Genomic DNA, 72,089 nt, shown 5'->3' with positions numbered 1-72,089 from the left:
ATTGCACATTCCCTCAACTTGAGACATCTGTGGTTTGTGTTGTGACAAAATTACACATTTTAAATTGGCCTTTTTATTGTCCCCCAGCACAAGGTGCACCTGTGTAATCATTATACTGTTTAATCAGCTTTTTGATATGCCACACCTGTCAGGTGGATGGATTATCTTGGCAAAGGAGAAATGCTCACTAACAGGCATGTAAACAAATTTGTGCACAAATTTAGAGGGAAATTAGCTTTTTGTGCATATGGAAAATTGATTGGATATTTTATTTCAGCTCTTAAAACATGGGACAAATATTTTCGTTCAGTGTACAATCCATAGATGGCCGTTCCCAAGTCAGGACTGGCGTCCATTGCTAGTGTACCCTTGAGTTTAACAGTCAAATTGCCAGGGTAAGATTTTCCAAACCCCTTCTAGGGATTATATGTCTATCGCCACAATGCAACAAGCTATATATATATACTCAAGGAAACACTTGAGTAAATGAGGGCTACAAATAATGTCATGGTGTACGGTGCATTTTCCTATCATGGTTTAGGTCCACAAGTAGAATCTATGTCAAGGAGCATTGAAGCTGTTCTGGCAGCTTGTGGTGGCAAAACACCTGTAAGACACTACAGTGCATTCGGACAGTATTCAGACCCCTTCACTTTTTCCACATTTTGTTACTTTACACACCTTATTCTAAAATTAACATAACAAAATGTGGAAAAAGTCAAGAGGTATGAATCAAGGGGACAACCATCTCTGCAGCACTCCACCAATCAGAGTGGAGTAGAGTGGCCAGACGGAAGCCACTTCTCCGCAAAAAGGCACACGACAGCCTGTTTGGAGTTTGCCAAAAGGCAGCTAAAGGAATCTCAGATGGCCTGAACTCTTTGGCCTGAATTCCAAGCGTCATGTTTGGAGGAAACCTGGCACCATCCATACGGTGAAGCATGGTGGAGGCGGCATCATCATGTGGGGATGTTTTTTAGCGGCAGGGACTGGGAGATTAGTCAGGATCGAGGAAATGATGAACGGAGCAAAGTACAGTGAGCGCTGTTACCTTCAAGTAGGTTTTTCTAGGACAATGTGGACAGAGATGGCGTAGGCATCTGCCGCTGAATCCAATGGCTGCAAGTTAAAATCCAGTGATTGAAAGTTGTTTTTGAGATTTTTGTTTTAAGCCTATGCCAAACCTTATTCCTTACCTTAAGCTTTTGTAGTTAAGGCCTAAACTTAACCCTAAAATAAAATTCTGAGTTAATGCCTAAACTTAAACGTAACCTTAACTTTTTGACGTTTGCAACAAGTTTGAAATTTGACATTGGCGAAACATGGATGAAATTCTAATTCTGACATGAGACAATGAAACCACCAATCGGAATATAGCTGAAAGACGTCCAATTGCTCTATCAAACAAACCATCTCTACACCCACAAACATCCAGTTGAAGTCGGAAGTTTACATACACCTTAGCCAAATACATTTAAACTCAGTTTTTCACAAATCCTGACATTTAATCCTAGTAAAAATTCCCAGTCTTAGATCAGTTAGGATCACCACTTTATTTTAAGAATGTGAAATGTCAGAATAATAGTAGAGAGAATTATTTATTTCAGCTTTTATTTCTTTCATTAACAAGAAATTTGTGTAGTGGTTGAAAAACGAGTTTTAATGACTCCAACCTAAGTGTATGTAAACTTCAATTGTATACCTGTGTTCTCTGTTTGTCTGTTGCCAATTCGTCTTGTTTGTCAAGTCAACCAGCGTTTTGTTTCTCAGCTCTTGCTTTTTCCCAGTCTCTCTTTTCTCGCCCTCCTGGTTTTGACCCTTGCCTGTCCTGGTTCCGAGCCCGCCTGCCTGACCACTCTGCCTGCCCCTGACCGTGCCTATGGACCTGTACCTTTGCCCCGCTGGATTTTTGACCTCTGCTTACCCTGATCCTGAGCCTGCCTGCCGTCCGGTACCATTGCCTCACCTCTGGTTACTAACCCCTGCCTGCCTTGACCTGTCCATTGCCTGCCCCTATTGGATCATTAAACTATTGTTTATTCGACATGGTCTGTATCTGAGTCTTACCTTCATACTTGATAGTAATGGTGTTTGCCTTTTCAAACTTCATTAAATCTTCCTGTTTTTACATTGGTCTTTTTCTGTTGTGCCAAATGTTTATAGGCAGTTGTGCATGAATAAATCTGGTGAACACTCTTGATGCAGATAGTCAGATGAGCAACTATGATGTTATACTGATCAAAAATATAAATGCAACAATTTAGAATTTACTCAGTTACAGTTCATGTAAGGAAATCAGTTAATTAAAATAAATAAATTAGGCCTTAATCTATGGATTTTATGTGACCGGAAATACAGATATGCATCTGTTGGTCACATAACTTAAAGGTAGGGGCATGGATAAGAGAACCAGTCAGTATCTGGTGTGACCACCATTTGCCTCATGCAGTGCAACACATCTCCTTCGCATAGAGTTGATCAGGCTCTTGATTGTGGAATGTTGTCCCACTCCTCTTCAATGGCTGTGTGAAGTTGCTGGATATTGATGGGAACTGTAACACGTCTATCCAAACCATCCCAAACATGCTCAATGGGTGACATGTAGGACATGGAAAATCTGGGACATTTTCAGCTTCCAGGAATTGTGTACGTATCCTTGCAACATGGGGCCGTGCATTATGTTGAAACATGAGGTGATGGCGGCGGATGAATGGCACAACACTGGGCCTCAGGATCTCGTCACGGTATCTCTGTGCATTGAAATTGCCATCGCTAAAATGCAATTGTGTTGTCTGTATCTTATGCCTGCCCATACCATAACCCCACCATGGGGCACTTTGTTCACAATGTTGATGTCAACAAACTGCTCACCCACACGACTCCATACACGTGGTCTGCGGTTGTGAGGGTGTTTGGACGTACTGACAAATTCTCTGAAAACAGGTGGCTTATGGTAGAGAAATTAACACAATTCTCTGGAAACAATTTTGGTAGACATTCCTGCAGTCTTCATGCCAATTGCATGCTCCCTCAACTTGAGACATCTGTGGCATTGTGTTGTGTGGCAAAACTGCACATTTTAGTGGCCTTTTATCAAAGTTCACCTTAGCACAAAGTTCACCTGTGTAATCAGCTTCTTGATATGCCACACCTATGAGGTGGATGGATTATCTTGGCAAATAAAAAATGTTCACCAACAGGGATGTAAACAAACTTGTGAACACAATTTGAGAAATAAGCTATAGAACATTTTTGGGATCTTTTATTTCAGCTCATGAAACACGTTTATATTTTTTGTTCAGTGTATTTCATGAGCGACATGGGTTGTGTGGGATGTGTCATGATGAAACAGGATTTAAGTCGGCTAGCCATTAACAGTCGTTAGTATTTTGAAATGTATAAAATGTGCATGGTTGACATAAACTACACTTTTAAGCAGATAATTGTAATGGAAATTAATCAAAATTCACCGAATAATTAGTAACTTGTCACTGGATGACTGGCTTTGTTATACTTTACTTACACATTTAACATGTATATTCCTCTTAAAAAAAATTAAATGACTTTTTTATTATTTAATTTAAAAAATGTAATGAATTCAAATATTTTTCTCATGTCTTCTGTTGTAGGAATTTACCCCCAGAGGCTATTACAATCATGTCTATATTAAATGTATTAGGGATGTACATAATCATACGCAATGAGCCTACTAAATAACATTTAATTATACTTTCTTGAATAATCCTATAGGCCAATTGCAAAATAAGTTTAATAGAAAATACAGAAAGGAAAGAAAACAGCAACAATTGTATGTATGCAAAAAAAACAAGTGAACTCCTACATTGTATGATTTTGAAAGTGTACCGTAGTTGCAACCTCATTCGTTAAATGACAAGTTCAGTGTTATTCAGTAATCAACCTTAGACGCTGTCTACAGTTATCTTCTTATTTTGCTGCTTTCAGGTGTTTATACATCCTGGTCCTTTCATCTTCTTCCTTATTTCTTTGGGATTCAATTAATATTTGTTTCTGCCTCTCGAGCTCTTGATTTTGTTCTTTGACCATCTGTTGTTCTGTTTCCATTCTCACTTTCTCGTCTTGGAGACTTTTGCATTTCTCTTCTGCCTTCTCTGCCCGTTGTCGTGATTCATGGTCCTCTACGTATGTAGTGGTATGTATTGTAGGTTGTTGACCCATTTTCTTTTCTTGAAGATTTTAAAGGTTTGACTTAACTGCAACAGGTTATTTGAGATGAGATAAAAAAGAAAACTAATACTATGTTTAAAAAAGAGAATATTACACTATATTCAATACACTTGTGAACATCAATTTCCTTTTTGACTAACAGGGCAGTTCATTTGGCATATTTTTATTGTTTTGAATAACAACAACAAAAAATCTGAATTTAGAGGTAATAAATAGCATGCATCAAATGAAACAAAAAAAGTTAAATATTCTGTAGGGAATAAATAACTCTATATAGCCTACCTTACTGTCCTCTTTTATAAGCTGTCTGGATGTGGGTCCCTGCTGTGTTAGTCAGTGGGTATGTGGTTAGAAAGACACCAAGAAGCCAGGGGAGCTGCCCAGTGATGTATATTACCGTTTTTGACAGAGCGCTCAGAGAAGATGATGACTGCACATGCACAGTATGTGTACAGAGGGAGGTTATGATACCTTGCCTCCTAAAAAAAAAAAAAAAGTCTGCATTTATATCACATAATAAAACCAACACTTTATTACATCAACCTTATTGCATAGTCAGCTATTTTTATTGAGACTTTCATTGCATTGCTGCTTTCAATGCCCATGGACTGGTAGGTGAAGTGATTATAAACTTTATGACATTGTCCTTACCACAGAGTAAGCACTTTTGATTGACATCTACTGTATGAACATGCAGAAATACAATATAATGTAAAACTTACTGTAAGGTATAATTATCTTTTTACATCAGCACATGTATCAATATGTTCTATTGTTTTGTTAAGCTACATGCTTGTGTGAATATTATGTCCTAAGAGACCGTGTATGTGACTAACTGCTGAGCTGTGGCTAATTAGGGGGTAAAACTGTTGAGGCATGCAGTTTCACAAACTAGAGTCACATGAGAAACCACTTGATACTGAAATACAATAACGGGCTCAGAGTGTACAGGAAGTGCGTCACGAGGCTGGGACCAGCCTGCACGCCAACGATAGATTGAGTAAGTTTAAACCATGCTCATCCTCCCTCTGACAGGCCAGCAGTGAGCGGGAACTATCTCTGTCAGAGTATTTAAAGAAGAACAAAGGATGTGACACTCAGTTCTCTGTGTGCCCTGCGTGGTGTCACAGTGAGCCCGTATATACGAACATCATATTTACCATTTATATTATCAATGCAATTATATGAGCAGAATTAAACGATTGATCTGAAACTAAAGTAAACGGTCTGATTTTTATCCTAATACCAGATTCGATTGACGCAACCTAACATTACCCATCAGGCCAGAAACTCTGCGATAACTATGTTCATGATTACACGCTGGTAGTGTAGGTCTAAATGAATATCATAGGTCACTACTTTGCTATTCCTTTCTCCAGGCACTGCATACAAAGCAATAAACAAAACAGCTGACTAGGCGGATGAAACAATAAAATGTAATATTTTCCCGCTTGATCACAAGAGGAACACATGATCACCTTGTAAAAACGGTAAATTTATTATACAATGGGTAAGGTCATTCAGTACGGTACTGTATTGCGTTTCCTTCTGGCTCTATTGGTTATATATATATATATATATATATATATAACCTCCTGTTGATGACTAATGTGATGACTTTGATTGAACAACATGTTTAATCATATACTTTCATATCATAGAACAATATACATCTTTCATTGTCTTTGAGATTATAAACCTGTGTATGTTTCGAACGAGAGAGCCAGTATTTGCAACCATTGTCTCTGCATGTGGAACTCTTGGGTTCTTGGTGCGTTTCTGACAACATTATCTACATCACTGGACCAAAACAGCTTCACATCCAACCAGTTTACGAGAGAAGACCGCAAGCAGTAACACAGTAGTTCTTTATTTCTACAGAAGAGGTAAACAACTTCTAAGATGATTTGATGAAAATATGTTTTCTTGATTTCATATGCCTAGAGATTGGTTGCAATTGAAAGAAATTATTACAACAACATTTTGTATAATTTCTTACATATTTGTATAATTAATAATATATATATATACAGTACCAGTCGCTCTGGATAAGAGCGTCTGCTAAATGACGTAAATGTAAATGTAAATGTAAATGTACCAGTCAACATTTTGGACACACCTACTCATTCCAGGGTTTGTCTTTATTTTTTACACTTTTTCTACATTGTAGAATAATAGTGAAGACATCAAAACAATGAAATAACACATACGGAATCATGTTGTAACCAAAAAAATGTCAAAAATATATTTTAGATTCTTCAATGTAGCCACCCGTTGACAGCTTTTCACATATTTCTGAATGAAAATTTTAAATAAATAAAAAATTAGGAGCTTTTCAGTAGCCACATGAAGAGCCGCAGGTGTTTCGATCCCTGATTTTCAAATTTCTCATCAAATCACAATTTTCACCAAAATATTTCATATTTAAAATTCCTTTAAAAAAAAATTCAGGCCAACATATTTCCATATTGTCTCAAGCTATGTATCTTGACATTTGAGAACATGTGCTGTACTTGTAAATGTGACAGTCAAGAAAGCTCACAGGAGTTGAACTTTTCTGTACTGTCGGGTTTAGCAATTTGTATGAAATCAATGACAATGTAGGCTACACCTACAAATATTTTTGCAATTAAAAAAAAGTAAAATAATATGTGCCCAACTCTATCGAGAAAAACATAGTAATCTGTTTTGTTTTCTGCAGCAGCAATATTATTCAGCAGCAATAGATTAATAAATTCACACATCAATAATCTAGGATCAACATCGGAGTGCTCCACATAAATGTAACGGGATCTTTAGTATAGAATCACCATAGCATCACCATAGGTTGAGGAGGCATGGCCAAGTCAAATCCTCCTCCTTCCTCTTTCCCACCACTGTAGTAACCCCTGTTCTGATTTATTTTTCAGAAAATGGCATTAAATAACAAATCCAGAAGAGCAGAAAGTAACCGATTCCTTAAACAATCAAAGCCGTTGGAGACAGGCAACCCTTCAATCCATAGACTTAATCTGCAAAGGAAATATGGAGAAAATGAGAGCTTTGACCAGTTCACATTTGGGAAGAAAGCGGATCAAGTGAATAACAAGGTGATATTGCTTCTGGGGGCCACAGGTGAAGGAAAAACAACTCTGGTCAATGTCATGATCAACTACATTCTTGGGGTAAAGTGGGAAGACCGTTACCGCTTTAAGCTCATCCATGAGGTGACCAACAAGTCACAGGCTGAGAGTCAGACTTCAGTCGTTACGTCATACGAGCTCTACAACCAGCCAGGCTTTCAGATTCCTTATTCTCTGACCATCATTGACACACCAGGGTTCGGAGACACCAGAGGAATGGCTCATGATAAACTGATCACAGGCCAGCTAAAGGATTTCTTGTGTAACCCTTTAGGCATCGATCACATTGATGCAGTTGGCTTTATAGTGAATTCATCCCACCCACGTCTTACTCCCCACCAGAAATACATTTTTGACTCCATCCTGTCCATCTTTGGAAAAGACATTGCTGAAAACATCTTGATGCTTGTGACATTTGTTGATGGCAAAGCCATACCTGTGCTGGAGGCCATCAAAGCTGCAGATTTGCCCTGTCGGAAAAACAATGAGGGACTACCAATCCATTTCAAATTCAATAATTCATCTCTGTACACTCAGAAAACGGATGAATCTGATGTTCTTGATGGGGTACAGCAAATTTTCTGGGAGTCAGGTATTAAGCACATGAAGGAATTTTTCCAAGCCCTGGAAAACATTGAGAGCAAAGATCTGACCCTGACCAAGAAAGTGCTGGAAGAACGTGAGAGTCTGGAGAAGCACCTGAAAAACCTGATCCCTCAAATCACAGTTCTTCTGTCAAAGCGTGATGAGAATCAACACCTCAAACAGTGTCTGGAGAAGGAGGGAAAAAACATGGAAGACAACAAAGACTTTGAGACAGAGGTAGAGGTTCAAGTAGAGAAGAGAACCAAATTAAAATGCTTTGTTACAAACTGTAACACATGCATGTCCACATGCCACACCAGCTGCTTTCTCCCTAATGAGGATGATGTCAAAACGTGCGCAGTGATGGATGATGATGGCAACTGTGTCATGTGTCCGGGAAACTGCTCTTACCTTGCCCACGATAGGGAAAGGGCCTTATGGACATATGAAACAAAGACAGAGAAAAGGACCGTGCAAGAAATGAAGGACAACTTCATGAAGGCACAGGGCAAGTTCTTGGACAACAAGCAGATACTGGAAAAACTAGATGATGAATTACGAAAGAAACAGGAAAAGCTGAATCATTTGGCAAACCTGTGCTCCAACTGTCTCAGCAGGCTTAGCGAGATTGCGCTGAAGTCAAGTTCTCTCTCCACTATAGAGTACATTAGCATGCTTATTAAAACAGAGGAGGATGAACACAAGCCGGGCTTTGACAATCGGATCATAGGGTTGAAAAAAATGAAACAGGAGTTTGAGATTCTGGACAAGATTGCAAGAGGGGAGAATCTAATCTAGTGACATAAGAACAGGGGTAAATTTTTCAGGATGCAACATTTTGGTAACGTTTAGATAGAAATGTGCTATGTAGAACAAACATCCTCTCCGACATGTAGAATAAGGAATCAGGTCGGCTCTATTCGTGGCATTTCCATCTGCAACGGCTACTTCACTTTATGGCATAAAGTGTGAAAGATCAACAAACCTCTGTTTATTATGGAAATCTAAAATTCCCAGCAGCTCATTGATAAAAAGAAACTGAAGATATTTCTCTGTTATTTGTTATGACAAATTACATGAACAAATTATGTATGACTTTAATCATGTTTGGAAAAAATATTGTAATGCCTTGAGCACTACAGATAAACTATATATACAAAAGTATGTGTACACCCCTTCAAATTAGTGGATTCGGCCATTTCAGTCACACCCGTTGCTGACAGGTGTATAAAATCGAGCACACAGCCATGCAATCTCCATAGACAAACATTGGCAGTAGAATGGCCTTACTGAAGAGCTCCGTGACTTTCAACGTGGCACCGTCATAGGATGCCACTTTTCCAACAAGTCACTCCATTAAATGTCTGCCCTACTAGAGCTGGCCTGGTCAACTGTAAATTATGTTATTGTGAAGTGGAAACGTCTAGGAGCAACAACGGCTCAGCCGCAAAGTGGGAGGACACAAAAGCTCACAGAACGGGGCCGCCGATTGCTGAAGCGCATAACGTGAAAAAATGGTCTGTCCTTGGTTGAAACACTCACTACCGAGTTCCAAACTGCCTCTGGAAGCAACATCAGCACAATAACTGTTCGTCGGGAGATTCATGAAATGGGTTTACATGGCCGAGCAGCCGCACACAAGCCTAAGATCACCATGCGCAATGCCAAGCGTCGGCTGGCGTGGTGTAAATCTCCCCACCATTGAACTCTGGAGCATTGGAAACACGTTCTCTGGAGTGATGAATCACGCTTCACCATCTGGCAGTCCTACGGACGAATCCGTGTTTGGCGGATGCCAGGAAAACGCTACCTGCCTGAATGCATAGTGCCAACTGTAAAATTTGGTGGAGGAGGAATAATGGTCTGCGGCTGTTTTTCATGGTTCAGGCTAGTTCCAGTGAAGGGAAATCTTAACCCTACAGCATACTTTGTGGCAACAGTTTGGAGAAGGCCCTTTCCTGTTTCAGCATGACAATGCCCCGTACACAAAGCAAGGTCCATAAGGAAATAAGATTGGTGTGGAAGGACTTGACTGGCCTGCACAGAGCCCTGACCACAACCCCATCGAACACCTTTGGGATAAATTAGAACACTGACTGTGAGCCAGGCCTCATCGCCCAACATCAGTGCCCGACCTCACTAATGCTCTTGTGACTGAATGGAAGCAAGTCCCCGCAGCAATGTTCCAATATCTACTGGAAAGCCTTCCCAGAAGAGTGGAGGCTGTTATAGCAGCAAAGGGTGGACCAACTCCATATTAATGCCCATGATTTTGGAATGAGATGTTCGGCAAGCAGGTGTCCACATACTTTTGGTCATGTAGTGTGTATATATAGAACCACAAGCATCAGGTACACTGTTTAGAATGGTGTTCTCTCACGAATTGCATTTAAACAAATGTTTTTGAAAATGCGTTTTTTTAATTTGGCAGCTTCATTACAGGAGTTGCATGTTTGGTTAAGATGTATAACCATAATCTACGTACATTTGGCCATGCAGTGTAGTTTATCTAAGAAGGCTTGGATTACGTGCACTCCCCTACATATTTATTTGGACAGTGAAGCTAATACTTTTAATTTGGCTCTTTACGCCAGCATTTTGAGATAACATGTTATATGAGGCGACAGTTCAGAATGTCACCTTTTATTTGAGGGTATTTTCATACATTTCTGTTTCATCGTTTCGAAATGAAAGCACTTTACGTATCTTGTCCCGCCATTTGAAGGTGTAATAAGTATTTGGACAAATTCACTTATATTGTATTACATTTTGTCAAAAGTTAAAAATTTGGTCCCATATTTCTAGCACGTAATGAATACATCAAGCTTGTGACTCTACAAACTGGATGCATTTGCAGTTTGTTTTTGTTGTGTTTCGGATTATCTTGTGCCCTATAGAAATGAATGGTAAATAATGTATTGTGTCATTTTGGAGTCACTTTTTTATTGCAAATAAGAATATAATATATTTCTGAACACTTCTACATTAATGTGCACGCTACCATGATTGAGAAAGTTATAGATGCATAAATATCATGCAAAACATTTATTCTCAAATCCAAAATGCTGCGTATAGACCCAAATTATACGTTTTAGCTTCACTGTCCAAATAAATATGTAAGGGGCGAGTACATGTTCAGTCGTTTGTGTAACACCTGACTACCATAACGTGTAGTACCACCGGTTCACCATGAGGTGGCAGAATACATTTGATTGACGTAAGCGCGACAGATTTCATAATGTACAAAATCTAAGTGATCTATGTTGGTATGTAATTTAATAATGGATGTACTCTCCCTTGTTAGAAGAAAGTGTAAAAAAATAAATATTGGTAGCTTAATAAACATAAACACAATGAACAAGTGTCAACATTGAGAATGAGAAGAGAACAGAGAGGGATATATATATATGTATGTGTGTATATATATGTGTGTATATATATATATATGTGTGCATATATATGTATATATTTACATTTACATTTAAGTCATTTAGCAGACGCTCTTATCCAGAGCGACTTACAAATTGGTGCATTCACCTTATGATATCCAGTGGAACAACCACTTTACAATAGTACATCTAAATATTTTAGGGGGGGGGGTTAGAAGGATTACTTTATCCTATCCCAGGTATATGTGTATATATATATGTATGTATATATATGTGTATATGTGTATATATATATATATGTGTGTGTGTGTGTGTGTGTGTGTGTGTGTGTGTGTGTGTGTGTGTGTGTGTGTGTGTGTGTGTGTGTGTGTGTGTGTGTGTGTGTGTGTGTGTGTGTGTGTATATATATAGATATATATATATATATATATATGTGTGTGTGTATGTGTATATATATATATGTATATATATATATATATATATGTGTGTATGTATGTATGTGTGTATATATATGTATGTGTGTATGTATATATATATATATATGTATGTATATATATGTGTATATGTGTATATGTGTATGTGTGTATGTGTGTATGTGTGTGTGTGTGTGTGTGTGTGTGTGTGTGTGTGTGTGTGTGTGTGTGTGTGTGTGTGTGTGTGTGTGTAAGGATAATAATTTTGAAATAGTCAACTGAGTGGGACTCCCTACGGCAGGGATCATCAACTAGATTCAACCGGTTGGCCGATTTGTTCTTGAGCGGATGGTCGGGGGGGGGGGGGGGCCTGGAACATGATTACAAATAATTTGTAGACTGCAAATGAAACGTAAGAAGCCCGAACAGATACTGTATAATGTTTGCATAAAACATAACCATTTCAAACCTTTCTCACGTGTCTGTCTGTTACGTGTGGAATTTCTTCCATTAAAATCACGTGGAGCTGATTTCCTGGTGTTTATACAGTCTTTTATGTCCTACAATAAAAAAAATATATATTACTCAGAAAACCACTACCGGGCTGCCAGTTGGGAAACCCTGTCTTACGGGTTAAAGAAGAATCACAGATCGCCATCCAGGTAATCAGGAGGCATCTTGTTTTGACTGTGCAACAGAAGGCTTTATTGGTATGCTGATACAGGATTAGTGAAGGCCCAGTGCACTACTTTTGGGACAAAAAAATTCCCCCCCAAAATCATTTTTTTATTGATGAAATAACATGTGTGCACTGTGGAAGCCCGTTGGAGGTTTGACAACCAGAATGATATGTGACCACTATGGTTACAGCAACACCGTTCTGCCGAGGACACCCAAACCAGAGTGGCCACCGCAAAACCCAAGGGCCTGACCTACTGTAGAAGTTGCTGTAGCCCTGTTTGGGATACTTAGCCTAAATTGGCTATTGGTTGAAACGCAGGGCCCATTCTAGCTTGGTATGTCGGGGCGTGTGAATGAGGCCAAGTAGGAGGTAATAATGAATTTAGGTTCTAGTTTATTGAGATGCATGAACACACCACACCAACATATACTGACTATAACAATATCATAGTAGGAATATAACGTTACTGTCATGAATACACCACACCAAAATAATGATTTTATGTCTGTTTTTCCTGCAATTCTACATAGTAATGATTTATGTTCACTACTTGGTCAATTGATTAGATGATTCAATCTATGCAAATACATTCTATGAATTGATAGTTCACCCCTCTGTTTTCATTTAATCTGTAATAGGGTATATTGTAACCATGTGTTATTCTGTAATAGGGTATATTGTAACCATGTGTTATTCTGTAATAGGGTACATTGTAACCATGTGTTCAAGCGAATCAAATCAAAGTTTATTTAGCGCTGGCCTTTTAGAACCATGAAGGACGCTCCAAACACTTAAAATAACGCTCATCAAGACCTGTTGCCTAATAGCCCTGCTCATCATTATTATTATTGTTAATATTATTGTTATCATTATTAATATTGCTATTATTATTATTATTATGAATATTATTACGATTATTATCATGAATATGATTATGATTATGATTATTAACATTATGAATATTATGAATATTATTATGAATATGATCATGGAGATTATTATGATTATTCTTATAAATATTACGAATATTATAATTATTATTAAGAATAGTATTATTATTAATAATATTATTCTTATTATGAATATTATTATTTTACGATTATTATTATGAATATTATTATGAATATTATTATTATTAATATTAATATTAACATTAACATTATTATGATTATTATTATGAATATTATTATTATTATTATGAATATTATTATTATTATTATTACTAATAGAAGATTATGACTTCTCACAATGGGGCTCGTTTAGTAAAGTTAGATCAAAGCTGAATCAAGATCACATAGCGATTAATTGGTATTTTCCATAACAGAACTGACTATAATAGGACAGTAGGCCTATAACGTTACTGTTACACCACAAATACCTCCTCATTTCTAATGACATTTTAGGAGGGTTAGCTAAAGACCAAAAGCAAAAAAAAGAAATTAGGCCTATCAAAACTCAAGAGTCCACTAGGCAGGATATATGCTTTGATTGAAACAAAATACAAGAAAGGCTAATAGTTTGTTAGCATCATCTGCTCCAATTCACTCAGGAAACAGTCATTCAAGGAGATCAAAATGCACAGGCTATTCGCATGAAACTGATTGAGATCAATCAAATGATTGACATGCAGATGCACTGTTGATGGCCTGATTTGAAATGAGGTATTCCTAATTTGGTATTTGAGGGTATTAAACATAGAACATATGAGACAATATGTCATAGGTCATAGCAGAGCTCTCCAATTGGAGGATACATTTTTATAACAGAGCTCTCCAACTCTGTTCCTGGAGAGCTACCATCCTGTAGGTTTATTCCAACTCTGTTCCTGGAGAGCTACCATCCTGTAGGTTTATTACAACTCTGTTCCTGGAGAGCTACCATCCTGTAGGTTTATTCCACTGGAGAGCTACCATCCTGTAGGTTTTTTCCAACTCTGTTCCTGGAGAGCTACCATCCTGTAGGTTTATTACAACTCTGTTCCTGGAGAGCTACCATCCTGTAGGTTTATTCCAACCCTAATCTTTTTCACCTTTATTTAACTAGGCATTTTCACCTTTATTTTAACTCTTATTTTCAATGACGGCCTAGGAATAGTGGGTTAACTGCCTTATTCAGGGGCAGAACGACAGATTTTTACCTTGTCAGCTCGGGGATTCAATCTTGCAACCTTTCGGTTACTAGTCCAACACTCTAACCACTAGGCTACCCTGCCGCACAAATCTAACGTACCTGATTGTAATAATTAGCTGGTTTATAAGATGAATTGGGTGAGTTACAACTGAGGTTGGAGTGAAACCCTACAGGACGGTAGTGCTCCAGGAACAGGGTTGGAGAGCCCTGTAGTGATAGGCTATTCAATACGGGCTACATCTGCCCGTACAAATTTTAATTGAGGAAATGATGACATCACCTAAAAAAATATCACTCCACCACTGCAAGTCAGATCTGTGGTAGGGCTGTAGCACCTGATGGTCACTCTTCCCCAGACAGCATGCGGTCTGTTATCAGTTATTTTAGTTAACTAACTAGGTGAGTACCATATAGCCTACCGGTATTAAGCTATTTTGTAAGAAAGCCTAGGCAGATTACATAGTGTACTGGGTTACAGAGCATGTATTTAATTAAAGGATTCTTGTTTGTCTTAAAGTCAGTACAGTTTCTCCACTCTGGACATCCTTTGGGACAGTAGGCGAGATGGGGATGACTGTGGGTGACTTGCAAGCTCTGCAAAATTACCGAAGCTCTATCAGAATACATTTAATGAGTACCTGTCTTCCAGACCTCGGTTGGGGAGAGTTTTCAGAAGGAGGCTCTGAAGAGGAGCATGATGAAACTGGTGAGTGGAGGAATGAATGGATTGATGGATGTAGGGCTGGGCAATATGGCCTAAAAATTATATCTAGATTTTTTGGGGGTGATTCACAATATACAGCTAAATTAACTTTGTTGTATAATCAAAGGTCAAATGCATTTAAAAGAGTCAGCAATAAACGAATGAATTCAGATCAAGTGAAATTAGTCAAATAAAAGAATCACTAATAATTTAATTATTTATCAAAATTGTTTAACCTGCCTTTTTTTGTTGCAATAATAACTGATCTGGCTTTCGTCTGTCTATGAAAATGCCCTTCTTTTAAAAAAAAAACAGAAACATGAATAATGCACATTTACTAATAAGTCTTGTAGCAGGCATTACAGAACATTAACACAGGTCTCATATACAATCTCTCAAGCACAAGCACACATCCTAGTGAGTAGCCAGCTAATCTTTATATTTCAAGTTCAGCCAACTTGGGTATATTTTCTAGCTAACAAGGTACAGTTGAACAGTTGTTAGGAACACACCATCATGTCCGTCTCCAACTGTTTGTTAGCCTGTTCACTTTGATCAGATGTTGAAATCAAGTGGCCTACCTTATTTCTCAGAATAAGAACAAGTTGCCAATTCCTTAAATAACTACGTAGACAGCTAGTATACAGTGAGGGAAAAAAGTATTTGATCCCCTGCTGATTTTGTACGTTTGCCCACTGACAAAGAAATGATCAGTCTATAATTTTAATGGTAGGTTTATTTGAACAGTGAAAGACAATAACAAACAAAAAAATCCAGAAAAACGCACGTCAAAAAATTTATAAATTGATTTGCATTTTAATGAGGGAAATAAGTATTTGACCCCCTCTCAATCAGAAAGATTTCTGGCTCCCAGGTGTCTTTTATACAGGTAACGAGCATAGATTAATAGCACACTCTTAAAGGGAGTGCTCCTAATCTCAGTTTGTTACCTGTATAAAAGACACCTGTCCACAAAAGCAATCAATCAATCAGATTCCAAACTCTCCACCATGGCCAAGACCAAAGAGCTCTCCAAGGTTGTCAGGGACAAGATTGTAGACCTACACAAGGCTGGAATGGGCTACAAGACCATCGCCAAGCAGCTTGGTAAGAAGGTGACAACAGTTGGTGCGATTATTCGCAAATGGAAGAAACACAAAAGAACTGTCAATCTCCCTCGGCCTGGGGCTCCATGCAAGATCTCAACTCGTGGAGTTGCAATGATCATGAGAACAGTGAGGAATCAGCCCAGAACTACACGGGAGGATCCTGTCAATGATCTCAAGGCAGCTGGGACCATAGTCACCAAGAAAACAATTGGTAACACACTACGCCGTGAAGGACTGAAATCCTGCAGGGCCCGCAAGGTCCCCCTGCTCAAGAAAGCACATATACATGCCCGTCTGAAGTTTGTCAATGAACATCTGAATGATTCAGAGGACAACTGGGTGAAAGTGTTGTGGACAGATGAGACCAAAATGGAGCTCTTTGGCATCAACTCAACTCGCCGTGTTTGGAGGAGGAGTAATGCTGCCTATGACCCCAAGAACCCCATCCCCACCGTCAAACATGGAGGTGGAAACATTATGCTTTGGGGGTGTTTTTCTGCTAAGGGGACAGGACAACTTCACCGCATCAAAGGGACGATGGACGGGGCCATGTATCGTCAAATCTTGGGTGAGAACCTCCTTCCCTCAGCCAGGGCATTGAAAATGGGTCGTGGATGGGTATTGCAGCATGACAATGACCCAAAACACACGGCCAAGGCAACAAAGGAGTGGCTCAAGAAGAAGCACATTAAGGTCCTGGAGTGGCCTAGCCAGTCTCCAGACCTTAATCCCATAGAAAATCTGTGGAGGGAGCTGAAGGTTCGAGTTGCCAAATGTCAGCCTCGAAACCTCAATGACTTGGAGAAGATCTGCAAAGAGGAGTGGGACAAAATCCCTCCTGAGATGTGTGCAAACCTGGTGGCCAGCTACAAGAAACGTCTGACCTCTGTGATTGCCAACAAGGGTTTTGCCACCAAGTACTAAGTCATGTTTTGCAGAGGGGTCAAATACTTATTTCCCTCATTAAAATGCAAATCATTTTATAACATTTTGACATGCGTTTTTCTGGATTTTTTTGTTGTCATTCTGTCTCTCACTGTTCAAATAAACCTACCATTAAAATTATAGATTGATCATTTCTTTGTCAGTGGGCAAACGTACAAAATCAGCAGGGGATTAAATACTTTTTTCCCCTCACTGTAGGTCTTTGGCAAAAATTATGCTAGCGGTACCTCAATGATGCCTTCAACAAACTGCGCATGAATTTTCCAGAATCAATGTTCATTGATACTCCTGTTTTAGTAGTGTTTGCTCTGCGTGCAATTTGAGTAGTTGAGACATACAAAGGGTATCGTTAAAGGTTAACTTTTCTTATGTTACAGTAAAGTCATTTCTCAATGTGTTTCGGTGTCCATATGACCGATTCCTTTTGGACCAAATCCAAATAAGGAGTTATAACTGCTTGTTGTCAGAGAGGAAGAAGTGATCTCTCAACTTTGTTGGTGGCAGAAGGAGGGGCTTGGTGTGTGTGTGTAAACAGAGGAAGAGGTGAGGCGAGAGGCTTCACTCTTGCCAAAATCTATCAAAAATAAGCCCAATGCATTTCTATGGGCTTATTTTGGACCTGAGTTTGTTGCCTGCTTTCCCACCTTTCGGACAACGACTACCATTGTTAGGGTGGAGACATGAGCATCTTGTCATTATATACAGATCTCTGGTGTATATGGGAAGGTGTACAGAAGGAGTGAACGAGACGAGACCAACATAAGAACAAGCAGACAAACGCTGAGAAAAACAAAAAAAACTTGATTCTTGCGATACAGGCATTTGGAATATCTCGCAAAAACAAATTCTAATTAATCAAATTAATTTGATATATATCGCCCAGCTGTAGATGGATTGATGGGAAACCTCAAGGGGTAAAATACAAATTCACAGAGGGTGTTCTTTAATGGAAGCCTCTCCAACATAATCCAGTTAGAATCAGGAATTCCCCAAGGCAGCTGTCTAGGCCCATTGAAATAAGTAATCTTTACTAATGAATTGCCACTGGCTTTGAGTAATGCCAGTGTCTATGTATGCGGATGACTCAACACTATACATGTCAGCTACTACAGCGACTGAAATGACTGCAACACTTAACAAAGAGTTGCAGATAGTTTCAGAGTGGGTGGCAAGGAATAAGTTAGCCCTAAATATTTCTTTAACTACAGCATTGTATTTTGAACAAATCATTCACTAAACCCTAAACCTCAACTAAATCTTGTGATAAATAATGTGGAAATTGAGCAAGTTGATGTGACTAAACTGCTTGGAGTAACCCTGGATTGTAAACTGTCATGGTCAAAACATGTTGATACAACAGTAGCTAAGATGGGGAGAAGTCTGTCCATAATAAAGCGCTACTGTGCCTTCTTAACAGCACTATCAACAAGGCCCAAGTTTTGTCGCACCTGGACTACTGTTCAGTCGTGGGGTCAGGTGCTACAAAGAGGGACTTAGGAAAGGAAAACTGCAATTGGCTCAGAACAGGGCAGCACGGCTGGCCCTTGGATGTACACAGAGAGCTAATATTAATAATATGCATGTCAATCTCTCCTGGCTCAAAGTGGAGGAGAGATTGACTTCTTCACTACTTGTATTTGTGAGAGGTATTGACATGTTGAATGCACCAAGCTGTCTGTTTGATCTACTGGCGCACAGCTCGGTCACCCATGCATAGCCCACAAGACATGCCACAAGAGGTCTCTTCACAGTCCCCAAGTCCAGAACCGACTATGGGATGCGCACAGGTCTACATAGAGCCATGACTACATGGAACTCTATACCACATCAGGTAACTCATGCCAGCAGTAAAATTTGATTTAAAAAAACACATTAAAAACACCTTATGGAACAGCGGGGACTGTGAAGCAACACAAACATGGGCACAGACACACGCATACACACACACGATAACATACACACTGTACACACAGATTTTGTACTGTACAGTAGATATGTGGTAGTGGTGGAATAGGGGCCTGAGGGCACACAGTGTGTTGTGAAATCTGTGAATGTATTGTAATGTTTTTAAAATGGTATAAACTTTTGCTGGACCCCAGGAAGAGTAGCTGCCTTGGCAGCAGCTAATGAGGATCCATAATAAACCCCAGGAATAGTATAATGGGGATCCATAATAAATACAAATACAAAAGTGCCTCATGCCAATAATCAGGTTAAGATCAGGCACTCAAAATTGCAGAGGATTGGAGAATAGTCGTTCAGATGGAAATTTCACGTTTAAGTCAGCTCCGTTTATTTTAACGTGAAAATCTCTAATAAAACTTTAGCAGCAAAGGCCTGTAGTTAAATGTAGCCAACTCCAGCAGGTCTAGAGAGAATCAACAAAGATGGTTGAAGTTGATAGCGACAGTACGCCGCCTCTAGATGGCGAAATTGTACAGTTCAGGCCAAGCTGAAAATTCTGATATGCTCACAATGAGATGAGGACAGCACTGAGAGGCTAGTAATTGAATTACCTTGAAACCATAACAATTTCATTGGTTGATGGCTCTCTTCCCACCATGCCAGTTCTCTTTAATGATACCATACCACTAATACCCAGGCTTTCTTCCTCTCACTCTCTCTGAGGGTCATTATCTCTGGTGAGATCGGTTCCTTCCTGATTCTTCTGTTGTCTCTCCTGAGTGACTCTAAACCTCAAAAACCATTATAAATGCTGTAATCCCAATCTAATCTCTCCTACTCTCTGCTGCCACTGTTGCTAATCCCCTTGCAGTGATGGACAGACTGCCAGTCAAGATGAATGGATGGATGATAGATGGATAGCTAGAGCAGGGGTATATTAATTAGCACACACCGTAGCAAAACATTTTGCAACAGAAAATAAAAACAAGTGTTTCTTACTGGATAGATTCCCTCCCCGTTTCGTTCCATGTGCTTCAGTTTGGTTCCTAGTGATGAATAAACCCCATAGCGCTCTCTGAACTGAAGTGGGTGGGGCCAGTGCTACTGAAACATTTAATACTTTTAAAATAATGTAACCTTTATTTAACTGGGCTGTGTGTGTGTGTGTGTGTGTGTGTGTGTGTGTGTGTGTGTGTGTGTGTGTGTGTGTGTGTGTGTGTGTGTGTGTGTGTGTGTGTGTGTGTGTGTGTGTGTGTGTGTGTGTGTGTGTGTGTGAACTCTGAATGATGTGGTAATCTGCCTGCCCTACCAGGGTCATGTAGAATTTGATTGAAATAACCTCTTCAAATGTTACCCATACTTTAAAAATGAGGGGTTCAACAAGGGTTCTTCTAAGATCCTCAAAGTTCTTAGAAGAACCTTAGGATTCTTGGAACTGAAAATTGCCCCCAAAAGGTTCTTCCAAGAACCCCATAGAAGGTGGGGTTCATCGAGGAACCTCCTAGTTGATGGGGGTTCTTGCAGGAACCTAACTGCCCAACTGAAACATTTAGATTTGAAAGGACAGCAGGAGCAGGAACTTAACTAGAACATTTTAAATATCTCCCATGTCAAATGGAGAAGGTATGTGTATGAAAAACATGATCAAAACTATTTTTTTTTTCATTCAGATTTACGACAAAAACCAAGGTATGAATACTGTCGTGTGCATGTTTTGTTAATCATCTGTATAATAAAAAATGAATTCACAGACTTCACCCTCTCTACACCTCTGATGAATATAACCTGTTCGATCACCATGCACTGCAAAATCATTCTGGCTATGGATACGGAGTTAACATCAACACATTAACATCAACACACCAGAGGATGTATCCATTAGACCTGGGGCTCTGCTAGGAGTTCACCTCATAATTGGATTGTTTTATTCTGCTTTGCCTCTAAAATCCTAATAAACACTGACAACTAAAATATTGTGTTATTGTTGTTATTGTTATGAGTATTATTATGAATAATGATAATAATAGTGGGTAATAATAGTAACAAAAAAAAATTACACCAAAAGGTTCTTCGAGGAGCCATTAAAAAAGGGTTCTTCAAAGAATTTATAGGAGTTTTTCCGACATTTTCAATTTGAAGAACCCCTAAATGATACTCCATGAACCTTTTATTTTTTAGAGTTAATCTACTGTCATGGTGAGAGGTGAAAGTGACTGTATAGCTTGCCTGGAGTAGGCTATGGGGCCCATAACTACAGTCCAGAGGTCAAACAAACTATTTCACCACAATACAACACCCCACACAATTCATTTCACCACATTTCCATCGTAATAATACAGAAAACTCTCTATTACAGTGTGTGACTGAATTATCAGCAGAAAACAGGTCACAGCAGATAGACTTGTTTATTATTCTTTGAGAGTGTGGGAATTCACTTCATAGCCTAAACCAGGGAGCATCCAACTAGATTCAGCTGCGGGACAATGTGTTTCTTGAGCAGAGCCTGGAACATAATGACATACTGACTTTCTAGACTGCAAATTGACAGCAAGAAGATGCAAACATATATAATATTTGACTAAAACATAATAAATTCAAACCATGCTTACATTTATATATGATCAAGTGTCTCTATTATGCGTGGGAATACTTGGGAACAAGATTTACTAAATTAAAATCACTTGCTCAGAAAACTTGTGGGGCCACTTGTTAAACTTTGTCCTGCACTGTCTATTTCCAGCACCTAACAGGTTACATCAGAGTCGATAGATGGAGCTTAATGCACATGCGCTGACCATCCGTCCAGAGAAAACAGCCGGGGAGTAGCTGGCTGTCTGTAAACGAGCGAATAACCCGGGTATAGCGGATTTCTCCCGAAACAATTATGACCGTCTCGCCGTTGTCGCTTTCTCTCAGGTATCTGTTTCCCGGTCGCTGAATGGCGCTGGTAACCGTGCAGCGCTCACCGACCACCAGCACCAGCACCAGCACCAGCCCCTGTGTTTCGGTAAGCCATCGTTGTTTCGATCCCCCAATCACCGAATCCCTAGCTGGAAACTTTGGGTTGATTTCCTCTGTTTTTGCCGACTGTCCATAAGTGTCTAGCCTTTGTATTTGTGCGCATGCGTAAAAACTATATTATTTTTGGAATACAGGAGAATCTATGGAGCGCAAAATGTATACATTGTAGCTGTCACTGTTGCGACTAAGTTACCAAGTACAGACAATGAAACGTGTGTTTATTCTAGAGTGTTACATTGTATCAAAGTATAGTTTCAGGAGGAGAAAATATAGGCTACATGTTGTCAGGTGTGTTTCCTATGTGTAGGCTAGTTTAGTCTGTAGTCTACACGCCGGACTAAACATCAGCCAGTGACTGTAGTCTACTGTAAAATAGGCATATTTTCTCTAAAATCACTGGCCTCCCCAAGTCATCTAATATGCCGATTCATACTAGCTAACTACTTCAACTCCTCTGTGGGGTACGGTTTTGGAATCATAAGTAACGTATCATAAGTAACATATCAGCGATAAATACTACTACTACTAATAAAGGTGAAATTACTTTGCACCTTTTATAATGCTTGGTTCCCACACGGTCATATTTCCATGTTACAGCGCTTGTTTAAGGAAAATAGTAGAAAGACTGAGTTATACCAATGCGAATTAACGTTCGCTAACAGCATCTCTGTACACCCTGTGTGTAAACGGAAGACGGACACCACAAACTTGTCACTGGAAAATACTGTTTGCTGCAACTGTGTTTAAAAAAAATGTAGGCTACAGTAAGTGTATATTTAGCATTTGGGAAATTATTTTTGATGTGCTATGAATGAGAATCGATTCATGTATAGATTGTTTTGGCTGCCAGAGTCAATTCACCTCTAGGCTCTGTCTAAACAGAACATGTAAACATACATTTACATTTTAGTCATTTAGCAGACGCTCTGATCCAGAGCGACTTACAGTAGTGAATGCATACATTTCATACATTTTTTTTTTCGTACTGGAAACATAGCCGCGGGACATAGGGGTGCTGAGGGTGCTTAAAAATCAGAATAAAATAATATTTTTAAAAAAGTTTGGTTTTCTCACAGAATTATTGTACTGTGCCTTTTAATAGTCCAGTGCACCTTTAATGGTCTTGTATTGGTGGATCGATTTAGCCGTCTGATTTAGCCCCCAAGGCATAGATACACTACATGACCAAAAGTATGTGGACACCTGCTCTTCAAACATCATGGGTATTAATATGGAGTTGGTGCCCCCTTTGTGCTATAACAGCCTCCACTGTTCTGGGAAGGCTTTCCACTAGATGTTGGAACATTTACATTAACATTTTAGTCATTTAGCAGACGCTCTTATCCAGAGCGACTTACAGTAGTGAATGCATACATTTCATACATTTTTTGTTTCCGTACTGGTCCCCCGTGGGAATCGAACCCGCAACCCTGGTGTTGCAAACACCATGCTCTACCAGCTGAGCCACACGGGACATTGCTGCGGGGACTTGCTTCCATTCAGCCACAAGAGCATTAGTGAGGTCGGGCACTGATGTTGGGCGATTAGGCCTGGCTTGCAATCGGCGTTCCAATTCATCCCAAAGGTGTTCGATGGGGTTGAGGTCAGGGCTCTGTGCAGACCAGTCAAGTTCTTCTACACTGATCTCGACAAACCATTTCTGTATGGACCTCACTTTGTGCATGGGGGCATTGTCATATTAAACAGGAAAGGGCCTTCCTCAAACTGTTGCCACAAAGTTGGAAGCATAGAATTGTCTAGAATCTAATTGTATGCTGTAGTGTTTAGATTTCCCTTCACTGGAACTAAGGGACCTAACCCGAACCATGAAAAACAGCCCTAGACCATTATTCCTCCTCCACCAAACTTTACAGTTGGCACTATGCATTGGAGCAAGTAGCTTTCACCCGGCATCCGCCAAACCCAGATTCGTCCGTCGAACTGCCAGATGGTGAAGCGTGAATCATCACTCCAGACAATGCATTTCCACAGCTCAAGAGTCCATTGGCGGCGTGCTTTACGCCACTCCAGCTGGCATTGTGCATGGTGATCTTAGGCTTGTGTGCGGCTGCTCAGCCATGGAAACTCATTTCATATAGCTCCCGACGAACAGTTCTTGTGCTGACGTTGCTTCCAGAGGCAGTTTCGAACTCGGTGTTGCAACCGAGGACAGGCGGTTTTTACACGCTTCAGCGCTTGGCGTTCCTGTTCTGTGAGCTTGTGTAGCCTACCACTTCGTGGCTGAGCCTTTGTTGCTCCTAGACATTTCCACTTCACAACAACAGCATTTACTGTTGACCGGGACAACTCTACCAGTGCAGAAATATGAAGAACTGACTTGTTGGAAAGGTGGCATCTTATGACGGTGCCACGTTGAAAGTCACTGAGCTCTTTAGTAAGGCCATTCTACTGCCAATATTTGTCTATGGACAGTACATTGCTGTGTACTCGATTTTATACACCTGTCAGCAACGGGTGTGGCTGAAATAGCCGAATCCACTCACTTGAAGGGGTGTCCACATACTTTTGTGTGTGTATATATAGTGTACATTTTTCAACCATTTTCCATCTCTAAAAAGTAGGCATAGGTAATGGCTTTGATTTCTGGATAAACTGAGGGGAAAAGGGGTCTTTAGAAAACATCGACCAGAAAAAGTCTTAAAAGGTATCAGAAATACATCAAAACACAATAATGTTGACGTAAAGACCGCTAAACTATCAAAATAAAGAAGATTGCACACTCCATGTATAAAACACCCAGCAGTTTAATGGGTATTTACCAACGTTTCGGCATCACTGTGCCTTCCTCAGGGTGCCGTAAAGACCCCTGCCAACTTATAACAACACTTTTATATTTCGTTTTGGAGAAATTGTTTACCTTCTGTAAGTTTAAGAAATACTTTTTGAATGTCTCTCCTCCATGAGGAGGGAGGATAATGAAACTTCACAGAAATAACAAGTAATGGTAGACCTACAGTAGTCATTGTACTGATTACAATTTTTGTTTAGGAATTATTAAGTCATTTAAAACTCGGAATTCTGTTACCAAATTGGTAAACAGAATTACCAAAAATCCGTAATGGAATTACTGCAACTGGTTGGCTTCAATGGGAAATCATAATAGTCAACTGCTACTGTCCTCTTTTCCACTGGCATACTGTTATGTTCAGCTCATAACTGTTTTCTATGTCTTTCTGTTAACTGGTGGTCAAACCCAAGAGTTTTAAAACAGTCTGAGTCTGGACAACCTCCTCTCTCTCTCTCTCTCTCTCTCTCTCTCTCTCTAATGTAACCTCTCCTAGCTCTTACTGACACCTACCCATGATCCCTGCTCTTTCCATTTACTGTAAACAGTATCCTCACCCACTGAGCACCGACTGACACCGGACCTCCATGGACGTTGAAAACGAGTTTAAATTTGACAGTCCACCCTGGCCTTGATGTTAACGTCCACAGATGGACCAGACTGAACCTATGATAGACGTATGTTTCACAAGTTTGGATAGTAAAATACAGTACTGTATAGTGAGTAGAGTACAGTAAACTACAGTACTGAGTACAGTACAGTACAGTACAATACACTACAGTACAGTGAGTAGAGCACAGTAGACTACAGTACAATATACTACAGTACAGTGAGTAGAGCACAGTAGACTACAGTACAATACAATACAGTAGTACAGTATAATACATCACAGTACACTATAGACAAGTCCAGTACAGTATATTGTACTGTACTGAATGCTACTGTACTGAACTCTACCTTACTCTGCTGTGCTGTATTGTACTGCACTGTACTCTACTGTGCTCTGTTGTGATGTCCAAACTTGTGAAACATGAGGAGAATGACATTCATATCCATAATTCTGCATGTTTGGGTAGTACAGATCAGGGACACACGATGTAATTCTGTTACCGTAATTCTCTTACCTGGTGTTTCAAACTCAAGGTTTAATGTCATAGCTGATATTTAAGAGTTTTTTTGGGGGGAAAAACGTGCGCGCATCATAACCTGAGGGAGATTTTATCGTAATTCTGTTTTCCAAAGTTTGCATCTGCACAGATCTTTTACTAAATGAGTTTTTGTACATTTGGGGGAAATTGTTAAAAGTAGTTATTGTGCACAGTGTTAAACATTGAAATCAATGTTTTTTTGTTTGGCATTTTAACGTGAAAAAAGCTGATGTAAATACAGTGTATTTCTGTCACCTTGGAATTGCCCAGAAAGGCACACATCACCAGAGGACATATACATTTTACATTTTAGCAGACGCTCTTATCCAGAGCGACTTACAGTAGTGAATACATACATTTCATGCATTTTTTTTTTTAATGTTTATTTTATTTATTTTTTGCACTGCGGGAATCGAACCCACGACCCTGGCGTTGCACACACCATGCTGGCGTTGCAAACACCATGCTCTACCAACTGAGCCACAGGGAAGGCAAACATTGGTACACAGTAAGGGTTTAAGATTTACACTTTTTTTGAAGTATTGACGCATATCAACTCAAAGGAGTTTGAAATTCATTAAAAAAATTATAGTCTGTGCTCAACTCCGTAGAGGAGTTGAGGTACTTGGCTGATTCATACAGGCCTAAAACACATTATCAGACCAGTTTATGCGAGAAGGGTGCAACTGCAGTCAGCAGTTCGGGGCATTCCTGCATGTGGGCATTCCTGCTCCTGCAGGAACTCCTCTTTATACTTCTATTGGTCCATTTGTAAGCTATGATTCCAGAAGATAGGTGGGAAGCAGGGCCGCTCCAGTACAGTAGATGGTGGTAATGCACCATAATGTTGGATGCCGACCACCGATAAACCCCACAGAAGAAGAAGAAGCGGGGATGACAATGCAGTAGCTAGCTATAGCTAGTACACAGAGTATCCTTCGCCCCCGTCTTTTGGGCACTGTTTTCCTGCAGTTCTGTTAACGACAGCGAGGGCAGGTGTTCGGCAGGCGGGAGCGAATGACGCTGTGTGCTAGCTTAGCCAGCTAGTCCTAAGCAGGACTCAAGTGCACAGCAGGAAGGAGGCGGGGCGACACGGTGTTGCTAGCACATTGTGTTGCCTCCCGCCTGCTATGTACAAATGAGAAGCAAAGGGATGCTCCTGATTACAAAGCAAGTAATATGACTTGTATGGCTTCATGCTCTCTTGAGAACCTTGTTGAGCCGGTCCAGGATGAAGTGTGCCTACCTGCGGCGACAGGTGTAGTGGAAACTTCCAACGTTTTCCCTGAGAGTCCTAACAGAGATGATTCTGGACCGGGAGGAGTGAGATTTTTGGAAAGTGTGGATTCCTGCTTTTTTGTCCGACCCGTACATTGTGTCCGGCTGGGTAAATGACAAACTGGGAATGGTTAGATCTGTGAGTTTCGAGAAGTGGACTTGTTTTGATTTTTTTTGTGTATCAGGAAGCTGGCGCAGAGAAAATCACAGAAGATAGATGAGGTAGTTGCAGCAGAGAAATATTTTGAGTGTGAGATTTTAGAGCAGAAGATCGACAGGGAGAGTTTTGAGAGAAGGGGTTTCATCCTCCCAGGCTGATGTAGGATTGTTTAGGGCCAAGTAATATTATTAATAATAATTTATTATATTTCTAATAATAAAAACAAAGTAAAAAAATAACTACATCACTGTGTGCTAGCAGTTATACATCTGTCAATCCAATTCCTAAAATGTTTTTCTCTTCAACCATTTGATACAGGATGCAGTTGTGAGTATTAAAACTGTCATCTGTGATAAAGCGAAGGGTGCTATAGTAGATGGCATCTAAAGGTTTAAAAGGAGTTGCTGCAGCATTCTGGTAAACGGTGTCACCATAGTCAAGAACTCGCAGGAAAGTTGACTGTACAATCTGCTTCCTGCTATTTAGGGAGAGGAAAGATCTATATAAAAAAAAAATAAGCCCAATTTAAATCTAGTCTGGAACCCAATCGATGGGAGAACCATCCAATGAATAAATAAATATGTAGTTCATCTGAAACATTTTTCTTTTGGCGAGAATTCGAGAACAACATATATATAGCAACAAGTTTTAAACCTACCAGGGCTTTCTGTAAGGCAAACAAAGTCACATTGCAGTTCTAACAGCCTTGTCAACAGTTGGGTCAATGGCATATACAGTGAAAATATTCAGACCCCTTGACTTTTTCCACATTTTGTTACGTTACAGCCATATTCTAAAATCGATTTAAATACTATTTTTTTCCTCATTAACCTATACACAATACCCCATTATGACATCACAATACCCCATAATGACAAAGCGAAAACCAGGATTTTAGCAAATGCATTACAAAAAAAAAAAAAAAAAAACTTATTTACATAAGTATTCAGACCCTTTGCTATGAGACTCCAAGTTGAGCTCAGGTGCATCCTGTTTCCGTTGATCATCCTTGAGATGTTTCTACAACTTGATTGGAGTCCACCTGTGGTAAATTCAATTGATTGGACATGATTTGGAAAGGCACACACCTGTCTATATAAGGTAACACAGTCGACAGTGCATGTCAGAGTAAAAGCCAAGCCATGAGGTCGATGGAATTGGCCATAGAGCTTCGAGACAGGATTGTGTCGAGGCACAGATCTGGGGAAGGGTACCAAAACATTTCTGCAGCATTGAAGTTCCTCAAGAACACAGTGGCCTCTATCATTCTTAAATGGAAGAAGTTTGGAACCACCAAGACTCTTCCTAGAGCTGGCCGCCCGGCCGAACTGAGCAATCGGGGGAGAAGGGCCTTGGTCAGGGAGGTGACCAAGAACCCAATGGTCATTGATAGGGCTCCAGAGATCCTCTGTGGAGATGGTTGTCCTTCTGGATGGTTTTCCCATCTCTGCAGCACTCCACCAATCAGGCCTTTATGGTAGAGTGGCCAGATGGAAGCCACTCCTCAGTAAAAGGAACATGACAGGTTGGAGTTTGCCAAAAGGCACCTAAAGGACTCTCACACCATGAGAAATGAGAGTCTCAGGTCTGATGAAACCAAGAGTGAACTCTTTGGCCTGAATGCCAAGCGTCACATCTGGAGGAAACCTCACACCATCCCAACGGTGAAGTATGGTGGTGGCAGCATCATGCTGTGGGGATGTTTTCCTCAGCAGGGACTGGGAGACTAGTCAGGATCAAGGGAAAGATGAACAGAGAAAAGTACAGAGATCCTTGATGAAAACCTGCTCCAGAGCGCTCAGGACCTTAGACTTCGGCAACGTTCACCTTCCAACAGGACAACGACCCTAAGCACACAGCCAAGACAACACTTTGGGAAAAGTCTCTGAATGTCCTTGAGGGGCCCAGCCAGAGCCCGGGCTTGAAACCGATCAAACATCTCTGAAGAGACCTGAAAATAGCTACGCAACAACACTCCCCATCCAACCTGACAGATCTTGAGAGGATCTGCAGAGAAGAATGGGAGAAACTTCCCAAATACAGGTGTGCCAAGTTTGTATCGTCATACCCAAGAAGACTCAAGGCTGTAATCGCTGCTTAAGGTGCTTCAACAAAGTACTGAGTAAAGGGTCTGACTTCTTATGTAAATGTGATATTTCAGTTTAGTTATAAAATAATTACAAATTAAAAAAAAAAAAGAAATCTAAAAACCTGTTTTTGCTTTGTCATTATGGGGTATTGTATGTAAATTGATGAGGGGGAAAAAAACTATAATCCATTTTAGAATAATGCTGTAATGCAACAAATTGTGGAAAAGGTCAAGGGGTCTGAATACTTTCTGAATGCACTGTATATCTTCCTCAACGAGGACTATCCGGAAGCTGTGAGCCAGAAGAGGAAAGAACTGCCAGAGCACCAGAGCACGTGGCGACATCGCTTACATCTGCTATGACAGGCTCATTGTTCACCCTCCCTCCCAGAAGCCTGGAAGGGATGAGAGAGCCAAGCCTTTGGGTTCATAGCTTCAACCCCACAGCACACACACACACACGCACACACACACACACACACACACACACACACGCACGCGCACGCACGCACGCACACACCAACTGACTACTGAATGTACATTTTTTTTCCTCTTGCTTTGTTTGCTCTTTTCAGTAGTATGTCTATCTCTGATAAGCTACCCAGGAAAGGGATGAAAATGGCCCATATTAATATATTTAGCCTTAGAAATAAGGTTCATGAAATCAATAACTTGCTAACGTCATATAAAATTCATATATTAGCCACTTAGATAATTCATTTGATGATACATCAGTAGCAATACAAGGATATAACATTTATAGAAGAGACAGAAATGCTTATGGGGGAGGTGTTGCTGTATATATTCAGAGCCATATCCCTGTAATGCTTAGAGAAGATCTTATGTCAAGTGTTATTGAAGTGTTGTGGTTGCAGGTTCACTTGGCACATCTAAAGCCTTTTCTTTTGGGGTGTTGCTATAGGTCACCAAGTGCTTTGCCGGTTACAGCCAGCTAACCTAGCTAATCGGAGCTAGCATGCTAATGCTAGCTCCAGGGTCCGGCAAAAAAATCCAGCCGAACACGGCATGTTAAAAGCAGCACCGACAACGTGGTCCCCGAAAACAAAACACTTAAGGTTTTAAAAGTGTAAAATGTAAAAAGTGTCTTTAGAAATATTAACTTAGAGTAACGTTTATTTTCGTTGCTGAGTTTATATACACTCACCCACTCATACACACCTCTACCCTCACCCACTCATACACACCGCTACCCTCACCCACTTATACACACCTCTACCCTCACCCACTCATACACAGCTCTACCCTCACCCACTCATACACACCTCTACCCTCACCCACTCATACACACCTCTACCCTCACCCACTCATACACACCTCTACCCTCACCCACTCATATACACCTCTACCCTCACCCACTCATACACACCTCTACACTCACCCACTCATACACACCTCTACCCTCACCCACTCATACACACCTCTACCCTCACCCACTCATACACACCTCTACCCTCACCCACTCATACACACCTCTACCCTCACCCACTCATACACACCTCTACCCTCACCCACTCATACACACCTCTACCCTCACCCACTCATACACACCTCTACCCTCACCCACTCATACACAGCTCTACCCTCACCCACTCATACACACCTCTACCCTCACCCACTCATACACACCTCTACCCTCACCCACTCATACACACCGCTACCCTCACCCACTCAACCTAATAACCACCACCATGGTTCTTGTTGTTGTCAGTCCTTATCCTTGAACTGTCTCGTGACCAGTTGAGCCAGTTTGGAGTCAACGACAGTGCTGAGTTAGAGGTCAGGGGGGAGAACGTTCCTCGCCAGAATGTGTGGATCTTGGACCCCCCCCCCCCCACACACACACTGTGTCCCATGACTCGATGTGTGTTTGTGACATCCTGACTGTGAGATGTCTTTAAAGATGCCCGCTGGGTGTTCTCTCTCTCTCTCTCTCTCTCTCTCTCTCTCTCTCTCTCTCTCTGGAAGCCTGTGGTGAACCTGGCCAGCTCCACTGCTGTGTTGCCATAACAACGAGGGCCTTTGAGAGCCACACACACACTGCTGCTGTAAGAGTCCATGGAGTCAAGGGAATCCAGCGATCAGTAGATCACTACAGCCTTTCTTCTCTCTGGTTGAGGGGGATTCACCTCATCTCTCTGGTTGAGGGGGATTCACCTCATCTCTCTGGTTGAGGGGGATTCACCTCATCTCTCTGGTGGTGGGGGATTCACCTCAGCTCTCTGGTGGTGGGGGATTCACCTCATCTCTCTGGCTGAGGGGGATTCACCTCATCTCTCTGGCTGAGGGTGGTGGGGGATTCATCTCATCTCTCTGGCTGAGGGTGTAGGGGGATTCACCTCATCTCTCTGGTGGTGGGGGATTCACCTCATCTCTCTGGTTGAGGGTGGTGGGGATTCACCTCATCTCTCTGGTTGAGGGTGGTGGGGGATTCACCTCATCTCTCTGGCTGAGGGGGATTCACCTCATCTCTCTGGCTGAGGGCAGTGGGGGATTCACCTCATCTCTCTGGCTGAGGGCAGTGGGGGATTCACCTCATCTCTCTGGCTGAGGGGGATTCACCTCATCTCTCTGGTTGAGGGTGGTGGGGGATTCACCTCATCTCTCTGGCTGAGGGTGGTGGGGGATTCACCTCATCTCTCTGGCTGAGGGTGGTGGGGGATTCACCTCATCTTTCTGGCGGTGGGGGATTCACCTCATCTCTCTGGTTGAGGGGGATTCACCTCATCTCTCTGGCTGAGGGTGGTGGGGGATTCACCTCATCTCTCTGGTTGAGGGTGGTGGGGGATTCACCTCATCTCTCTGGCTGAGGGTGGTGGGGGATTCACCTCATCTCTCTGGTTGAGGGGGATTCACCTCATCTCTCTGGTTGAGGGTGGTGGGGGATTCACCTCATCTCTCTGGTTGAGGGGGATTCACCTCATCTCTCTGGTTGAGGATGGTGGGGGATTCACCTCATCTCTCTGGCTGAGGGGGATTGACCTCATCTCTCTGGCTGAGGGGGATTGACCTCATCTCTCTGGTTGAGGGGGATTCACCTCATCTCTCTGGCTGAGGGCGGTGGGGGATTCACCTCATCTCTCTGGCTGAGGGTGGTGGGGGATTCACCTCATCTCTCTGGTGGTGGGGGATTCACCTCATCTCTCTGGTGGTGGGGGATTCACCTCATCTCTCTGGCTGAGGGGGATTGACCTCATCTCTCTGGCGGTGGGGGATTCACCTCATCTCTCTGGCTGAGGGTGGTGGGGGATTCACCTCATCTCTCTGGCTGAGGGGGATTCACCTCATCTCTCTGGCTGAGGGGGATTGACCTCATCTCTCTGGTTGAGGGCGGTGGGGGATTGACCTCATCTCTCTGGCTGAGGGGGATTCACCTCATCTCTCTGGTTGAGGGGGATTCACCTCATCTCTCTGGCTGAGGGGGATTCACCTCATCTCTCTGGCTGAGGGGGATTCACCTCATCTCTCTGGCTGAGGGGGATTGACCTCATCTCTCTGGTTGAGGGCGGTGGGGGATTCACCTCATCTCTCTGGTTGAGGGTGGTGGGGGATTCACCTCATCTCTCTGCTGCATGCTCTGTTTTCCTACCTGTCCTATCCTACAGATGCCTTACAACATACATACACACATTATGACTGACACACACACACACACACACACACACACACACACACACACACACACACACGCTGTAAAACAAACCCTCAGTGTTTTGCATGTATGTAAATGTCCCGAGCAGGGACAATCTATGCTGCTCCTCTCACTTCCTGTCCAGACAAACACAACAGCCTGGCCACTTCCTAGGTATCTGACCACACTGGCCAACACACACTGCATTTGAATTGGCTGTCTGCGAACACAATAGTAACCCTGACCCACAACTTCTCCCTACTCTTCATGAAGTTCTGTTTTGAAGGCTCTGGTCATAATTTCTTTCAGTCTGTCTAAACATGAATGGTTCTCTTTTTATTATGTGCTATTTTTTGTATGCCGCTAGATTTAACTTGTTTATAGCTGTGTTGGTACTATGGAGATCAGCTTAGATGTGTACCAGGTCAGTGACAGTCAGGAAGAACACGCAAATTGGACCCAGAGGATCTTATTGTCTTGTCAGAAACCCACTGAAGGAAGTAGTGGTGGGTCTGTCTCTGTGTGTTTTGGTTGTCATCTCTCTCAGACCACGCCTTTATAAACAGACTGAGGCCATTTTCCTAGAGAGAGAAATTAAATCCAGTCTGAACGGCTTGTCTCTCTATCTCTGCTCTAATAGGGGTAGTTAGGCTGCAGCCTGTCTGTGCTCTAATAGGGGTAGATAGGCTGCAGCCTGTCTCTGCTCTAATAGGGGTAGTAAGGGTGCAGTCTGTCTCTGCTCTAAAAGGGGTAGTTAGACTGCAGCCTGTCTCTCTGCTCTAATAGGGGTAGTTAGGCTGCAGCCTGTCTCTCTGCTCTAATAGGGGTAGTTAGGCTGTAGTCTGTCTCTCTGCTCTAATAGGGGTAGTTAGACTGCAGCCTGTCTCTCTGCTCTAATAGGGGTAGTTAGACTGCAGCCTGTCTCTCTGCTCTAATAGGGGTAGTTAGACTGCAGCCTGTCTCTGCTCTAAAAGGGGTAGTTAGGCTGCGGCCTGTCTCTCTGCTCTAATAGGGGTAGTTAGACTGCAGCCTGTCTCTGCTCTAAAAGGGGTAGTTAGGCTGCGGCCTGTCTCTCTGCTCTAATAGGGGTAGTTAGACTGCGGCCTGTCTCTCTGCTCTAATAGGGGTAGTTAGACTGCGGCCTGTCTCTCTGCTCTAATAGGGGTAGTTAGACTGCAGCCTGTCTCTCTGCTCTAATAGGGGTAGTTAGACTGCGGCCTGTCTCTCTGCTCTAATAGGGGTAGTTAGACTGCAGCCTGTCTCTCTGCTCTAATAGGGGTAGTTAGACTGCAGCCTGTCTCTCTGCTCTAATATGGGTAGTTAGGCTGCAGCCTGTCTCTCTGCTCTAATAGGGGTAGTTAGGCTGCAGTCTGTCTCTGCTCTAATAGGGGTAGTTAGACTGTAGCCTGTCTCTCTTCTCTAATAGGGGTAGTTAGACTGCGGCCTGTCTCTCTGTTCTAATAGGGGTAGTTAGACTGCAGCATGTCTCTCTGCTCTAATAGGGGTAGTTAGACTTCAGCCTGTCTCTCTGCTCTAATAGGGGTAGTTAGACTGCGGCCTGTCTCTCTGCTCTAATGGGGTAGTTAGACTGCAGCCTGTCTCTCTTCTCTAATAGGGGTAGTTAGGATGCGGCCTGTCTCTCTTCTCTAATAGGGGTAGTTAGACTGCAGCCTGTCTCTCTTCTCTAATAGGGGTAGTTAGGCTGCAGCCTGTCTCTGCTCTAATAGGGGTAGTTAGGCTGCAGCCTGTCTCTGCTCTAATAGGGGTAGTTAGGCTGCAGTCTCTCTGCTCTAAAAGGGGTAGTTAGACTGCAGTCTGTCTCTCTGCTCTAAAAGGGGTAGTTAGACTGCAGCCTGTCTCTCTGCTCTAATAGGGGTAGTTAGACTGCAGTCTGTCTCTCTGCTCTAATAGGGGTAGTTAGACTGCAGCCTGTCTCTCTGCTCTAATAGGGGTAGTTAGACTGCAGCCTGTCTCTCTGCTCTGATAGGGGTAGTTAGACTGCAGCCTGTCTCTCTGCTCTAATAGGGGTAGTTAGAGTGCAGCCTGTTGTAGTCATTCTCTGTTTAGTGTGTGTTTCAGGGTGTGAGAGAGTTGGTCATTCGCTAGACTAGCTGACCACACTTATACTATGTGTTGGCTTAACAGGCTGCGTGTTGGCTTAACAGGCTGCGTGTTGGCTTAACTGGCTGCGTGTTGGCTTAACTGGCTGCGTGTTGGGTTAACCGGCTGCGTGTTTCTCTCCTCAGGAGTCCGGCAGTGGGGAGGAGGACCGGCGCTCTCAGCCTAGGAGGTAAGACAGACACGCCCCCTGTGACATCATCACCTTTGTTTGTAACACTGCAAATGTCACTCTGACGGATTTCTCAGTCTGTGATTTTCTCACCTGTGCAATTGTGGCATCAGAGAAATGTCCTGTGTCGCAGTGACAACACGAACAGCACCTGTGACTAGGGTTTTCACAAAATCCCGTTTGGAGGATTCCCGGAATCAAGAGGTAATAAGCAGGAAATACGGAAACCTGTAACCAGGATTTCTGGAAATCCAGGGAATTTATTTAAAGTTTTGGTTATTTTGCAACCCGCATTGTGACATAAAGAACTCCATCGGCAGTGAGACGTCATAATGAACTCCTGTGTGAGAGTTCTGTCCAGTGCTATTGTGGCGTCACAATGCAGTGTTCTTCTTTTTGTTGCCGAGGGCAGTGAGTGTCTGAGCTGTGGAGTTGTTGTAGATCAGGTTTGTCCTGTCTCTGTCCACCACAGACTCCCAACTGAACAGCTCTCACATAACACTGCCTTCTACTCGAGCGCGTGTGTGTGTGTGTGTGTGTGTGTGTGTGTGTGTGTGTGTGTGTGTGTGTGTGTGTATCACGATACTTAGGTGCTGATACGATCTGTATTGAAGTTCTCATAATTCTATATGTATTGCGATTCGATTTTGCGATTTGATGTTCCAAACCTATTGCTCACTATATGTCTGCTGCAGAGAAACGAGAGAGAGCATGATCAATTATTTTTGATCAGTAATGGAAATAAAAGTGCTGAAAACATATTGGCTCATTATTTAAGAAGAAGATGGAGAACAAGCTATAGGATGAAAAGACGTGTTGGCGCAAGCACAGCCGACTAGCACTAGCTAATGCTACTTATAGTAGCAAGATTTTTTATTTTTTTTTACAAATCTATATTTGGAGTCAAATATCGATATAATATTGCGATATGTAACTTGATTTATTCCCCCCCCCCCCGCCACACACACACAACATTTGTGTGTTTATTTTAACACCTCACAAAGCAACTGTTTTGATGATGCAGAGGTTGTTGAGTCTGCTCTTCACAAATCCTCATTGTCAGCCCTAGCTATGGAAACATGTCCCTAGTATAACATAAGGTTGTATACAGGGCTGTGACAGTAATTGTCAGCCCTAGCTATGGAAACACCATGTCCCTAGTATAACATAAAGTTGAATACAGGGCTGTGACAGTAATTTTCAGCCCTAGCTATGGAAACAACATGTCCCTAGTATAACATAAGGTTGTATACAGGGCTGTGACAGTAATTTTCAGCGCTAGCTATGGAAACACCATGTCCCTAGTGTAACAAAGTTGTATACAGGGCTGTGACAGTAATTTTCAGCGCTAGCTATGGAAACACCATGTCCCTAGTATAACATAAGGTTGTATACAGGGCTGTGACAGTAATTGTCAGCCCTAGCTATGGAAACACCATGTCCCTAGTATAACATAAGGTTGTATACAGGGCTGTGACAGTCATTTTCAGCGCTAGCTATGGGAGTGTTTACTAATGATTATATGTAATTGTTTTGTTAACTTAGTCTTTCTATTAAACGTTCTGCATCTCCTCTTTCCAACTGTCCTTTTTATGCTCCAGCAGTTATCTGCGCACGGTGGAGAGCGCTATGGCACTAGAGTAAAGACATCGTTTGATGTGTGGACTTTTCTTTTTTACAAGGCAGATTTTCGTTGCTTGCTAGTAAATAAATAAATCGTTATTTTTAAAAAAAAAGGTGGGAATGTATCTGATTTTAATTATTCAACAGCAGTTGACAAGGTTGTTCTGGCTCTGGCCTGTTACTCAGGCCCAGAAGCTAGGATATGCATATAGTTGGTAGATTTGGATAGAAAGCACTCTAAAGTTTCCAAAACTGTTACAATTATGTCTGTGAGTATAGTAGAACTGATGTGGCAGGCGAAACCCCAAGGACAAACCATCACCCAAAAAAAGAATTCAGCCTACCACTATTTTCAATGGATATCACTTTTATTATAAGGCCAAGTCCTCCCAGATTGCAGTTCATAGGGCTTCCACTAGATGTCAACAGTCTTTTCGAAAGAGTATCAGGCTGGTTTTTGGAAAAATGAGCCAGAAATTGTAGTTTTTCTAGGTGGCTCCCATTTTGGCTGTAGTGTTTCCAAGCGCGTGGAAGAGAGCGCGTTCTTTGGTATTTTTCTCCGGTAAAGACAATACCGATTCTCCGTCTTAAATTTTATCGTTTATTTATGTGTGAGGGTACCTAAGGTTTGATTATAAACGTTGTTTGACTTGTTTGGAAAAGTTTATTAGTAACGTTTGGGATTCATTTCGTATGCATTTTGATGAAGGGAAACTGGGTGGATTATTGACTGAAGCGCGCCAACTAAACTGAGTTTTTATGGATATAAAGGACATTATCGAACAAAAAGACCATTTGTGATGTAACTGGGACCTTTTGGAGTGCCAACAGAAGAAGATCATCAAAGGTAAGGCATTTTTTATATCGCTATTTCTGACTTTTGTGTCGCACCTGCCTGGTTGAAATATGTTTTTCATGTGTTTGTATGCGGGGCACTGTCCTCAGATAATCGCATGGTTTCCTTTTGCCGTAAAGCCTTTGAAATCTGACACAGCGGCTGGATTAATAAGAAGTTAAGGTTTATTTAGAATTATTACACTTGTGATTTTATGAAAGTTAAATATTTATAATACTGTAGTTTGAATTTCGCGCTCTGCGATTTCACCGGTCGCAAATGGGTCTTGGTCGCAAATGGGTCTTCCAAATGGACAATGACCCCAAGCATACTTCCAAAGTTATGGTTTAAGGACAACAAAGTCAAGGTATTAGAGTGGCCATCACAAAGCCCTGACCTCAATCCTATAGAAAATTTGTGGGCAGAACTGGTAAAGCGTGTGTGAGCAAGGAGGCCTACAAACCTGACTCAGTTACACCAGCTCTGTCAGGAGGAATGGGCCAAAATTCACGCAACTTATTGTGGGAAGCTTGTGGAAGGCTACCCAAAAACGTTTGACCCCAAGTTAAACAATTTAAAGGCAATGCTACCAAATACTAATTGAGTGTACGTAAACTTCTGACCCACTGGGAATGTGATGAAATAAATGAAAGCTGAAATAAATCATTCTCTCTACTATTATTCTTACATTTCACATTCTTAAAATAATGTGGTGATCCTAACTGACGTAAGAAAGATAATTTTTACTAGGATTAAATGTCAGGAATTGTGAAAAACTGAGTTTAAATGTATTTGGCTAAAGTGTATGTAAACTTCCAACTTCAACTGTATGTACAGTGCGGTTTCCCTCAGGGCAGTTGCCTTGGGCCATTGCTCTTCTCTATTTTTACTAATGATTTGCCACTTGACTTACAAGAAGCTAAAATGACTATGTATTCTGATGATTCCACACTCTACACATCAGCACCTACAGCCAGTGAGCTCACTGAGACTCTTAGCAAGGAGTTACTGTCAGTGTCAGAGGGTAATTAACAATACATGGGTCTTAAATACACTGCCTTCAGAAAGTATTCACACCCCTTGACTTTTTCCACAATTTTGTTGTTACAGCCTTAATTTAAATGAACATTTGTTGTCACTGGCCTACACACAATACCCCAAAATGTGAAAGCGGAATTATGTTTTTTGAGATTTTTAAAAATCAATAATTAGCTGAGATGTCTTGAGTCAAAAAGTGTTCAACTCCTTTTGATATGGTACATCTAAAGCCCAGGAGTAAAAATGGGCTTAACGAGTCACATAATAACTTACATGGGGACTCCCTCTGTGTAATAATAGTGTTTAACATGATTTTTGAATGACTTCCTCATCTCTGTACCCCAAACACACAATTATCTCTAAGGTCCCTCAGTCGATCAGTGCATTTCAACTACAGATTCAACCACAAAGACCAGGGAGGTTTTCCAATGCCTCCTATTGGTAGATGGGTAAAAAAAAAGCAGACATTGAATATCCCTTTGAGCATAGTGAAGTTATTAATTACACTTTAGATGGTGGATCAATACACCCAGTCACTACAAAGATACAGGTGTCCTTCCTAACTCAGTTGCTGGAGAGGAAGGAAACCGCTCAGGGATTTCACCATGAGGCCAATGAGTTTAATTGCTGTGATATGTGAACTGAGGATGGATCAAGAACATTGTAGTTACTCCACAATACTAACATATTTGACAGAGTGAAAAGAAGGAAGCCTGTAAGGAATAAAAATATTCCAAAACATGCATCCTCTTTGCAACATGGCATTAAAGTAATATTGCAAAGAATGAGGCAAAGCAATTCACTTTTTGTCCAGAAAACAAAGTGTTATGTTTGGGCAAATCCAATAAAACACATTGCTGGGTACCATTCTCCATATTTTCAAGCATAGTAGGGGCTGCATCATGTTATGGGTATGCTTGTAATTGTTAAGGACTGTGATGTTTTTCAGGATAAAAAAGAAACGTAAAGAAGCTAAGCACAGACAAAATCCTAGAGGAAAACCTGGTTCAGTCTGCTTTCCACCATACACTGAGATGAATTACATTTGACATTTTAGTCATTTAGCAGACGCTCTTATCTAGAGCGACTTACAGTAGTGAATGCATACATTTCATACATTTATTTATTTTTTGTACTGGCCCCCCGTGGGAATCTAACCCACAACCCTGGCGTTGCACACACCATGCTGGCGTTGCAAACACCATGCTCTACCAACTGAGCCTCAGGGAAGACTGGGAATTCACCTTTCAGCAGGACAATAACCTAAAACACAAGGCCAAATCTACACTGGAGTTGTTTACCAAGAAGACAGTGAATGTTCCTGAGTGGCCGAGTTACAGATTTGACGTAAATCTATGGCAAGAGCTGAAAATGGTGGTTCCTCACAAAGATCAACAACCAACTTCACAGAGCTTGAAGAATTTTGAAAAGAATCATGGGCAAATGTTTCACAATCCAGGTGTGGAATGTCCTTAGAGACACCCAGAAATATATATTCTTTAAATAGTTTCTAAAAACATGTTTTTACTTTGTCATTATGGGGTTGTGTATGTGTGAGAGAGAGGTGGGTGAGAGAAATAAAATCTATTTAATCCATTTGGAATTCAGGATGTAACACAACAAAATGTGGAATAAATCAAGCTGTGTGAATACTTTCTGAAGGCACTGTACAAGGTGTGACCATTGAACAAGTTGAACTAGGAGTGACATTGATCATGATCAAGTCATATTGACAAAGTTGTTCTGTGTTTTTGACATAAATCATTATATATTTAATAATTATTTATATATTATATAATTAGAAAGAATTGCCTTCATGTTTCCATGGTGGGATTTTGCTTGCAGGCTACTGTGAAGCAAGGTAAGCCTCATATGAAATAAAACATTTCAGGTTTCAAACAATGAAGTATGTTTTCAAAATACATACTGCCTCCAGCTCATATTGTAAAGTGGTGGGTGATGTGCTCTGATAACTTAAATGGCGAATGGGAGAAATAAAATATAGTATCTATTTTTAACTGTGCACCTAAACTATTTCTAACACCCGATTTGCGCATTTAGAATTTTTGGGCAATGAACAGGCTTATAAAAAATCACGTTTTACTCCAGCAGCAAGGGGCTGAGGAGCTGCAGAAGAAATCCCGCTCAAAATAGGCTCTGAATGCAGTGCGTGTGTGGTAGTTCTGTTGGTTAAATAAGATGCATGATGAGGTTTTTTTTTATTATTCCAAAAGCCGGCAAATGCCCGCTAACCAAAACCCTGTCCTCTCTCTCTCCCCCTCTCCCTTCCTCTCTCTCTCTCTTCCTCTCTCTCTCTTCCTCTCTCTCTCTCTCTCTTCCTCTCTCTTTCTCTCTCTTCTCTCTCTCTCTTTCTCTCTCTCTCTTTCTCTCTCTCTTTCTCTCTCTCTTTCTCTCTCTCTCCCCCTCTCCCCTCTCCTCTCTCTCTCTCTCTTCCTCTCCTCTCTCTTCCTCTCTCTCTCTCTTCCTCTCTCTCTTTCTCTCTCTCTTTCTCTCTCTCTCTTTCTCTCTCTTTCTCTCTTTCTCTCTTTCTCTCTTTCTCTCTCCAGTATCAGTGAGAGGTTCCTGACAGTAAAAGGCGCCGCCCTCTTCCTGCCCCGGGGAAATGGCTCCTCCCCTAGCTCTACCTCCCGCTTCTCTCACCTCCGCAGCAAACATGCAGGTAGAGTACAGAGTACAGGCATCATAGGGCATTATGGGAAACGGAGCACAGAAGCTTTATGTTCAATCAATGAAATGTATTTTATAAATCCCTTTTTTCCATTAGCAGTTATCACAAGGTGTTGTACAGAGGCCCGGGACGATACCAGTATCACTCCTTTGCTTTATGTAACATATTGTGTGACTCTTGATGACAACATAATGTTTGTTTTCAACATTAGGGCTGTTTTCCTGAAGAAGTTAAACCCTTGTTTCCTTGCCACGATACTGACGAGTGTCACGGTGCTGGCATCGTCCCGGTCCTATTGTATAGTTACTCGCCCTAGACCCCAAAGAGCAAGCACAGCAGAAGCTAAGGCAACTTGGCCAGGAGAAACTCACTAGTTCAGCTTTTAATGAGATAGAACTGGAGAATCTCCCTAGTTCAGCTTTTAATGAGTTAGAACTGGAGAATCTCCCTAGTTCAGCTTTTAATGAGTTAGAACTGGAGAATCTCCCTAGTTCATCTTTTAATGAGATAGAACTGGAGAATCTCCCTAGTTCAGCTTTTAATGAGATAGAACTGGAGAATCTCCCTAGTTCAGCTTTTAATGAGATAGAACTGGAGAATCTCCCAAGTTCAGCTTTTAATGAGAGAGGACTGCTGAAGGGGAGATGGGAACATGCCAGTGATGACACATTAGCGTGAGGAAATTAGCATTTACTATTGAGCAGATATGCTAATTATACTCTAAATGCCATAAGGATGCTAACAGGGGATCCTTATTGTTATGAGTACACACAGCAATGTTAACTATTGTGTGTGTGTGTGTGTGTGTGTGTGTGTGTGTGTGTGTGTGTGTGTGTGTGTGTGTGTGTGTGTGTGTGTGTGTGTGTGTCCAGGTGACATCCAGCAGCACCTGCAGACCATGTTCACTCTCCTCCGACCAGAGGACAACATTAAACTGGTCAGTGCACGCACATGCACACAAACACACACAATCAATAGAAATACCTTGTTCTCTTCAATAGTCAATATCTGGTCTTCATCCCTCCCCCTCTCCCCCTCTCCCTCTCTAACTCCTTTCTCCTCCCTCCCTCTCTCTCTCTCCCTCCCTCCCTCCCTCTACCTCTCTCTGTCTCTCTCTGTCTCTCTCTCTCTCTCTCTCTCTCTCTCTCTCTCTCTCTACCTTTCCCCTCCCTCCCTCCCTCCCTCTCCTTTCCCTCTCCTTTCCCTCCCTCTACCTCCCTCTCCCTTTACCTCTCTCTCTCCTCTCTCTCCCTCTTCTCTCTCCCTCTTCTCTCTCTCTCTACCTCTCTTTACCTCTCTCCCTCTACCTCTCTCCCTCCTCTCTCTCCCTCCTCTCTCTACCTCCCTCCCTCTCTCCCTCCTCTCTCTCTCCTCCCTCTAGGCAGTCCGGTTGGAGAGTACCTCGTACCAGGGGACTCGCTATATGGTGGTGATCTCCACTAATGGCCGTCAGGACACAGAGGAGAGCCTGGTGCTGGGCATGGACTGTAGCCCTGCAGACAGGTGTGTGTGTTTAGATGGTGCTGGGCATGGACTGTAGCCCTGCAGACAGGTGTTTGTTTAGATGGTGGTGTTTAGATGTTGTGTAGTAACACATACTTATTGTGTGTGTGTGTGTGTGTGTGTGTGTGTGTGTGTGTGTGTGTGTGTGTGTGTGTGTGTGTGTGTGTGTGTGTGTGTGTTCCAGCTCGTGCTTGGTGGGGCTGGTTCTACCCCTATGGAGCGACTCAGCGATACACCTGGATGGAGACGGGTAAGAATGTCCCTCACACGTACGTACACACTATGCTGATAGGACAGACCAACACACTATGCTGAGAGGACAGACCAACACACTATGCTGAGAGGACAGACCAACACACTATACTGAGAGGACAGACCAGCACACTATGCTGAGAGGACAGACCAACACACTATACTGAGAGGACAGACCAACACACTATACTGACAGACCAACACACTATACTGACAGACCAACACACTATACTGAGAGGACAGACCAACACACTATACTGAGAGGACAGACCAACACACTATACTGACAGACCAACACACTATACTGACAGACCAACACACTATACTGACAGACCAACACACTATATTGACAGACCAGACCAACACACTATACTGACAGACCAACACACTATACTGAGAGGACAGACCAACACACTATACTGACAGACCAACACACTATACTGACAGACCAACACACTATACTGACAGACCAACACACTATACTGACAGGACAGACCAACACACTATACTGACAGACCAACACACTATACTGAGAGGACAGACCAACACACTATACTGACAGGACAGACCAACACACTATACTGACAGACCAACACACGATACTGACAGACCAACACACTATACTGACAGACCAACACACTATACTGACAGACCAACACACTATACTGACAGGACAGACCAACACACTATACTGACAGGACAGACCAACACACTATACTGACAGACCAACACACTATACTGACAGACCAACACACTATACTGACAGACCAACACACTATACTGACAGGACAGACCAACACACTATACTGACAGACCAACACACTATACTGAGAGGACAGACCAACACACTATACTGACAGACCAACACACTATACTGACAGACCAACACACTATACTGACAGGACAGACCAACACACTATACTGACAGACCAACACACGATACTGACAGACCAACACACTATACTGACAGACCAACACACTATACTGACAGACCAACACACTATACTGACAGGACAGACCAACACACTATACTGACAGGACAGACCAACACACTATACTGACAGACCAACACACTATACTGACAGACCAACACACTATACTGACAGACCAACACACTATACTGACAGGACAGACCAACACACTATACTGACAGGACAGACCAACACACTATATTGAGAGGACAGACCAACACACTATGCTGAGAGGACAGACCAACACACTATACTGAGAGGACAGACCAACACACTATACTGACAGACCAACACACTATACTGACAGGACAGACCAACACACTATACTGACAGACCAACACACTATACTGACAGACCAACACACTATACTGACAGACCAACACACTATACTGACAGGACAGACCAACACACTATACTGACAGACCAACACACTATACTGAGAGGACAGACCAACACACTATACTGACAGACCAACACACTATACTGACAGACCAACACACTATACTGACAGGACACCAACACTATACTGACAGACCAACACACGATACTGACAGACCAACACACTATACTGACAGACCAACACACTATACTGACAGACCAACCCACTATACTGACAGGACAGGACCAACACACTATACTGACAGGACAGACCAACACACTATACTGACAGACCAACACACTATACTGACAGACCAACACACTATACTGACAGGACAGACCAACACACTATACTGACAGACCAACACACTATACTGAGAGGACAGACCAACACACTATACTGACAGACCAACACACTATACGGACAGACCACACACTATACTGACAGGACAGACCAACACACTATACTGACAGACCAACACACTATACTGACAGACCAACACACTATACTGACAGACCAACACACTATAACTGACAGACCACCACACTCTAACTGACAGAGACCAGGACACAACACTATACTGACAGGACAGACCAACACACTATACTGACAGACCAACACACTATACTGACAGGACAGACCAACACACTATACTGACAGACCAACACACTATACTGACAGGACAGACCAACACACTATACTGACAGGACAGACCAACACACTATATTGACAGACCAGACCAACACACTATACTGACAGACCAACACACTATACTGACAGGACAGACCAACACACTATACTGACAGACCAACACACTATACTGACAGACCAACACACTATACTGACAGACCAACACACTATACTGACAGGACAGACCAACACACTATACTGACAGGACAGACCAACACACTATACTGACAGGACAGACCAACACACTATACTGACAGGACAGACCAACACACTATACTGACAGGACAGACCAACACACTATACTGACAGGACAGACCAACACACTATACTGACAGACCAACACACTATACTGACAGGCCAACCCAACACACTATACTGACAGGACCAGACCAACACACTATACTGACAGGACAGACACCAACACACTATACTTACAGGACAGACCAACACACTATACGACAGGACAGACCAACACACTATACTGACAGGACATACCAACACACTATACTGACAGGACCTAGGACCAACAACACTATACTGACAGGACAGACCAACAAACTATACTGACAGGAACCAACACACTATACTGACAGGACAGACCAACACACTATAAACTGACAGTACAGACCAACACACTATACTGACAGACGACAACACACTATACTGACAGGGACAGACCAACACACTATACTGACAGGACAGACCAACACCTATACTGAGGCACAGACCAACACACTATACTGACAGACCAACACACTATACTGACAGGACAGACCAACACACTATACTGACAGACCAACACACTATACTGACAGACCAACACACTATACTGACAGGACAGACCAACACACTATACTGACGTATGGTTCAGAGGAGTTTGACTGCTTGTCTGATCCTCTCTCCCTCATTTTCTCTCTCCCTCCTTTCCCCTGTCCCTCTGTTTCTCTCTCCCTCCTTTCCTCTCTTCCTCTTTTCCTCTGTCCCTCTCCTTTCCTCTGTCCCTCTCCTTTCCTCTGTCCCTCTGTTTCTCTGTCCCTCTCCTTTCCTCTGTCCCTCTCCTTTCCACTGTCCCTCTCCTTTCCTCTGTCCCTCTCCTTTCCTCTGTCCCTCTCCTTCCTCTGTCCCTCTCCTTTCCTCTGTCCCTCTCCTTTCCTCTGTCCCTCTGTTTCTCTGTCCCTCTCCTTTCCTCTCTGTCAGGGGTTTCAGTGTGTCCACTGATAACAGGGTCCATGTATTCAAGCCTGTATCAGTGCAGGCCATGTGGTGAGTACACCGTTTTAGGTCTTCACCTTTCAATATGCTGTTTTTTGGTATGTTTGCACCGTGTTAGCTAGTGTTTTCTGATATATCTTGATTAGTTTACCTTGCATACCATTTACCATCTAAATGTCCCACCAATGATCAATTTATCTCTCTCTTTCTCTTTTCCCTCCACCCCCCTCTCTCTCTTCCCTCCACCCCTCTCTCTCCTCCCTCCACCCCTCTCTCTCCTCTCTCCACCCCTCTCTCTCCTCTCTCCACCCCTCTCTCTCCTCTCTCCACCCCTCTCTCTCTTCCCTCCACCCCCCTCTCTCCTCCCTCCACCCCTCTCTCTCCTCTCTCCACCCCTCTCTCCTCCCTCCACCCCCCTCTCTCTTCCCTCCACCCCTCTCTCTCCTCCCTCCACCCCTCTCTCTCCTCCCTCCACCTCCTATCTCTCCTCCCTCCACCCCTCTCTCTCCTCCCTCCACCCCCCTCTCTCTTCCCTCCACTCCCCTCTCTCTCTCTTTCTTTCTTTCTTTCTTTCTTTCTTTCTCCTTCTCTTCTCCCACCACCCTTCTCTCTTTATATTGTGTCCTCCACCCACTCTCTCTCCCCTACCAGGTCTGCTCTGCAGTCGCTCCACAAGGCGTGTGAGGTGGCTCGTTGTCATAACTACTTCCCCGGCAGCCTGTTCCTGACCTGGGTCAGCTACTACCAGAGTCGGGTCTCCTCTGACCAATCACGCATCAACGAGTGGAACGCCATGCAGGACGTTCAATCACATCATGCCGACTGTCCCGTGCTCTTCTCTGACGTGTGAGTGTCACAGACAGCCTCCATAACGTGTTGGACTGGTTCAAGTTTATTTGCCAACATGTGCTATTAATAAATTGGATATCTGAATCACTTGATTATAGCATTAAAAACAGATGCCCAGTAAAATAAAGAGTGGGTGTTTCTCAATATGCAGATTACCGTGCCCAGAGTGCATTCTCCCAGGACGTTCTCTTAATTACTGGACACTCTTGGGAGGACGAGAGTGTGGAAAATGCAGAAAAACATTTGAGAAGCATCTTCCAGCCAGGACAATGGCAAAAATAGAGATGAAACAAGATATACTCAAAGCAAATGTTTTACTTCATAATAATCCGCTAGCAATATGTGACTCATAGTCAGCTAGTTAAACAGGGAAAAATGACCTAAAAATAATGTTACGCAAGGTAGATGTAAATTCTTTGTGGGTAGCTAGCTAGCTAACAGTTGTAACTAGCTAGCTTACAGTTGTAGCTAGCTAGATAACAGTTGTAGCTAGCTAACAGTAGTAGCTAGCCAGTTAGCCCTATTGACTTACTATGGGCTTGCGATCTACGCAAACATGCCAAAATTAACACAGTATGTATTTATTTATTAGTGTATCACGATAACATATTGTAGTCAGAAAACATATGAGATGTGAATGGGCATGTTTTGGTCATATTTCCGTGCATTCCGTTGAAGCTTGCATTGATGCATGCTTCAAAATATGTACAAACGGAGTAGGCATCCGAGAAGTCCACTCGTATGCATTTTGAGAAACACCCAGTGTGTAGCGACATGTATGTTTACATGTTTATTGAGCTACACAGCACCAGGAGTCTTCCCAGAATGCTTTGCACAGCGCTCATCTTTAAGCTTGGGACCTAAGGACTAACTCTGTCATGAGCCCGGTCTGCTGGGCTTGTGATTAGTCTCATTTGAATGAATCAAGATTAGAGGGAGTGTTTTAACATCATCAGTTCTGTTTCTATGGACCAAAAGAGAACCTTCTAGAAATAGTCAGAGAGATAGATAGAGGACTCATCATGGATATAACCTGTTTTAGCTTAGCCAATGCCATTAAGGGCTTCCACCATTTAAAAGTAGACAACTGGCTGGGGATTCCTATGAGTCGGGAGTAATCAGCCAATGAAGAAGGAAATGTACTACTTTAAAATGGAGATGGTCTCAATGCTGCCACAAACACTATAATGGCACAGATACAAAGATGAGTCCTCTATCTATCTCTATGGCCTGTTCTTCACACGCCTATCTGCCCTCTCATTGGCTAGAATGGTCCCACCTGATCTTGCCTCCTTCCTCCTGCCTTCCATCTTTGTGGACATATATTTCCATTGTTAGAGCCAGTCACTCGACTCTCTTGTCAATATAACGGTTGTGCCGTGGCGGACATCTTTGTGGGCTATACTCGGCCTTGTCTTCGGACAGTAAGTTGGTGGTTGTAGATATCCCTCTAGTGGTGTGGGGGCTGTGCTTTGGCAAAGTGGGTGGGGTTATATCCTGCCTGTTTGGCCCTGTCCGGGGGTATCATCGGATGGGGCCACAGTGTCTTCTGATCCCTCCTGTCTCAGCCTCCAGTATTTATGCTGCAGTAGTTTATGTGTCGGGGGGCTAGGGTCAGTCTGTTACATCTGGAGTATTCTCTTGTCTTATCCGGTGTCCTGTGTGAATGTAAATATGCTCTCTCTAATTCTCTCTTTCTTTCTTTCTTTCTTTCTCTCGGAGGACCTGAGCCCTAGGACTACCTGGCATGATGACTCCTTGCTGTCCCCAGTCCACCTGGCCATGCTGCTGCTCCAGTTTCAACTGTTCTGCCTGCGGCTACGGAACCCTGACCTGTTCACCGGACGTGCTTGTTGCACCCTCGACAATTACTATGATTATTATTATTTGACCATGCTGGTCATTTACGAACATTTTAACATCTTGACCATGTTCTGTTATAATATCCACCCGGCACAGCCAGAAGAGGACTGGCCACCCCTCATAGCCTGGTTCCTCTCTAGGTTTCTTCCTAGGTTTTTGGCCTTTCTCAGGAGTTTTTCCTAGGGAGTTTTTCCCAGCCACCGTGCTTCTTTCACATGCATTGCTTGCTGTTTGGGGTTTTAGGCTGGGTTTCTGTACAGCACTTTGAGATTTCAGCTGATGTACGAAGGGCTATATAAATAAATTTGATTTGATTTGATTTGATAATAGACAATATTTGTGATAGTTAAATTGGAGAACAGGTAGAACTGAAGGGGAAGGGGGTCCAATTTGTAAGTCGCTCTGGATAAGAGCGTCTGCTAAATGACTTAAATGTAAATGTAAATGTGGGTAGAGGGGGAGGGGTTATGAAAGATGGATGGAAGGAAGGAGGAATGAAAGGGTCAGCGTCTTGTTTTGAAGTCGAGGAGGGTGATCTCACACAAACACTTATCAAATCTATTAATGAAGCCCTTTTTACATCAGATGTCACAAAGTGCTGTACAGAAACCCAGCCTAAAACCCCAAACAGCAAGGAATAAAGATGTAGAAGCACAGTGGCTAGGAAAAACAGGAAAAACTCCCTAGAAAGGCAGGAACTTAGGAAGAAACCTAGAGGAACCATGCACTGAAGGTTTCCTGCTGTGCCGGGTGAAGATAACAGTACATGGACATTTAAGGCCAGGTTGTTCTTCAAGATGTTCAAATGTTCATAGATGACCAGCAGGGTCAAATAATAATCACAATGTTTGTAGAGGGTGCAACAGGTCAGCAACTCAGGAGTAAATGTCAGGAGAGGATCCGGGACAAGGTAACAGGTCAGGGTTCCATAGCCACAGGCAAAACAGCAGAAACTGGATCAGCAGCACGACAGGGTGGACTGGGGAAAGCCAGGAGTCATCAGGCCAGGTAGGCATGGTCCTAGGGGAGGGAGGGAGAGAGAATACTTAAGTTCAGATAGGACATACTGACCCTAGCCCCCTAGCACATAGACTACTGCAGCATATATACTGGAGGCTGAGACAGGAGGGTCAGGGGACACTGTGGCCCTGTCCGACAATACCCCCGGACAGGGCCAACCAGGCCGGATATAACTTCACCCACTTTGTCAAAGCTCAGCCCCCACACCACTAGAGGGATATCAACAGACCACCAACTTACTACCCTGAGACAAGGCTGAATATAGCCCACGAAGATCTCGTCCACCACACGAGCCCGACGGGACGCAAAAACGGACCGGAAAATCACGTCAGTGACTCAACCCACTCAAGTCAAGTATCGTGAAAAAAGCCTGGCACGATGGGCGCACCCCTCCTAGGCACTGCATTGAAGAGCACCAGTAAGCCAGTGACTCAGCCCTCCTAGGCACTGCATTGAAGAGCACCAGTAAGCCAGTGACTCAGCCCCCGTAATAGGGTTAGAGGCAGAGAATCCCAGTGGAGAGAGTGGAACCGGCTAGGCAGAGACAGCAAGGGTGGTGTGTTGCTCCAGAGCCTTTCAGTTCTCCTTCACACTCCTGGGTCAGACTACACTACATCATAGCACCTACTGAAGAGATGAGTCTTCAGTAAAGACTTAAAGGTTGAGACCGAGTCTGCGTCTCTCACATGGATAGGCAGACCATTCCATATAAATAGATCTCTATAGGAGAAAGCCCTGCCTCCAGCTGTTTTTAGGTTGATTTTCTAGCGACAGTAAGGAGGACTGCGTTTTGTGACCGTAGCGTACGTATATACGGAAGGACCTAATCAGAGAGATAGGTAGGAGCAAGCCCATGTAATACTTTGTAGGTTAGCAGTAAAACCTTGAGAAAAGAAAAACTTTGACTGCCGCTGTGTGTTTCCAGACCGACTGAAAGAGAGAGGACGGAGCGTCTGATCAACACTCGTCTGAGAGAGATTATGACGCAGAAAGACCTGGAGAATGTCACCTGCAAAGAGGTGTGTGTGTGGAGTGTGTGTGTGTGTGTGTGTGGTGTGTGTGTGTGTGTGTGGAGTGTGTGTGTGTGTGTGGAGTGTGTGTGTGGAGTGTGTGTGTGTGTGTGGAGTGTGTGTGTGTGTGTGGAGTGTGTGTGGAGTGTGTGTGTGGAGTGTGTGTGTGTGTGTGTGTGGAGTGTGTGTGTGTGTGTGGAGTGTGTGTGTGGAGTGTGTGTGTGTGTGTGGAGTGTGGAGTGTGTGTGTGTGTGTGTGTGTGTGGAGTGTGTGTGTGTGTGTGTGTGTGGAGTGTGTGTGTGTGTGTGGAGTGTGTGTGTGTGTGGAGTGTGTGTGTGTGTGGAGTGTGTGTGTGTGTGTGGAGTGTGTGTGTGTGTGTGGAGTGTGTGTGTGCATAACATACTCTCTTAGTTGTCGTATTCTGGTAGTAGCGTGTTGGAAATGCATGTCTTGTGTGTGATTATTTAACCTGTGTGTTCTGTCGTGTGTGTGTGTGTGTGTGTGTGTGTGTGTGTGTGTGTGTGTGTGTGTGTGTGTGTGTGTGTGTGTGTGTGTGTGTGTTTAACCTGTGTGTTCTGTCGTGTGTGTGTGTGTGTGTGTGTGTGTGTGTGTGTGTGTGTGTGTGTGTGTGTGATTATTTAACCTGTGTGTTCTGTCGTGTGTGTGTGTGTGTGTGTGTTTAACCTGTGTGTTCTGTCGTGTGTGTGTGTGTTTAACCTGTGTGTTCTGTCGTGTGTGTGTGTGTTTAACCTGTGTGCTCTGTCGTGTGTGTGTGTGTGTTTAACCTGTGTGTTCTGTCGTGTGTGTGTGTGTGTTTAACCTGTGTGTTCTGTCGTGTGTGTGTGTGTGTGTTTAACCTGTGTGTTCTATTGTGTGTGTGTGTGTGTTTAACCTGTGTGTTCTGTCGTGTGTGTGTGTGTGTGTGTGTGTGTGTGTGTGTGTGTGTGTGTGTGTGTGTGTGTGTGTGTGTGTGTGTGTTTAACCTGTGTGTTCTGTTCTAGATCCGCACAGAGCTGGAGGTGCACATGGTGTGTAACCTGTGTGAGTTTAAGGAGTACATAGACAATGAGATGATCCTGATCCTGGGTCAGATGGACAGTCCCACTGAGATATTCAACCATGTTTACCTGGTAGGTCCGTCTGTCTGGCTCTCTGGCTCGTCTGTCTGGCTCTCTGGCTCGTCTGTCTGTCTGGCTCGTCTGTCTGCCTCTCTGTCTGTCTGTCTGGCTCTCTGGCACGTCTGTCTGGCTCTCTGGCACGTCTGTCTGGCTCTCTGGCTCGTCTGTCTGGCTCGTCTGTCTGGCTCGTCTGTCTGGCTCTCTGGCTTGTCTGTCTGGCTCTCTGGCTCGTCTGTCTGGCTCTCTGGCTCGTCTGTCTGGCTCTCTGGCTCGTCTGCCTGGCTCTCTGGCATGTCTGTCTGGCTCTCTGGCTCGTCTGTCTGGCTCGTCTGTGTGGCTCTCTGGCTCGTCTGTCTGGCTCTCTGGCTCGTCTGTCTGGCTCTCTGGCTCGTCTGTCTGGCTCTCTGGCTCGTCTGTCTGGCTCTCTGGCTCGTCTGTCTGGCTCTCTGGCTCGTCTGCCTGGCTCTCTGGCATGTCTGTCTGGCTCTCTGGCTCGTCTGTCTGGCTCGTCTGTGTGGCTCTCTGGCTCATCTGTCTGGCTCTCTGGCTCGTCTCTCTGGCTCTCTGGCTCGTCTGTCTGTCTGGCTCTCATATATTTTTGGTTTCCCTCCAGGGCTCTGAGTGGAACGCATCCAATCTGGAGGAGTTGCAGGACAGTGGGTAAGGCATGCTCTGGAGAACTACTACTCCCATACTGCACTGCTCATGAAATTCTAAACATAAATTCTATTTAGCTCTACTTTGCCTACACATCTATACTGACAACCTGTCCACCTTTCTCTCCACCCCCCCCCCCCCCCCCCCCCCCAGTGTGATGTATATTCTGAACGTGACAAGGGAGATCGACAACTTCTTCCCAGGTGTGTTTGAATACCATAACATCCGTGTGTATGATGAGGAGGCTACAGACCTGCTAGCCTACTGGAACGACACCTACAAGTTCATCTCCAGAGCCAAGTGAGTCACTACCGGACTGGCCGACTGACTCTGGTCTGTGTGGACTCTCTACACTTTCTCTCTCTCTACACTTTCTCTCTCTACACTCGTCTCGCTCTACACTCTTCTCTCGCTCTACACTCTTCTCTCGCTCGCTCGCTCTACACTCCTCTCGCTCACTCTACACTCCTCTCTCGCTCAACACTCCTCTCTCTCTCGCTCAACACTCCTCTCTCTCGCTCAACACTCCTCTCTCTCGCTCAACACTCCTCTCTCTCGCTCAACACTCCTCTCTCTTCGTCAACACTCCTCTCTCTCTCGCTCTCCACTCCTCTCTCTCTCTTGCTCTACACTCCTCTCTCTCTCGCTCTACACTCCTCTCTCTCTCTCGCTCTACACTCCTATCTCTCTCTCGCTCTACACTCCTCTCTCTCTCGCTCTACACTCCTCTCCCTCTACTCTCTCCCTCTTTCTCTCTCTCGCTCTATACTCCTCTCCCTCTACTCTCTCCCTCTTTCTCTCTCTCGCTCTATACTCCTCTCTCTCTCGCTCTACACTCCTCTCTCTCTCGCTCTCGCTCTACACTCCTCTCTCTCTCTCTCGCTCTACACTCCTCTCTCTCTCTACACTCCTCTCTCTCTCTCTATACTCCTCTCTCTCTCGCTCTACACTCCTCTCTCTCTCTCTCTACACTCCTCTCTCTCTCTCTACACTCCTCTCCCTCTACTCTCTCCCTCTTTCTCTCTCTCGCTCTATACTCCTCTCTCTCTCGCTCTACACTCCTCTCTCTCTCTCTCGCTCTACACTCCTCTCTCTCTCTCTCGCTCTACACTCCTCTCTCTCTCGCTCTCGCTCTACACTCCTCTCTCTCTCGCTCTACACTCCTCTCTCTCTCGCTCTACACTCCTCTCTCGCTCTACACTCCTCTCTCTCTCGCTCTACACTCCTCTCTCTCTCGCTCTCGCTCTACAGTCCTCTCTCTCTCTTGCTCTACACTCCTCTCTCTCTCTCGCTCTACACTCCTCTCTCGCTCTCTACACTCCTCTCTCTCTCTCGCTCTCTACACTCCTCTGTCTCTCTCGCTCTCTACACTCCTCTCTCTCTCTCGCTCTCTCTCTCGCTCTACACTTCTCTCTCTCTCTCGCTCTACACTCCTCTCCCTCTCTCAATACTCTCTCCCTCTCTCGCTACTCTCTCTCGCTCTCTACACTCCTCTCCCTCTCTCGCTACTCTCTCCCTCTCTCGCTACTCTCTCTCGCTCTCTACACTCCTCTCCCTCTCTCGCTACTCTCTCCCTCTCTCGCTACTCTCTCTCGGTCTCCGTTCTCCTACGTCAGTCCCTTAACCAGTTGTAGGGTGTGTTAAAGAACGTCCGTCTGTGCCTCTGTAGGAAAGCGGGAGCTAAGTGTCTGGTGCACTGTAAGATGGGTGTGAGTCGCTCTGCGTCCACAGTGATAGCCTACGCTATGAAGGAGTATGGCTGGGACCTGGAGAGGGCATTTGACCATGTTAAGGAGCAACGTGCCGTCACCAAACCTAACCCCTCCTTCATGAGACAGCTAGAGGAGTACCAGGGCATACTGCTGGCCAGGTACATACACAAACACACACACACACACACACACACACACACTCTTGATTAGACTGCTCTCACAGTTACAACACAACTTAACCTACACCACAGTAAAGACATTCTATGTCGATACGTTAGTCGTGCCGTGAGAAATAGATTTGTGTTTGTGCCACACACACACGCAAACACACACACACAAACTCTGGTGGGAATTAGTGGAGTCAATTCAATTTAAGGGCTTTACTGGCATGGGAAACATATGTTAACATTGGTCTTTATTGGCATGGGAAACATATGTTAACATTGGTCTTTATTGGCATGGGAAACATATGTTAACATTGGTCTTTACTGGCATGGGAAACATATGTTAACATTGGTCTTTATTGGCATGGGAAACATATGTTAACATTGGTCTTTATTGGCATGGGAAACATATGTTAACATTGGTCTTTATTGGCATGGGAAACACATGTTAACATTGCCAAAGCAAGTGAAGTAGATAATAAACAAAAGTGAAATATACAATAAAAATAAAAATGAACAGTAAACATTACACTCCAAAAGAATAAAGACATTTGAAATGTCATATTATGTATATATACAGTGTTGTAACGATGTGCAAATGGTTAAAGTACAAAAGGGAAAATAAATAAACATAAATATGGGTTGTAATTTACAATGGTGTTTGTTCTTCACTGGTTGACCTTTTCTTGTGGCAACAGGTCACACATCTTACTGCTGTGATGTCACACTGTGGTATTTCACCCAGTAGATATGGGAGTTTATCAAAATCGGGTTTGTTTTCGAATTCTTTGTGGATCTGTGTAATCTGAGGGAAATATGTGTCTCTAATATGGTCATATATTTGGCAGGAGGTTAGGAAGTGCAGCTCAGTTTCCACCTCATTTTGTGGGCAGTGTTCACATAGTCTGTCTTCTCTTGAGAGCCAGGTCTGCCTACGGCGGCCTTTCTCAATAGCAAGGCTATGCTCAGTGAGTCTGTACATAGTCAAAGCTTTCCTTAATTTTGGGTCAGTCACAGTGGTCAGGTATTCTGCCACTGTGTACTCTCTGTTTAGGGCCAAATAGCATTCTAGTTTGCTCTGTTTTTTTGTGAATTCTTTCCAATTTGTCAAATAATTATCTTTTTGTTTTCTCATTATTTGGTTGGGTCTAATTGTGTTGCTGTCCTGGGGCTCTGTGGGGTCTGTTTGTGTTTGTGAACAGAGCCCCAGGACCAGCTTGCTAAGGGGACTCTTCTCCAGGTTCATCTCTCTGTAGGTGATGTCTTTGTTATGGAAGGTTTGGGAATCACTTCCTTTTAGGGGGTTGTAGAATGTAACGGCTCTTTTCTGGATTTTGATAATTAGCGGGTATCGGCCTAATTCTACTCTGCATGGAGTATTTGGTGTTTTACGTTGTACAAGGAGGATATTATAGGAGAATTCTGCAATGCAGAGTCTCAATTTGGTGTTTGTCCCATTTTGTGAACTCTTGGTTGGTAAGCGGACCCCAGACCTCACAAACATAAAGGGCAATGGGTTCTATAACTGATTCAAGTATTTTTAGCCAGATCCTAATTGGTATGTCAAATTGTATGTTCCTTTTGATGGCATAGAAGGCCCTTCTTGCCTTGTCTCTCAGATCGTTCACAGCTTTGTGGAAGTTACCTGTGGCGCTGATGTTTAGGCCGAGGTATGTATAGTTTGTGTGCTCTAGGGCAAAGGTGTCTGGATGGAATTTGTATTTGGGGTCCTGGCGACTGGACCTTTTTTGGAACACCATTATTTTGGTCTAGGAAGAGGGAATGCAACACCCTGCTGGTGTGAAAGAGGTATGGGACTGTAGGTGCGAGTAAGGATGACAAAGGCAGAGAGTGGTACCGTTTACAAGGAATTTATTCCATCACACAGTAATTTTGGGGAAAAGGGGATGAACGGAACCAAAGCAAAGAAAGTAAATGTCAAAGCCCCCTCTCCTACCTTACCTGCCTACCCACTACTTAACTAACTAGCACCACCTGGTGCACTAACCAAAATACAGGGGGTGGTCCGCCCAGGTCTTACCTAGTGTACATAGACAGAGTATATACTACGGGTATATGTATGCCCAGGTCTTACCTAGTGTACATAGACAGAGTATATACTACGGGTATATGTATGCCCAGGTCTTACCTAGTGTACATAGACAGAGTATATACTACGGGTATATGTATGCCCAGGTCTTACCTAGTGTACATAGACAGAGTATATACTACGGGTATATGTATGCCCGCAGGCCTCTTGCCTAAGCACTCCCAAGGTGCCTTCCCCCCTGGGAACAAAACAGAATACATACGTAAGTACACAATATCAATAATTAAAAACACTGCGTCCTATGGGCACACGCATACCTCAGATCAGCGGCTACAAAAATACTTCACAAAAACCAACACAGGACACACGGTAATTATTGGGGTCAAATTTGTTTTCGCTTTTGTGGATTGCGGTGATCAGTGTTTGGTTCCAAATATTGGGGAAGATGACAGAGCTAAGGATGTTAGAGTTTTAGTATAGCCAATTGGAATTTGTTGTCTGTATATTTTATAATTTCATTGAAGATACCATCAACACCACAGGCCTTTTTGGGTTGGAGGGTTTTTATTTTGTCCTGTAGTTCATTCAAGGTAATTGGAGAATCCAGTGGGTTCTGGTAGTCTTTTATAGTTGATTCTAAGATTTGTATTTGATCATGTATATGTTTTTGCTGTTTGTTCTTTGTTATAGAGTCAAAAAGATTAGAGAAGTGGTTTACCCATACATCTCCATTTTGGATAGATAACTCTTCATGTTGTTTGTTTAGTGTTTTCCAATGTTCCCAGAAGAGGTTAGATTCTTCAGTTACATTGAGCTGATTTCTGATTTCTGACGTGCTGTTCCTTCTTTTTCCGTAGTGTATTCCTGTATTGTTTTAGTGATTCACCATAGTGAAGGTGTAGACTCAGGTTTTTGGGGTCTCGATGTTTTTGGTTGGATAGGTTTCTCAATTTCCTTTAGGTTTTTGCATTCTTCATCAAACCATTTGTCATTGTTAATTGTTTTCTGTTTGAAATTTTTAGATTCGATAGGGAAGCTGAGAGGTCAAATATACTGTTTAGATTTTCTACTGCCAAGTTTACACCTTCACTATTACAGTGGAACGTTTTGTCCAGGAAGTTGTCTGAAATGGATTGAATTTGTTGTTGCTTAATTGTTTTTTGGGACGTTTCCACACTACTTTCCTTCCATCTATAGCATTTCTTAATATTACTCAGTTCCTTTGGCTTTGATGCCTCATGATTGAGTATTGCTCTGTTCAGGTAGACTGTGATTTTGCTCTACCATTGACTATGTACATACCCAGCGTGTGACAGAGCTGCAGGAGTTGTGACCCGTTTTTGTTGGTTATGTTGTCATAGTTGTGACTAGGGGGGCGTATGGGGGAGGGAATGCTGCCACCTCCAGGTAGATGTTTGTCCCCCTGTGTGCTGAGGCTGTCAGGTTCTTGACCGGTTCTGGCATTTAGATCGCCACAGACTAGTACATGTCCCGGGCGTAGAAATTATTGATTTGAAGCTGTCTTTATTAAAGTATGGGGATTCTAGTGGGGGGCGATATAGGTAGCACACTACATCTCCTAGTCAATGAGCAGCCAGTCTCCCTGTCCTCAGGAATGTCTGCTATGTAGTCTACTATGTAGTCTGCTATGTAGCTGGATAGAGGAACCTACTAGCATTGATTAAGATATCTCTCTTCTTCCTCTTGTTCTGCCACTTCTACCTTTTTTCTTTCACCCGCAGTAAGCAGAGGCACAACAAGCTGTGGCGTTCCCACTCGGACAGCGACCTATCCGAGCACCACGAGCCGTTGTGTAAGCCCGCCCGCCAACCCCACACCGTGGGCCGCTTCGACCCCCGTAACCAGGGCAACAGTCCCGCCGTACCTACCCTGCAGGAGCTGCTGGGAACTCCCTCCAACACAGAGCAGGTGGTGCGGTCCGTCTCTGAGTGTGGGAACCCCTCTAGTGCAGGGAAGGTGGTATGGTCCAGTAGCCAGCCCAATACCACAGTTAACCAGGAAATTAAACTGAACACTAACCAGGAGACTAGGACTGAAGCTCAGTTGACCTCCACAACTAGGGACCAGTCAGATGCTACTGGGGACCAGTCAGTGGGGTCCAGTCAGTAGGGTCCAGTCAGTGGGGTCCTGTCAGTGGGGTCCAGTCAGTGGGGTCCAGTCAGTGGGGTCCAGTCAGTAGGGTCCAGTCAGTAGGGTCCAGTCAGTAGGGTCCAGTCAGTGGGGTCCAGTCAGTGGGGTCCAGTCAGTGGGGTCCAGTCAGTGGGGTCCAGTCTGTAGGGTCCAGTCAGTAGGGTCCAGTCAGTGGGGTCCAGTCAGTAGGGTCCAGTCAGTGGGGTCCAGTCAGTGGGGTCCAGTCAGTAGGGTCCAGTCAGTAGGGTCCAGTCAGTGGGGTCCAGTCAGTAGGCAGTAGGGTCCAGTCAGTGGGGTCCAGTCAGTGGGGTCCAGTCAGTGGGGTCCAGTCAGTAGGGTCCAGTCAGTAGGGTCCAGTCAGTGGGGTCCAGTCAGTGGGGTCCAGTCAGTAGGCAGTAGGGTCCAGTCAGTGGGGTCCAGTCAGTGGGGTCCAGTCAGTAGGGTCCGGTCAGTGGGGTCCAGTCAGTAGGGTCCAGTCAGTAGGGTCCAGTCAGTAGGGTCCAGTCAGGAGGGTCCAGTCAGTAGGGTCCAGTCAGTGGGGTCCAGTCAGTGGGGTCCAGTCAGTGGGGTCCAGTCAGTAGGCAGTAGGGTCCAGTCAGTGGGGTCCAGTCAGTGGGGTCCAGTCAGTGGGGTCCAGTCAGTAGGCAGTGGGGTCCAGTCAGTAGGCAGTGGGGTCCAGGCAGTGGGGTCCAGTCAGTAGGGTCCAGTCAGTAGTCAGCGGGTCCAGGCAGTGGGGTCCAGTCAGTAGGCAGTGGGGTCCAGTCAGTGGGGTCCAGTCAGTAGGGTCCAGTCAGTAGGCAGTGGGGTCCAGTCAGTAGGGTCCAGTCAGTAGGGTCCAGTCAGTGGGGTCCAGTCAGTGGGGTCCAGTCAGTAGGGTCCAGTCAGTGGGGTCCAGTCAGTGGGGTCCAGTCAGTAGGCAGTGGGGTCCAGTCAGTAGGGTCCAGTCAGTGGGGTCCAGTCAGTGGGGTCCAGTCAGTAGGGTCCAGTCAGCGGGGTCCAGTCAGTAGGGTCCAGTCAGTGGGGTCCAGTCAGTGGGGTCCAGTCAGTAGGGTCCAGTCAGTAGGGTCCAGTCAGTGGGGTCCAGTCAGTGGGGTCCAGTCAGTGGGGTCCAGTCAGTAGGGTCCAGTCAGTGGGGTCCAGTCAGTGGGGTCCAGTCAGTAGTCAGCGGGGTCCAGGCAGTCGGGTCCAGTCAGTAGGCAGTGGGGTCCAGTCAGTAGGGTCCAGTCAGTGGGGTCCAGTCAGTAGGGTCCAGTCAGTAGGGTCCAGTCAGTGGGGTCCAGTCAGTGGGGTCCAGTCAGTGGGGTCCAGTCAGTAGGCAGTGGGGTCCAGTCAGTGGGGTCCAGTCAGTGGGGTCCAGTCAGTAGTCAGCGGGGTCCAGTCAGTGGGGTCCAGTCAGTAGTCAGTGGGGTCCAGTCAGTGGGGTCCAGTCAGTGGGGTCCAGTCAGTAGGGTCCAGTCAGTGGGGTCCAGTTAGTGGGGTCCAGTCAGTAGGCAGTAGGGTCCAGTCAGTGGGGTCCAGTCAGTGGGGTCCAGTCAGTAGGGTCCAGTCAGTGGGGTCCAGTCAGTAGGGTCCAGTCAGTAGGGTCCAGTCAGTAGGGTCCAGTCAGTGGGGTCCAGTCAGTGGGGTCCAGTCAGTAGGCAGTAGGGTCCAGTCAGTGGGGTCCAGTCAGTGGGGTCCAGTCAGTGGGGTCCAGTCAGTAGGCAGTGGGGTCCAGTCAGTAGGCAGTGGGGTCCAGGCAGTGGGGTCCAGTCAGTAGGGTCCAGTCAGTAGTCAGCGGGGTCCAGGCAGTGGGGTCCAGTCAGTAGGCAGTGGGGTCCAGTCAGTAGGGTCCAGTCAGTGGGGTCCAGTCAGTAGGGTCCGGTCAGTAGGCAGTGGGGTCCAGTCAGTAGGGTCCAGTCAGTGGGGTCCAGTCAGTGGGGTCCAGTCAGTGGGGTCCAGTCAGTAGGGTCCAGTCAGTGGGGTCCAGTCAGTGGGGTCCAGTCAGTAGGCAGTGGGGTCCAGTCAGTAGGGTCCAGTCAGTGGGGTCCAGTCAGTGGGGTCCAGTCAGTGGGGTCCAGTCAGTAGGGTCCAGTCAGTGGGGTCCAGTCAGTAGGGTCCAGTCAGTGGGGTCCAGTCAGTGGGGTCCAGTCAGTAGGGTCCAGTCAGTAGGGTCCAGTCAGTGGGGTCCAGTCAGTGGGGTCCAGTCAGTGGGGTCCAGTCAGTAGTCAGCGGGGTCCAGGCAGTCGGGTCCAGTCAGTAGGCAGTGGGGTCCAGTCAGTAGGGTCCAGTCAGTGGGGTCCAGTCAGTAGGGTCCAGTCAGTAGGCAGTGGGGTCCAGTCAGTAGGGTCCAGTCAGTAGGGTCCAGTCAGTGGGGTCCAGTCAGTGGGGTCCAGTCAGTGGGGTCCAGTCAGTAGGCAGTGGGGTCCAGTCAGTGGGGTCCAGTCAGTAGGGTCCAGTCAGTAGTCAGCGGGGTCCAGTCAGTGGGGTCCAGTCAGTAGTCAGTGGGGTCCAGTCAGTGGGGTCCAGTCAGTGGGGTCCAGTCAGTGGGGTCCAGTCAGTAGGGTCCAGTCAGTGGGGTCCAGTCAGTGGGGTCCAGTCAGTAGGCAGTGGGGTCCAGTCAGTGGGGTCCAGTCAGTAGGGTCCAGTCAGTGGGGTCCAGTCAGTAGGGTCCAGTCAGTGGGGTCCAGTCAGTAGGCAGTGGGGTCCAGTCAGTAGGCAGTGGGGTCCAGTCAGTGGGGTCCAGTCAGTAGGGTCCAGTCAGTAGGGTCCAGTCAGTGGGGTCCAGTCAGTGGGGTCCAGTCAGTAGGGTCCAGTCAGTAGGGTCCAGTCAGTAGGCAGTGGGGTCCAGTCAGTGGGGTCCAGTCAGTGGGGTCCAGTCAGTAGGGTCCAGTCAGTGGGGTCCAGTCAGTAGGGTCCAGTCAGTGGGGTCCAGTCAGTAGGGTCCAGTCAGTAGGGTCCAGTCAGTGGGGTCCAGTCAGTGGGGTCCAGTCAGTAGGGTCCAGTCAGTAGGCAGTGGGGTCCAGTCAGTGGGGTCCAGTCAGTGGGGTCCAGTAAGTGTGGTCCAGTCAGTGGGGTCCAGTCAGTAGGCAGTGGGGTCCAGTCAGTGGGGTCCAGTCAGTGGGGTCCAGTCAGTAGGGTCCAGTCAGTGGGGTCCAGTCAGTAGGCAGTGGGGTCCAGTCAGTGGGGTCCAGTCAGTAGGCAGTGGGGTCCAGTCAGTGGGGTCCAGTCAGTAGGCATTGGGGTCCAGTCAGTGGGGTCCAGTCAGTGGGGTCCAGTCAGTGGGGTCCAGTCAGTGGGGTCCAGTCAGTAGGGTCCAGTCAGTGGGGTCCAGTCAGTAGGGTCCAGTCAGTGGGGTCCAGTCAGTAGGCAGTAGGGTCCAGTCAGTGGGGTCCAGTCAGTGGGGTCCAGTCAGTGGGGTCCAGTCAGTGGGGTCCAGTCAGTAGGCAGTGGGGTCCAGTCAGTAGGCAGTGGGGTCCAGTCAGTGGGGTCCAGTCAGTAGGGTCCAGTCAGTAGTCAGCGGGGTCCAGGCAGTGGGGTCCAGTCAGTAGGCAGTGGGGTCCAGTCAGTAGGGTCCAGTCAGTGGGGTCCAGTCAGTAGGGTCCGGTCAGTAGGCAGTGGGGTCCAGTCAGTAGGGTCCAGTCAGTGGGGTCCAGTCAGTGGGGTCCAGTCAGTGGGGTCCAGTCAGTAGGGTCCAGTCAGTGGGGTCCAGTCAGTGGGGTCCAGTCAGTAGGCAGTGGGGTCCAGTCAGTAGGGTCCAGTCAGTGGGGTCCAGTCAGTGGGGTCCAGTCAGTGGGGTCCAGTCAGTAGGGTCCAGTCAGTGGGGTCCAGTCAGTAGGGTCCAGTCAGTGGGGTCCAGTCAGTGGGGTCCAGTCAGTAGGGTCCAGTCAGTAGGGTCCAGTCAGTGGGGTCCAGTCAGTGGGGTCCAGTCAGTGGGGTCCAGTCAGTAGTCAGCGGGGTCCAGGCAGTCGGGTCCAGTCAGTAGGCAGTGGGGTCCAGTCAGTAGGGTCCAGTCAGTGGGGTCCAGTCAGTAGGGTCCAGTCAGTAGGCAGTGGGGTCCAGTCAGTAGGGTCCAGTCAGTAGGGTCCAGTCAGTGGGGTCCAGTCAGTGGGGTCCAGTCAGTGGGGTCCAGTCAGTAGGCAGTGGGGTCCAGTCAGTGGGGTCCAGTCAGTAGGGTCCAGTCAGTAGTCAGCGGGGTCCAGTCAGTGGGGTCCAGTCAGTAGTCAGTGGGGTCCAGTCAGTGGGGTCCAGTCAGTGGGGTCCAGTCAGTGGGGTCCAGTCAGTAGGGTCCAGTCAGTGGGGTCCAGTCAGTGGGGTCCAGTCAGTAGGCAGTGGGGTCCAGTCAGTGGGGTCCAGTCAGTAGGGTCCAGTCAGTGGGGTCCAGTCAGTAGGGTCCAGTCAGTGGGGTCCAGTCAGTAGGCAGTGGGGTCCAGTCAGTAGGCAGTGGGGTCCAGTCAGTGGGGTCCAGTCAGTAGGGTCCAGTCAGTAGGGTCCAGTCAGTGGGGTCCAGTCAGTGGGGTCCAGTCAGTAGGGTCCAGTCAGTAGGGTCCAGTCAGTAGGCAGTGGGGTCCAGTCAGTGGGGTCCAGTCAGTGGGGTCCAGTCAGTAGGGTCCAGTCAGTGGGGTCCAGTCAGTAGGGTCCAGTCAGTGGGGTCCAGTCAGTAGGGTCCAGTCAGTAGGGTCCAGTCAGTGGGGTCCAGTCAGTGGGGTCCAGTCAGTAGGGTCCAGTCAGTAGGCAGTGGGGTCCAGTCAGTGGGGTCCAGTCAGTGGGGTCCAGTCAGTGGGGTCCAGTAAGTGTGGTCCAGTCAGTGGGGTCCAGTCAGTAGGCAGTGGGGTCCAGTCAGTGGGGTCCAGTCAGTGGGGTCCAGTCAGTAGGGTCCAGTCAGTGGGGTCCAGTCAGTAGGCAGTGGGGTCCAGTCAGTGGGGTCCAGTCAGTAGGCAGTGGGGTCCAGTCAGTGGGGTCCAGTCAGTAGGCATTGGGGTCCAGTCAGTGGGGTCCAGTCAGTGGGGTCCAGTCAGTGGGGTCCAGTCAGTGGGGTCCAGTCAGTAGGGTCCAGTCAGTGGGGTCCAGTCAGTAGGGTCCAGTCAGTGGGGTCCAGTCAGTAGGCAGTGGGGTCCAGTCAGTGGGGTCCAGTCAGTAGGCAGTGGGGTCCAGTCAGTGGGGTCCAGTCAGTGGGGTCCAGTCAGTGGGGTCCAGTCAGTAGGGTCCAGTCAGTAGGCAGTGGGGTCCAGTCAGTAGGCAGTGGGGTCCAGTCAGTGGGGTCCAGTCAGTAGGCAGTGGGGTCCAGTCAGTGGGTCCAGTCAGTGGGGTCCAGTCAGTAGGGTCCAGTCAGTAGGCAGTGGGGTCCAGTCAGTAGGCAGTGGGGTCCAGTCAGTGGGGTCCAGTCAGTAGGCAGTGGGGTCCAGTCAGTGGGGTCCAGTCAGTAGGCAGTGGGGTCCAGTCAGTGGGTCCAGTCAGTGGGGTCCAGTCAGTGGGGTCCAGTCAGTAGGGTCCAGTCAGTGGGGTCCAGTCAGTAGGCAGTGGGGTCCAGTCAGTAGGGTCCAGTCAGTAGGGTCCAGTCAGTAGGGTCCAGTCAGTAGGCAGTGGGGTCCAGTCAGTGGGGTCCAGTCAGTGGGGTCCAGTCAGTAGGCAGTGGGGTCCAGTCAGTAGGGTCCAGTCAGTAGGGTCCAGTCAGTAGGCAGTGGGGTCCAGTCAGTAGGGTCCAGTCAGTAGGCAGTGGGGTCCAGTCAGTGGGGTCCAGTCAGTGGGGTCCAGTCAGTAGGCAGTGGGGTCCAGTCCTCCCATACTGTTGACCAGAAGCCTTCAGCAGCAGCTAGTACTAGTCCCTCCACTGGTTCTCAGGGGGGAGTCCTGAGGGTTGGATCCCCCAGACAGTGCTCCCCTGGCTGGGTCTGGGTGTCTTCTGTCCCCCCCCTCTGTCCAACGGCCTGTGTGACTCTGAGGAGGACCCCTCGACCCAGTCTCTACCCCGGCTGCGGGCAGCCACCGTGGTGCCTGGCGTTTCCACTGTGGCGGTCGGGCGCCCTGACCTGCCCCCCTCCCTTCACCACCTCCCCCTCACTCCAGCGCAGACGAGACTCCAAAAGCCAAGGAGCCGTCCTCCAACTTGCCTGGGCCAAAGTCCCGCCAGTCACAGGTGCCTGAGTGACTGGCGGGACTGAGTTGTTGTTGAGGACCCCACTGTTGAGGACCCCAAGAGCAGTGTAAGCACACAAACAGCAGGATCCCAAGAGCAGTATGCACCAGTGCCTTATGAGAAACTAGACCGTGACCAGCGGTTATCTGGGGTGTTTTTGGACAGTTCAGGACCCCAACAACCCTCCAGTAGTGAGGTGCTCATCAGCCAGCCCAGTGCCCCCCCTCAGGACTCAGTCGCAGAGGAGTCCCCGGCTCTCAGCACAGACCACATCGACTTCTTCAGCGCCAGAGAGAAGTTCCAGGGCCTGACTCAGGATGGGAGGACCCTCTGCTTTTCTGATCAGGCACTGCAGCAGACTCCTCAGCCCATTCCCAGGACTCCAGGACAGGAGGAGGAGGACCCCTCTGCTGAGGCGACGGAGGAGGAGGAGGTCGAGAAGAGGAAGAGGGTGAGACTATTTGTATTTATTTTACCTTTATTTTACCTTTATTTTACCTTTATTTTACCACGTTAGTCTCAAAGAGATTAACAATCTATTTTCCAAGAGAGACCTGGCCAAAATAGCAGCACACCAAGTTTCAGACAACATTAAAATCGAAGCAGTTTAAAAACATCCATTTACACATTGAACAGGCAATAATTATTTGGGGAGGTGTGATGCATTCTGGGGTGAAAACAGCACCCCACTTTGTCCACCATAGTTTAGACTTTAGCTTTGAACTCATTCAAGGAGACAAGCTCCTGCAATTCAATGTCCTTTTTATAGTTTGTTGAAAGCGGAGGGGAACTGGAACGCTTTTTTTACCCAGTTCTTTACGGGAATTATTTTAATTTCATGTAACCTTTATTTTATCATGGAGTCATACTGAAACCAAGGTCTCTTTTTTTTACAGATCAGCCCTGAATTACAGAAATTACAGAAAATACAAACATCAAAATATAAATCCAAAAGTCAAGCAGAAATAAAAACACGGTCATAAAAAAACGAACATATTCATCAGTAATAAGGTCCTCAATCAGCTGTCTGAATTACCCAAGAGGCACATACGTCTCGTGTCTGAGCCGTTGAATTGCGACTCCACTTTGTCTCTGTACTGACGTTTTGCCTGTTTGATTGCCTTACGGAGGGAATAGCTACACTGTTTGTATTCAACCATATTCCCAGTCATCTTGCCGTGGTTTCATTCTGACATCACCAGGCAGTCCATCAGTTAATAGACCATTTTCAGGTTTTCCCCCTCCACTCGCAGACAGTCTGATCATTTCCCTTTGATAAGAAACTAATTGTTTATTTTTAATAATTTAATTGAAAATGATCACAGTAAGGTTTTTCCGGTACTTTTGTATACTTTTTAGCCAATTGTTCTGAAAGTAGCGCTCACGAGCCAAAAGTGGTCCCCGACAATTGCATACTACGTCACATACAGTATGTGCACCATGTCATCCATCGCGCTCTCTCGCTGTGGTGTACACGGAGCCGTTAAACCCACCCTGCAACCTCATTGGATAACGCTAGCAGGCCTCTTGCAAGCTGTCAATCAAATACGAGGGGCTGAAGCTCATTGGCTAGAACTTTAATTGCTAGGGGGGTGGCCTACGTGGGGAGAAAATGTAGGAAAAATGGCGCAGCACAGCTTCAAGAAAACAGTCGCTTTCAAACTAGGGATTTCGTGGCTAATTGAGGTAAGACAGTAATTCTGCTCATAGATTATGCAGCAGACCTACACATCAGCCCAAAGTGTGAGTTTGAAAAAATACTTTCTTAGGTCGCCAAAGTACCAGAGGATGTCTAATTGTTACCCATAAATGATTTGATACTGAGATAAAAGTGGCTGCATTGGACCTTTTTAAGTTGCAAAATGCAGAATTCGCTCCGCCATTTCCTGGTTGATAAAATTCTAATAATTCGCATTATATTTGACAAAACAAGCACGGAGTCATTGTACCATCTAAACTGTTGTAACATATTGTATTTTCAGCTGTTTGAAGCTGGTGTACAAAACTGAAAGTAAAAGATGCAAAAACTAACCTTAAGAACGGGAAGCATAGAAATTGAGCACAGAACAGATCTACCACTTAGACTTGCTTTCAATGAGTGACAGATCTATAACACACATTTCTATGTGAATTTGGTCAGGTCGCCCCAAAAAAGATACATATTGCAGCTTAAGAAAATTTACTTGCGAACTTTGAAAATAAAATGATCTTTGTAAATTAACTTTAGTTACCAACTTTGCAATGTGAAGACTACTTCTATATTTTATTCTTATTTTGTTTTTCTTCTCTTTTCTCAGGAGAGCATTGTCTCTGTTCACCTCATAGTCACAGAACTGGAGTCCTTGAGGCACACTGTGGCCGCTTCCCCGGGTCCAACCAGCCAACCAGAGTCTACAAGCCTCTCCCAGGACCAGGACATGCGTCAGTCAAACCAGGAAGTAGAGGAGAAAGTTGCAAAGTCACAGCAGGAAGTGAAGGCTGTCAAATAGGAAGTGAAGGATAAAGCAAAAGAGATGGAAGCTGTCTCCCACTCTCCTCCCGTCCCTCTCTCTGGTGATTGGGCAATGGGCTCTGTGCGCCACGTAACCAGACACCTGGAGCAGCGAATGAGGCAGGAGCACGACTCCCCCTCCCCAACTCCCCTGTCCCTCCCACTCACCCCCTCCCACCACCCTACCCCTATCACCCCTCACCACACTGCCCTCTGCTATGCCCCCCTGTCCTCCATGGACTTCCTTTGTCTGGAGGGGATGACTGAGTTTGAGTCGGGCACAGACTGGGGTAGCCTCCCGGGACGAGGACGCGGTGACATCATGAAGGAGACGCGGGAGATGGGGGTGTTCCTTCGCCAGTAGAGCGAGGGTGGAGCCATGGTGCCCAAGTGTGTGGGCCATCTGTGGGGGGAAGGTGTGGAGGCGAGGCAGAAGGGCAGCGACCGGCAGAGAGCCAAACAGGTAGAGGCCCGGATTCGCCAGGCTGGACTGACCCTGCCCTCCCTGATGAAGCGCTCTGCCTCATTGGCTAAGCTGGGCTGTCTAGAGTTGTCGGCCAATGACCTGAGTGGCTGGGATCTTAGCCCTACCGCTCCCGCGATGCCCACCGTGGAACCCCTCCTTTGGTAGCAGCTGACGAGTCCTCCAAGAAACGGAGGGTGCTATCCCACAATGCCCCCTGTCTGACTACTTCTGTCTCAACCAGCAGGGCCGAGTCCCTCAGGACCGGAGTGTAGGGGCCTTGTAAGTGTGGACACACCCCCTCAGAACACTTGCATTCTCCTCCGTCTAATCAGGGCTGGCAGAGGGGGAAAGTTCCTGACTCTGGTCACGCCCCTTCGCCAATGCCCTACCTGATCTCCGTGGCAACACGACAGCAGTATGGAAGGACACAACCCCCCCTACGTAGGCTGAAAAAATGGACTGTCAGCACCCTCTACCACACTATGTGACCCTCACACTGTCCTTTGTATGTGTGTGTGAGCGTGAGACACAGAAAGTGATGAATGTGTGTATGCCATAACTGTTTAATTTCTACTGTATTTCTATCTGGATCTATGTGAAAACAAGCCCAGCCACTTTCCTGAGCCTCTACCTCCTTTGCTTGCCTTTTATTCAAAACTCTGATAGGTCTACAATATGGCTGCCTTCCCTAAGAACATAGGACGAATAGGTGGATCCGTCACTATTGTGCTTAATGCTAACAGAAAGCTTATCTCTTCAGGGCCTGTGTCCACAAAGTGTCTCAGAGCAGGGGCGGATTGGCCCTGGACTTCGATCCAGACCGGCCCACCAGAACCGGCCCCCGTATCCTCCACCACGGCCGGACTGATAATGCTCGCATGTACACACACAACCAGCCCCTAATACAACCACCTAGCTACATCACAACCCCTAATACAACCACCTAGCTACACCACAACCCCTAATACAACCACCTAGCTACATCACAACCCCTAATACAACCACCTAGCTACATCACAACCCCTAATACAACCACCTAGCTACATCAAACCCCTAATGGGGGTATTCTTCATTTCCATCAGGACCATCCTCCACTGTCCTGGTCATGTATTCCTCATTTCCATCAGGGCCATCCTCCACTGTCCTGGTCATGTATTCTTCATTTCCATCAGGGCCATCCTCCACTGTCCTGGTCATGTATTCCTCATTTCCATCAGGGCCATCCTCCACTGTCCTGGTCATGTATTCCTCATTTCCATCAGGGCCATCCTCCACTGTCCTGGTCATGTATTCTTCATTTCCCATCAGGACCATCCTCCACTGTCCTGGTCATGTATTCTTCATTTCCCATCAGGGCCATCCTCCACTGTCCTGGTCATGTATTCCTCATTTCCATCAGGGCCATCCTCCACTGTCCTGGTCATGTATTCCTCATTTCCATCAGGGCCATCCTCCACTGTCCTGGTCATGTATTCTTCATTTCCCATCAGGACCATCCTCCACTGTCCTGGTCATGTATTCCTCATTTCCATCAGGGCCATCCTCCACTGTCCTGGTCATGTATTCCTCATTTCCATCAGGGCCATCCTCCACTGTCCTGGTCATGTATTCTTCATTTCCCATCAGGGCCATCCTCCACTGTCCTGGTCATGTATTCCTCCAATCCTGAAATGTTCAGTCTTTTCTACTGTTACAGCGAGGCTCCTCAGCTCACACTGCAAATTGTCAACAGTTGCTCGGCTATCAAATTGAAGCAAACATTTTGCTGAGCTTTTGAAGGGTTGTCTGTGGAAGACCATTGAATGTTATCTGGGAGAAGTTTCTAGGACCCAGAAGGTCTTCTTTCTTGCCTTTTTCTGTGTCAGAGTGGCTTCCACTTCCTCCAGCTCTGTGTCCTCATCCTGTTCTTTGATCTTCTTATTTGCAAACTGAACAAATGTGTCTGTCGCTGCCTTAATGGGGTCATGGTCTCCTGACATGCCTTTCAGGGTTTCCTGTGTAGCCACAACCATTCGATGGGCAGACAGGATGTCCATCCAACTTGTCTGCAGGTATTTGGACAGTGGTGACGTGTTCTCAAATATCCAAAGAAATATTTGAGCGGTCAGTATCGTCTCATACCGGAGAAGAACCTCAGTAAATCCTCTTGACTTCACCCGAACAGTTGTCTTCGTGTTGGCCTGTCCTTGTATGGCTGATAGTGTGAGGAGAACTTCAACATAGAGACCCTAGTCTGGTTTTTCAAAGGATCCAAAGACCTTCTTCAAAGCTCTATCCTTAAGCCCACCAGCGTGTTTCTCTGATTGGAGATAGGGGTCTGTGTCGAGTGTCCTGGCTCTTCTTCTCCCACACATCCATCCTTTGGTAGGATTCACGCAGTAACACAGCAATGTCGTTAAGGAGAGCAAACAGTGACCCACTCGCTAAGACAATTTCAGTTGTTGTCAGACCAAACCAGATTAAGGACACGTGCATAGCGCCATACATGCACTTGATTGGGGGACTTTGAGGATAACAGAGTAGAGAAGCCCTTATATTTGCCCTGCATATTGGATGCTCCATCCGTAGCTTTGCCAATGCACTTGTCTAATTTGTGTTTATCCACAATATCTGTCAACAGCTGGACAAAGTACTGTCCAGTAGATCCCTGACACTTCACAACAGCCACAAGCCTCTCTTGTACGACGTTTGTCACATATCTCATAATGACAGAGCACTGGTCTTGAGAAGTTATGTCCTGAGTTGTGTCGATCTGGACAGAGAACATTCCAGCTTGTTCAATTTCACTTGACATGTTCTCTTGGATAATGCTCTGAATTGTGTGAATGACGGTGTTGACAGTATTTTTTGAGAGGAGTGTGATTAGAGAATCTCTGCCTCTTGCCCCAGGACTGATGTAGGTTCTTGCTTTTCTCAATGCATTCGGTGAGATGTTCTTTCAACCAGACGTCATACATTCCCAGTAGTATTATCATCCAAAAGAAATGACCGTGATCGGTACTGGTGTCCTCTAATGTAGACGCAGCCTCAGACTGCATCCCCCTGTAACTGAGCCCCCATCTTGCCAATGACTTTCACTATGTCTACGACACGTTCCAGCACCTGCCTTCTCCTGCATACCTGCTCTCTGTGGGCAGACACCTGTCTTCTCCTGCGTACCTGCTCTCTGTGGGCAGACACCTGTCCTCCTGTGTACCTGCTCTCTGTGGGCAGACACCTGTCTTCTCCTGCGTACCTGCTCTCTGTGGGCAGACACCTGTCTTCTCCTGCATACCTGCTCTCTGTGGGCAGACACCTGTCTTCTCCTGCGTACCTGCTCTCTGTGGGCAGACACCTGTCCTCCTGTGTACCTGCTCTCTGTGGGCAGACACCTGTCTTCTCCTGCGTACCTGCTCTCTGTGGGCAGACACCTGTCTTCTCCTGCGTACCTGCTCTCTGTGGGCAGACACCTGTCTTCTCCTGCGTACCTGCTCTCTGTGGGCAGACACCTGTCTTCTCCTGCGTACCTGCTCTCTGTGGGTAGACACCTGTCTTCTCCTGCGTACCTGCTCTCTGTGGGCAGACACCTGACTGCCACTGAGCAGACTTTGACTGTCTGCTTTGG

General features: G+C 45.1%; 2 protein-coding genes and 1 pseudogene across 2 annotated transcripts; all 3 read left to right on the top strand.

Moving 5' to 3' along the window:
• Window positions 1–5,957: 5,957 nt before the first annotated feature.
• On the top strand, window positions 5,958–9,128 carry LOC115153865 (uncharacterized). The gene is made up of 2 exons (XM_029699486.1): window positions 5,958–6,092; window positions 7,116–9,128. Exon 2 carries the CDS (start codon window positions 7,119–7,121, stop codon window positions 8,709–8,711), a length of 1,593 nt encoding a protein of 530 aa, XP_029555346.1. The 5' UTR covers window positions 5,958–6,092; window positions 7,116–7,118; the 3' UTR covers window positions 8,712–9,128.
• Window positions 9,129–22,006: 12,878 nt separating this feature from the next.
• On the top strand, window positions 22,007–68,017 carry LOC115155058 (protein phosphatase Slingshot homolog 2-like). The gene is made up of 17 exons (XM_029701851.1): window positions 22,007–22,196; window positions 35,587–35,630; window positions 41,694–41,806; window positions 42,688–42,752; window positions 43,197–43,318; window positions 43,503–43,568; window positions 46,808–46,873; window positions 47,474–47,668; window positions 51,480–51,573; window positions 52,566–52,694; window positions 53,296–53,342; window positions 53,493–53,639; window positions 55,009–55,209; window positions 59,008–59,387; window positions 65,234–65,528; window positions 65,694–65,961; window positions 67,826–68,017. Exons 1-17 carry the CDS (start codon window positions 22,128–22,130, stop codon window positions 68,015–68,017), a joined length of 2,493 nt encoding a protein of 830 aa, XP_029557711.1. The 5' UTR covers window positions 22,007–22,127.
• LOC115153862 (protein phosphatase Slingshot homolog 2-like) lies at window positions 65,384–69,426 on the top strand (annotated as a pseudogene).
• The last annotated feature ends 2,663 nt before the right edge of the window (window positions 69,427–72,089 follow it).

The sequence above is a fragment of the Salmo trutta genome, chromosome 19 (genome assembly GCF_901001165.1).
Source record: "Salmo trutta chromosome 19, fSalTru1.1, whole genome shotgun sequence".
Taxonomy (NCBI): Eukaryota; Metazoa; Chordata; class Actinopteri; order Salmoniformes; family Salmonidae; genus Salmo; species Salmo trutta.
Note: the sequence above shows the minus strand (reverse complement) of the source record. Positions and strands in the feature narration are given on the sequence as shown.

Coding starts and splice junctions, on each gene's coding strand:
- LOC115155058 (XM_029701851.1), top strand. CDS start 22,128: ATGGCGCTGGTAACCGTGCAGCGCTCACCGACCACCAGCACCAGCACC. Junction 46,874..47,473: donor GTATCAGTGCAGGCCATGTG/GTGAGTACACCG, acceptor CTCCCCTACCAG/GTCTGCTCTGCAGTCGCTCC. Junction 55,210..59,007: donor CAGGGCATACTGCTGGCCAG/GTACATACACAA, acceptor TTTCACCCGCAG/TAAGCAGAGGCACAACAAGC.
- LOC115153865 (XM_029699486.1), top strand. CDS start 7,119: ATGGCATTAAATAACAAATCCAGAAGAGCAGAAAGTAACCGATTCCTT.